The 72,089-nt window shown below is 41.7% G+C and overlaps 2 protein-coding genes and 2 long non-coding RNA genes across 4 annotated transcripts; 2 read left to right on the forward strand and 2 right to left on the reverse strand.

The window, feature by feature from the left end:
• Nucleotides 1-1,347: 1,347 nt before the first annotated feature.
• On the forward strand, nt 1,348-2,557 carry LOC127330052 (pathogenesis-related protein PRB1-2-like). The gene has a single exon (XM_051356409.2). The coding sequence runs from the start codon at nt 1,952-1,954 to the stop codon at nt 2,555-2,557; it is 606 nt and encodes a 201-aa protein (XP_051212369.2). The 5' UTR covers nt 1,348-1,951.
• A 1,053-nt stretch (nt 2,558-3,610) lies between these two features.
• LOC127330053 (adenylate isopentenyltransferase 3, chloroplastic-like) lies at nt 3,611-4,815 on the reverse strand. The gene has a single exon (XM_051356410.1). It carries the CDS (start codon nt 4,751-4,753, stop codon nt 3,728-3,730), a length of 1,026 nt encoding a protein of 341 aa, XP_051212370.1. The 5' UTR covers nt 4,754-4,815; the 3' UTR covers nt 3,611-3,727.
• A 32,743-nt stretch (nt 4,816-37,558) lies between these two features.
• On the reverse strand, nt 37,559-39,971 carry LOC127332799 (uncharacterized). The gene is made up of 4 exons (XR_007870716.2): nt 39,913-39,971; nt 39,575-39,809; nt 38,896-38,949; nt 37,559-37,765 (listed from the first exon to the last, which is right to left on the reverse strand). It is a non-coding gene; the product is annotated as an uncharacterized lncRNA (long non-coding RNA).
• A 211-nt stretch (nt 39,972-40,182) lies between these two features.
• LOC139835163 (uncharacterized) lies at nt 40,183-41,575 on the forward strand. The gene is made up of 2 exons (XR_011750891.1): nt 40,183-40,238; nt 41,369-41,575. It is a non-coding gene; the product is annotated as an uncharacterized lncRNA (long non-coding RNA).
• Nucleotides 41,576-72,089: the final 30,514 nt, after the last annotated feature.

A 72,089-nucleotide genomic window follows, 5' to 3' on the forward strand; every position in this document is an offset into this window, starting at 1 on the left:
CGTGGCAGAGAAAGAAAGAGTCTGTTCGTCATATTTCCCTAAATTAAGGTGACCTTTTAACTGAATGGTAACCAATGTGCATATTTGTGTATCCATTTTTCATTTACACCCATATAATATCTTTGTAACCGTATATGATTTCTGCATCAAATAAAATTTTCTTACTTCAGTAGTCGAGTAGAACATAAGAAAAAAAAAATATATTTTACACTATAATTACTTTTTTTTTGCGAATCACACTATAATGACTTCTACACCGCACTTTTATGCCCACTTTTTTTTATTCCAAGTCAATATAGTGTACTTATTACTAGTATATATAAAACATAAATTTATGGGCGTAATAACATAGAAACTAGAAGATACCCCGCGCGTTGCTGCGGGAATCTTGTTTCAACAATGCTTATAGATAATACAAAAAAATACGTAAAATATATTGCCAAGAAAATGGCCAGATTACTTAAAAGTACACAAAATAAGCATCAAACACAATGTTGTGTGAATCATGTTTAATACCAAGCTGAAAGGTCTTGTTTTGGATTCTGGATGCCCAATCTGGTAAACATATTGGGTATGAACTCCAGATATATGCACCACTGCAAGAAAGGCTTAATCAAACTTATGAGATTCACAATTTGTCTTTAGCGATGTATACATCTGCATAACAGATCTATAGTTAATAAAATAAACATATGCAGAAGAATTTCTACTGAGACCCTTACAGAGACATTCATACAAAAGATATTGATGTGCCCCCTACTGCTCAGTTGTTCATGAGTTGGCTCTTTAATATTGCAGAGCAATCTTTTCGCAAGTTTATTAAAAAATGTTCCACTCTAAAACGTAGAGCCACTATCCTGTATAAATATTTTTTAAGCTCTTTACAAACAACTGGTCTAAGTATACCTTTAATCAGCTTATGTAGTAGTATATACCTTCGATTAAACAATTTGGAAAATCTGCTACGTGTAAGCATTCACTGTAAGCCATGTAGTTGCCGAGGTCCCTTATCTCCTGCAATTTAACATAGGGTCAATCAAATTCTTTTATGAAATGGAATTTGAGCTTTGCTTTTGCAAGGTACTACAGATTACAAACAAAGATACCAAGTAAAATCTAGATTTGGTTAACAGATGCCTAACCTATATACCTACAAAATATTGATGGATGCATATGTACATGAGTGAAGCAGCAAATCACCGTCAGATTCTTACTCATCTGAAGAATAGCACATCCTGAAATAACAACATACTAAAACGCAGAAGAAAACAGGTGCTTGACAATCAGGATTCACAACAATATTCAATCGTTGCCGTCGGCGGAAGGTTTATATCTTGTGAAATTGGAATAGAAAAATGGTGAAACTGGGGAAGGTCAAGAAGAATTAAGCTGAGCAAGGTGATTCACCAATCAGTAGGTTAGTCGGACGCCGATATGCTGATCTTAACAGGCGCGTATACTGTTACCAAGGATGATGTGGGTGGATCGGCTCAAATACAGCCAGCTATTTAAAGGCAAGCAACGATTGATTGGCTTCCTTCATCAGTCAAGCCCCGTTCAGTTTCTTCTCCATCAATTCTACGTTCAATTTCTCTTGATGGGGAGGGGAAGCGATGGGTTGGTAAGGAGAGGATTAAAATCATACCCATGTCCGTAAAACAAAGAGGGCCTGCTGATGGTGTGGCTTCTACTTAATTATAAAAGATGCTAGTTTTTTCTAAATAAAAGTAGTAATTAAATTTAAGAATTTAGTGAGGTGGCAGGTTGATGTGGCATGCTTGCATGTTGAGAGAAATCACCTAGTGGGGAGCTCCTATTTAGAGATAAAAGATATGTCAATTAGAGTTTCTATTCCGTTACATATATATAATTGCGTTTCTAGATAAAGCCTTTAATTTCAGTGCTTATCAAATACTCCATTTTTATCTATATTTTCGGAGTATATATTTTCATGATATCCTGCCATTTAAAGTTATGTAAACTAAAGAAATTCGGGTTACCCACTAGGAAGTTCCTCTACAAGTACCCTGCAAAAGTTGGAAGAAAACAGAAGAAAATCATGGAGGCATCTAATCTTGCGCTTTTGGTCGTCCTTGCGATGGCAGCCGCCATGCTTGAACCCTCGAATGCCCAGAATTCGCCGCAAGACTACGTCACCGCGCACAACGCCGCGCGCGCCGCCGTGGGCGTGGGACTGAGGCCCGTGGCCTGGGACGCGGCCGTCGCGTCCTACGCAGAGAGCTACGCCAGGCAGCGCTCCGGCGACTGCGAGCTGGCGCACTCAGACTCACAGTACGGGGAGAACCTCTTCTGGGGCTCCGGCGTGGACTGGACGGCGGCGCAGGCGGTGGAGAAATGGGCCGACGAGAGGCCCGACTACAGCTACGCTTCCAACAGCTGCGTCGACAGCAGGATGTGCGGGCACTACACGCAGATAGTGTGGCGCAACTCCACGGGCATCGGCTGCGCGCGCGTGGTCTGCGACCACGACGCCGGCACCTTCATCACCTGCAACTACAGCCCGCCCGGCAACTACATCGGGGAGAGGCCTTATTGATTAATTTGGCTGTCCGCCAACAGATTTAGATCGGCATTTTTTTTTGTTTCTGGTGCTCAGCAAATTGGTTAAAAGACAAAAAAAAAGTGTTTTCAACTTTTTTAGGGCTAATCGTCCAGAATACCTTATTAACCAAAAAAAATGATTACAAAGATGGCACATTCATAAGTAGGACAGGCGTAGAATCCTAAGCAAAACCTTATGCAACTGAATCCGTCACTCAGGTTGACAACGCATCAAGGGAAGAGAGAATGAAGGTAGGTAGAGTAGTATCTGAGTCGTCCACACAAACTTGTAGAAGGAAATTCCTCGAAGAAGTGTAAAAGTCGCTGCAGAAGCAACTCGCTACGTACAACGGGACCTGGGGAAGAAGCTGAATTAGTGGGGGTGCGCCCGGCAGACTAGAATCACTAGTGAGAGCCGATGGCTGAGCCCAAGTATGTCCGCGGGTGGGAACTACCTGGACATAAGACGACCAACAATTCGACGACCAGACCAACACCACACATAGCCAGAGCACAAGCCCGACGACGATAGAGACCCACTAGCTCCTTGACACCGTCAACCACGTCACTGAGATGGGGTTGAAGCCAGGGTATCATTACTGGATGTAGTGCCACCACCGTCATATGAAGGGACCCGTCGATCGCCAGTTGGACGAGATGGAGGAGGGGGCTAGGGTTTCATGGAGGAGAAGCGGCCGCTCAGGTATAGTTTTCGAGTGGAGTATTCTTTAAGAGTTTTAAACTTTAGTAAAAATGAACTTATTTTGATGCAAGCGATTTGTTTTTTTAGTGGAAGCGATTTGTTTATTTAATGCTAGGTGGCTTGGAGTTTTTTTTTTGTTTTTTTGCGAAACTGGCTTGGAGTTCTTCATGGACCTATTTTAAGCGGCTTTCTGTTTAGCTAGACAGGTTTGGAGTAGTGGACTTGTGATCCTGTATTGGGCCATGTTCCAGGTAGGACGGGCCGGTCCATCATGATGCCCAGATCCAAATATGACCAGAACTGTCCGCTTTATTCAGAAATCATTATCAAAAGAATTCGTGCAAATTAACAAATGAAACAGTTAATGCAGTGCATCCCTAAGCTAGCGTGGGAGTATATATGTACTTAGCTATAGTTTATGTGACTAAGTGAGCCTTGATCATGTAAGTACAACTCAAAGTCTCAGACTGCCGCGGCCGCTTTCCTCCCATGGAACCCACGAGACGGCGCCGCCTCTACCAGCTGCAGGCCGCACGACTCGGCCACCGCGCCGGCACCGGCAACGATGACTGTCTCCTTTGCCGCCATGTCGCCACTGCCTCCATCGAGCAGCATTCCTCCCAGAAACATTTTGACGACCCATGTGGCGGGGGCGACGGCGTCCGCCTCCCACGCAGCGCGCTCCGCCTCGACGTCGTCCACCTCGCCGACCTTGAGCGCAAGGACTCTGGTGACGTCGAGGCGGCGGAGGCTCCAGCCGGGGAGGCCACGGAAACGGTGGATCTTCCGAAGCTGGCGGCGCACCAGCCCGCACGTGTTCTCCTTGATCTCGTCGACGGCAGCCGTGAGGACACCGGTGCGCAGCGCATCGTCCCCGTCGAGCGCTCCAGCGGCCTCCAGCCGAAAGTATGCATCCATCTCCGGCACGCCGATAGCCCTCCTGATCCCGCGGGAGTAATCCGCGTCAGGACTGTAAAACTCCCGCACCTCGGCGACGAGCCCCTGCTCCACCATGCAGTCGACGCGATCGCGGACGTACTGGTCCAGCACCGTCAGGTCGGCGTCCACCCAGAGGAAGCAGATGTCGTACCGCGCGCGGAATGCCCGGTCGCCGCCGCCGTCCAGCAGCGCCTCGAGGTACCTGTTGGAGCCTCCGGCCAGGACCGGCACGCGACCCCTCGCGACGACAGACTCGACGGCGCGCGTGACGTCGCGGCAGAAGTCGGAGACGGAGTAGTCGGCGTCCGGGTGCACCCCGCCGATGAGGTGGTGTGGCACGCCGGCCTGCTCGCGGGCGGTGGCCTTGTTGGTGACGACGTCGAGGCCGTCGTGCACCTGGACCTTGTCGGTGTTCACGACCTCGCCGCCGAACCGCAGCGCGAGGTCGACCGCCAGCTTGGACTTGCCGGTGGCCGTGGCGCCCATGACCACCACCACCTTGCCTTTCTTCTTCCCGTTACCGTTCGCCATCTTGCTAATGCCCGCCATGCAAACTAACTTTCCTGATGATCGAGACTGAGTGACTGACGGCCTTCTCTCTTTCTTAGTGCACGAACGTCTAAATGAAGATGCAGCAAACCGTGTGAGATGGATCGACGGAAGTTGGAAGGGATGCATGGAGCGATATAAGAAGACGCCTATTTATACAATCTACTTATACAATCGATCGCGCGTAGGTGTGAGGTGCCCCACTATTTTCTGTTTGAATATTTCTTTAGATTTTTTTTGAAATTTCAACATTTCTTTAGATTTGCGCGCGCGCGGTGTTTAGATAGCGATAACCACCGTTGACAGGTTTCTTTACTGGAAAAAAAAAAAGCGCTGACACCTTTGCCCGTCAGAACACAGCTAGCTGAAGTCGATTGAAAAATATTCGCAAGTGCGGATGCATGCGCCTGGAGTGTCAACTATATATCTGACTGACATCGTCGCTGCGTGTCCCCCGATCGAGTTCACGAGTTGGTGAGTCTGAATTCTGGCTTCTCAGCAGGAAACCTACAGAAATGCTGTCACCGGGAGAAGGGACGCAGAAGACACCCCGGTGCCGGAGGTGCGCTTTCGGCGTCGAAAAGGATGCAGCGCACTGTGAATATGTTCACCGAAAAGTATATATGCATATTTTTCAACCAAAAAAACTTTCTACTACATGCGTCTAGATGGTAAAACTCTGCCTAAAACAAGTCGCATGGATCGACCTCCTTGCATCGCTAACCACCTACTTGACCATCTGACGAATAAGTCTTAACACACACATACATCCCTAACCAAGTTTTGACTGTTTCTCGGACTCAGTCCAAGGTTAAAAGAGAGCTTAGATTCAGTGAAAAAGAGATACAATTGTTTCTTGAACTGGCCCTCCCGCGACCCTCTCCCCCTAGTGACCTAGGGTGGGCCGCCACCACCCCTCTCACCATTGGTGGAGCTAGAAAGAAAAAGATGGGCGGGCCAGGATGGCAAATTCTTTTTTGTTCGCGTCTAAGAGCATCTCTAATGGGGTTCACAACTCATGGAAACGGCAAAAAATCACAGACACAACTCACGGCACATCATCTGTGCCGGATACAAGAGCCCCTAGACCTAGGAATAGAGGCCACACCTTATATCCAACACAGATAAACTCCAGAAACACACAAGTACACTCACCACTGGCAGCGCACCGATACGCATCCTCGCAACAAAAGTTGATCTATACTAAGGCGCGTTGAGGCGTGCGTTTCTTCTTGTGCATCTGCAAATAATGTTGCATCTTCTCATTCAGGATTTCTTCATTGACTTTCCCTTTGCTCTTGATTTTTGGAACCTCTCCAAAAGCCTCCGCCGCCTATACTCTGCGCGCTTGGTTACAGGAATATCACAATCTTTGTTTTTGTTGTCCGAACGGCTGCTGCGTCGCGCTAAGAGAGATGGAGCAGCCTCCCACAACTGCGCATTTTGGGGTGAGCTCGACACACCGAGAGCAAGCTCTTCAAGGAACTCCCCCCACGGAGAAGGCGAGGCCCTCTCAAGTGGCTCATCAGCATCCATATGGATCAACTCCTTCACCTCCTCCAGACGTGCGGCAAACATGGCCTGCAACTTGGTGCTTAGCGCCTCTGCTTGGGATGCAAGGAGAGGCTTTAGCAGAAGCAAAACCGCTGCAGAATCACCCAGAGCAGCCGCAAATACATCTCGAACAGCCGCAAAATGACCCGGAAAAGCCGCAGGATCGCCCAAATGAACAACAACCGATGCCCATGAGCGAAGAGGTGCCGAGGCGAGCCACTAGGAATGTCACTAGTAGGGCATGGAGGAGATGGAGGCGAGTGACCATGGCTAGCAACTGGAGGCGCAATAGCAGCTGCCCATGATCCAAAGGCTGGCGAGGACTACTTGCAGTCTGACTGGAACAGAGGGGGCCCTGATTGGATTGCCAACGCTTCCAGCAGTCGCACTCGCGGTGGCCAGAGCGGAGGCATGCCAAGCATCTGGTGAGGCCAAGACAGGCGGCAATGCAGTGGTCGGGCTCGAAAGCACCCGCACATGCCGTGCGCCCTCCGCCTGAAGGCGATGACACAGACATCCCTCTCACGATGAGGAGAAGAGGGCAGTTTGCTTCGCTGCAGTTGACGATGCTCGCGCACCTCCTGCCAACCCAGCTCACCACCGGCCTCGTCTGGAACAGCACATGTCGGCCAAACCACCTGCGGCTTGAAGTTGGGCGGGAGCTTGTCCGTAGGAGGCCGTAGCAGGGGCGCTGGGACCAGGGCAGCAAGGGCTAGAGCGGCAGGGGTCGAAGCAGTAAGGGTTAGAGTAGCAGGGGCTAGCAGTGCCCATCCCCCACTAGAGTGACCGTCGGAGCGGCAGGGGCCAGAGCGGCTGAGGCCGGGGGCGGGGCAGTGATGTCTACACACGCTTCTATTCTTGTAGAAAGTGTTGGGCCTCCAAGTGCAGATGTTTGTAGAACAGTAAGTGGATCACCCAAGGTTTATCGAACTCAGGGAGATAGAGGTCAAAGATATCCCTCTCAAGCAACCTTGCAATTACGATAGAAGAGGTCTCTTGTGTCCCCAACACACCCAATACACTTGTCAGGCGTATAGGTGCACTAGTTCGGCGGAGAGATAGTGAAATACAAGTAATATGGATGATTATGAGTGGTAATTCCAATCTAAAATAAAAATAGCAGCAAACAAACATGTAGCAGAACTGGTTGTAAACGGTGTTTTAATGCTTGGAAACAAAGCCTAGGGATCATACTTTCACCGGTGGACACTCTCAACAATGATACCATAATTGAATACATAGATATTATCACTTCGCTATGATACTTTGAACCACTCTTCGGTTTGATAACAAACACAAATTCACTGCGTAGGGCTACATAATCATTCCTTAAAGTTCGCATTCCCGATCTATGGATGCCCCCACGCTATCACTTTGAGAATACAAAGATGGTACTAACTAGACACCACAATTCATAAGTATTTCTGTAAATTAAGCTTGAGAAACAAACACGGTGTTCACTGTCACCTTCACACCGCTGGACAAGGTGTCCCCGGAGATCACATAATAAAATCATTTGAGTAGCACAATAGTTGAAGAATAACATATACTTATTCAACTAGATTACAAAGCGCATGTTCACATAAAGATCATACATGGAGAGACAGATAGACCACATAGCTACCGGTAAAGCCCTCAGCCCCGAGGGAGAACTACTCACTCCTCATCGTGGGAGTCAGTGTAATATCCCAGGATTTGGGGTTACAAAAATAGAGGAAACAGATGTGTGCATTGCATTCATGCATAGAAAATCCGGGGAATTTTCGCGCTTTAAAGTAAAACAGTCACAGTAATTGAAGTTTCACTTGACCTTGGTGGAATTGAAGTAGCTCATCAAGTCAAGCGCTATAAACCTCAATGTGATTTTGTTTAAAACCTTGTTTTGGGTAGAGATGATTTGATCTAAGGGTTTAGCTCAAATGGAATTAAAACTAACACAACAACACTTTAATCAAGGATCAATTACTTGATCTCATCAAAGATCATAACATGTTATTCCTTGTCATAACATATGAACATTTATTTAATTACAAATCAAGTAACAATAAAATGGGGAACTATTCTTCATTTATCTTTTCTATGTCTTAAACTAATCCAAGAACCTACCATGAAACTCATGGTATACATTTTATTTCATTCTTGGAATCATGACAAGGAGATCAACCCTAGGAATATATATTCTTGTCCATTCCAAGTTATTATACATCAAACCTAGAGTGGTGAGAGTTCTATGTTAATTATTAGAGAAGCAATGACAAGCTTTGAGCTAAACCTTGGATATGCATCCATGTATTCAAATCATCTTTAAGAGAAACCCTAGGATATTATTCAAGACATTCCCTAGAGAGAGAACCCAATTATGTTAAACATAGATATTGAGATCACATCAACCTCTATGGAGCCTAACCTTAGGTTAGTATTGAAATCCTTCCCAAATGAGAGAGACCACTCATATCAATCCTAGCTTTACCTATTTAAGAATAAAGGACAACCATTGAACTAAAGTATTAGGTTATAAATCATTTCACCATGGAGTGGTGAGATAACCTATTATCACATGGAATAATACCATATCCATGAATTGATAAAGTAAGGATGAGATTAATTCAACCAAGATAGCCAAGTGGAGTTTTTACCTATTGAGATATTGTGAGTACATCATAGACCCTAGAGTAATCATGCCTATGCAAGATAATACACATTGCGTGTTACACTCTAGTTATTTAAGCAAACACTTGATCTTGGAAGTGAGAACCATATGTCATGAGAGATCTATACCTATTTAGAAAGTATTACCAACGCTTTATTTAGAATCGTAGAAGATAATCCAATCCATTTATAAGTGGGAGAGGTTAACTACATTCTAAATCAACTAGAGCGGTAATTTCATGCGAGGGCAGCAAAAAGTAAAAATTACATACCTTTATTTTGGGAACGGTTTCTAATAAATGAAATTTCTAAATATCTAAATGGCTACATGGAAAAGACCTTTAATCAGAGATTGTAAAATATAAATATTTGTATTTTATACAAGAGCGCTAAATGGTAAAAAACAATATTTCTACTTGCCTATATATGTCAAAAGTATATTTGCAAAGGGGTAGAAAACCCAAAACATTTGGATAAACATCCAATCCATCGGAGGCAACTAACAACAATGGTTCTGTCCACACTAGCTTGTTTTACATAGAAGTCCCCAGCAAAAATATTGACTATGGTTCAACACAGCCGAGAGTCACAAGCAGGTGAGTCATCTGGTGCCATGCAACCAGCAGGAGCTGGCAAGCTTTAGGACCAAGCCTTGCTGTACATGCCACGCACTGGTCCTTGTAAAAATATCAGGATAGCATGAGCCGACTTTGGGGGAAGGAAGAGACGTAACCAAGTAGTGCTACGGTGCCACGTCGTAGTAGCAGATCACCATATGCACCGAACATCCCTATCGTCTCATCCAAAGAAGCCAAGAACCGAACCCAAACCAAAGCCATGGCTGTGACCTAAAAGAGAGCAAGCACCAGGGAGGAAGAGATCTGTTCAGTTGCATGGGCAGAGGAGAGGAAGGCCAGGACCAGCGATAAGCTGCAGCAAAGGAGGCGTTCACGACCGCCGGCCGGACGGCCGGAAAAGAGCAGCGAGAGCCCTAGGAGAGTTAAGGGGGCCAAATTCCACCAAGAGCCTGATTTAGGAGTTCCCTAGTACAGGTATAAGTGGTATTGGTCGCACCATGTTCAGTACCTTTTCTTTCATGAACGAAATCCTTTGATTGTTGTCCTGTTTCGGTAGTATAGATAGGCTTATTGCTTGTATATAAGTGGGAATCCGATGCGTGGTGAGAAAGTGAGAAAACCAACGTGAGAAAGAGAGGGACTTTGGTTTAAAGTGTTCAGGTATTCAGCAGCAACTCACTGTTTTGCAAATAGTAATCAGGTTAGAACTTGTCCCTGGCATCTAATTGCACGCATAAATCTCATGCGAGCGGTTATCTAAGAGTTGCCCTGCTTATCATGCTAAAACAGTAGTAGCTACATAACTATCAAGTGCAGTTTATAAATTTTATTAGAGTTAGATGTTCTTTAAATTTCTGCAGCTAATCTTTGACTGTGTGTGGTTTTAGTTTCACTGTACAAAAGCTACACGAGCAATTGAACCTATTTCCTATTTAAAGTCTGTGTGACTAACTGAACTTTTGCACACATATTTCTGAACCAAGGTTTTGATAAGCTAATGTCCTGGAATTTACATCAGTAGTGTATACTCGATGATTGATTACAGGGGAGTAGTTTCAGTCATGTAGCTTATATGTCTGTTTTTGCTAACTGGAAAAGGTAAACGCATCCCTGAGCTCCGTATGCTCCTATTCCTGGTCGTTTGGAGCGGATCTGCTACTGTGTATACTTTGCCTTGCTTAATTGTTTGATCAATGAAGTGTGCAAATTCGAGAAAACAAAAACGAACTATTCTAACTCCGAAATCTTTTGCACACATGATCTTTTACTAACGCTAAACATTTATGTTTCTCGAGCCGCTCGTTCGTTCACCTCGTTGAGGTGCATCGAACCCACTAACCACGCCGTGGCGAGAGCCTTGAATCGGCGCCACTATCCTCGGCCGGCCAGCTGAAGTCGTTCGCCGGCGAGGATGACATGGCTAGGGGAACTCATGACCAGGTCAGCCTCTCATGTAGCAGTCAACGTGACCAGGACATCGTTACATAGCATTTTTGTTTAATTGAAATTTTAGTAAATGCTCAAACTTAATAAATTTATAGCAAATTCATTTTAAATCATAAAATACAAATCAGGTATCAAAATGTTCAGAAAAAAATTATCTATTAAAAATATAAGATTAAATTTTGTTTTAACAAATGAAAATTCAATTATTCAACAAATCTTGTTTGTGTCTTTTCTTTTATTCTAAAATTTCAAAAAAAATGACTAATAAGAACTAATATTTTGAAAGGTTAAATAATTGTATAGAAACTCAAGAAACTATTAAAATAAGATTTCATTTGTTATCAGTCAGTCACAATTATTAATTATTAATTTCTAAAAAGGAATTTATTCTAACTATTATTCTCTAAACATATTAGAAATTAATAAAAATGTTAAAATCATTATAACTTGTATTTAAAAGTTGTTCTCCAACTTTAAACATTATTCAACAAGGTAATTCTTTAAAAAAGGATAAGAAATAAAGTGAAACCCTAACTTGAGTCTAGTAATACTTACAAACTATAACTCTAAAATCCTAAGGCAATATTAACAGTGATCACCTTGTCTTAGAAATTATCTTTAGATTTTTATTAAGAAAGTGACATGCATGCTCATGTTATGCTAGAATATCACCAGTTCCAAATACAAATGAAGTTATTATTCCATGTCTTCATTTTGAATAAGATCTTATATGACCAACTAGGACGACCTCATGGTGAACTCTAATTTGATACTTTCATGTCATCACCATTAATCATCATTCATTGGTATAATTCCACTTTGATCAACTAAAGTAGCATCCATCTATTAAGATGTACCTTAAGTGCTCATGCTCAAGTAAATCATCCAACTACTATATGATTAGAAGTTCATTTCATTTAAAGATCTACCACATATTTACTTAATGGAACCCTTGAAAAGGAATTGTAAACCCTAGCTTCTATTCTCCAAGCCATCATCCTTAACTATCCATATTTAGCATCACATCAAGGTGATCCACTCTAATAGCAACCATGTCCAATATATTGCATCACATAACCATACCCAACTAAACCCTACAAGTACTAAATAATTATGAACCATCCTATTTAGGAACCAACTATTCCTTACTTTGTGAACCCAAGAGCAAACCCTAGAAACCACAAGCCTTAATTGAAATAATTATTATAACTTAAGTAATATGTTCTTCAAAAGTTATTCTTTTGAAGTAAATAAAAAGTAGTCATTAAACCTGCCTAATAGAACCTATAGACCATAGCTATCTATCACCAATAAGATATAACCAACCATAGTAACAACCATGTACACTCAATTGCTTAAGATGCCTAGGTTTAGCTCAACCTTACAAATTCTAGCCTTAATGAATCCAACTATGTTGTAATCCATCTAATACTTACTCCAGAAACTAGATGAAGCCATAGTCAACCATAGAACCCCACCAACCTAATTATCATACTTGTTCTTTATTAAAGAACATGTTCTTCAAAAGTTATTCTTTTGAAATATATTATAAGTAATCATCAACCATGCACTATAGGACTTAAAATTGACAACTGCTCTTTACTTATTATACAACTACTATTCATTGGTGTGTATGATTGTTACTATGCATTTTACCACTTGCTTATGATTCTAAAACAACACAAACCTGAATAAGAACCTTGTTTGTGAATCTCTCTAAAAGTGCAACACACCCTGAACCAATCATTACAACTCACTGATCCTAAATCATCGGGGTTAGGTCACGCTTAGAGCGATTGCATCTCATACTTATGCATTATTGCATCCTTGCCAATCTTTTAAACATCGTCCTTACCAGACGATGATGCTATTTCAGAATTTGGAGTTATTGCGTATCGAAGACCTTGTCTGCATAATCTTGCAGTCAAGAAAGGCAAGTTCATCACTTGCTCATGTCATTTGAGTATTTTTATCAAATTACTTGCAAAGTATTATGGTTATCACTATTGCACAAAAATCAAAACCACTACTTTCATAACTATGAATATGACTATGTGGTGGGCAATGGAACCATGGATTGTGTGGATATGGTGGAGGTTCCATTGCACGGGCTTATATCCATCTAGGATTAAACAACAAATGTCGCCAGTGATTCTTGTGCCGTAATATCCGTGTTAACCATAAGATCCGGAGTGGGACGGAGTAGTCAAAAGTGTTTCCACCTCTCGTTCATCAACGGATGCGCTTTACCGTAGACACTTGTATCTGTCAGGGCAAGCGGTGGGCTGGGGAAGCCTTAAGTCCCCACGGCATAGTCCGTAGACACTTGTCGCTCGAAGTGCAAGCGGTGGGCTGGGGAAGCCTAAAGTCCCCACGGTATTGCGGTCTATGATGGGTTGCAGCTACCGGCGAAGGAGTTTGGTTCGATCCCAAACTGTCGTCGTGGTCGGGGTCCACCCGTGAGTGGGAATAATGAGACCGGCGAGGACCCAGGGTCGGGGCATGCAACAAAGGGTGGGTGTTCGAGGTAGCGGAGGAACATGATTGGCTAGACCTTATACCGGGCCTCACACCAAAGGAAGTGTGGACGAGAACTAGACTCGGTTGGCACCAAGGTTAAGATCTCTTATGGGTAAAGCAACACACCTCTGCAGAGTGTAAAGAACTGTGACCTGTCACTCCCTGTTCCGGGATATGGAACTGCGAACGCGGCCGGAAAGGAGCTCCATGAAGTTCTAGTAAACCGGTGAAGGCTGACGGACATAGTTCTTCTGAATAAAAGCAACCTTTTGAAGAAATGGTTATGAAAACTTGCATTGGTATTAGACTTTCTGGTCTAATGCTGTAGCTAGTGCATTAAACACCTCTTTCCTATAATGAACTTGTTGAGTACGCTCGTACTCATCCCACTCTTAAATCCCCTGCTTAGATATGGAAGCATCGAAGGAGGATCTACAGTGCAACTCGAAGGCCAAGGAGCCAACAACTACTTCACGAGACAAGACCCTGTCAGTGGAGTCAGATATGTCATCCAACAAGGAGAAAACCTAGATTAGCAGTAGAAAGGAACTAGCTTCCTCAACCTAGCTCTTACTTAGCTAGAATCTATTCTTAGCCTCTATAGCTAGTCAAATACTCTACAAATAGAGTTCGTGATAGAATTAGACTACGAGTCGTTCTTCTGGAGTTTATTTGCAGATTTACCTCATTGTAAAGTAGGAGGCTGTGCTGATCTTATGTAATAGAGTAAATGTTGTAATTCTATAGACATGCCTTGGACCCGCATATGTTTCTGTTGTACCACTCTGAGCGATATAATACTAGTGGAACGGTGTTTCATTGGTGTTATATCAGACTTGCATACTACACCATGCAGTGGTATGCCGGGTCTCCACAGTTGGTATCAGAGCAAATGCTTTGACCCTAGGATTAAAACCCTTTAAAGGAGACCTATAGGTTTGGTAGTGTCTATAGGAAGTTGTCTTAGTTAAACCAAATATTCTTATGACTTGAGATGGATATTCACTTGAGAATAATCCTGACACACCCGAGTCAAACTTTTCTACCTATCTTTTCTAAGTGAAGTTAGTTAACTAATCCCAAACATATAGTACACCATGAAGTCATTAAACAATAGATGAGTAGATCCCAGTTGGTATACAATACATGGTAGTCCAAAGAGAGGATACAACCATAAGGAAGATATCCTATTGGAAGATGTGTACCAACACATGTTATGGTTAAGTAAGAGTTATCCAGACTTGTAATATGAGTAATATCAAGTAATAAAGAGAAGTATATAAGGAAGATATCCTGCTAGAAGGTGTATACCAAGACAGTTAATGGGTAAGTAAAATCTATCCAAACTTGTGAAACAGTTGATAGTAAGTGATAACTATGAGTTATATGAGGTAGTATAGACCATGATGAGTCAATCACGGGAGGTAAGGAAGATATATAGGAATAAAATATGCCTACTTAAATGGTAGAGATAGAAATCATATATGATTCACCGGAGAATCGTTATGTGATGGACTAGAACATCATAAATAATTAGGAGGAGTATAATAAGAAGTCAGGTGTTCAACAATAGTGCAAGAATTGTGTTCCAAAACCATGGGAAGTGTGCTAAGCACATCATGACCATATGTTTATGGGAGAAAAACTTGGAAGTATCAGAGCTATATTCCAATAGTTATGTATTTAGATTAGCTATGTTAGAATCTAGATATACCATATGAAGTAGTCCTCAACATAATGGAAGCTAAGTTAGTACTTCCAAAGAAAATTAGGTTAACCTTAACTATCCTAGACCACTTTGTTTCAAATTTATCTCATTGCAAATGTGCAATGAAGGTAAAGGTTGAGACAAATAGTAGACTTCCATATATAAGTGATAAGTATCACGATATAAACCTATCTTATGTGGTGTTATATACTACACATCAGAGCCTGATGTTTAGAGATGTTTTACTCAACTATTATATTCAGGCCTATGATGATGTGTATTATAAGCACAAAGCTGGATCTTCTTGGATTTTATTGGATTTTCATTGTTTGACTAGATCCATACATGAAGTTTGACATTGATATGCAAATGCATGTTGCAATATCAATTCTTTACTTGATGCTATAGATCTAGGGGTAATGGTATTCGTGTGAGGAAGTGACGAATTCTGAAGATTCTGAAGACAAGATGAAGTTTCACCAGATAAAGGAAACAAAGTTGTGGGAAGCAACCACAACATTCAGAAGGAAGTACCAATCAAAACTCATGCTTTACCTCCACAGAGGAGTACTTTAGTACATAAGAAGCATGAAGGTGAGAAATATGATGATTATGGTGAAGCTCAAGCAGATCCCTAGTCATCATGGAAGAGGGAATGCATGGGAGATCATTTCGGATACTATATTCATAGTGTCAGCTAGTGGTTTTCTTGCAACAATAAACCCTCGAAGAAGGAAGATGACCTATGAAACCATAGCAGATATAAGAAGACCGTAGTTGATATCAGAAGACCACAATTGGTATAGGATCAATACTGCGAGATAAAGTAGAAGATGTCTCGTCCAGTTGATCAGAACCTATAATAGAATCCATTTTTAGATAACAAATAGCCACAATTGGTATCAGGTAGTCCACCATTGGATTATTTGTACCAAGAAGCTGTGAACAAATAAAATTTTGTTAACTAAATAACAGTGACCTATAATCATTTATTCGAAGGATTCACATTGGATATCCACAATTGAGTGGATACACCACAAACATTCTTCATGAGACTTTTAGAAGAGTACAAACCATAAACTACATCTAGACCAATATTCTGACCATCAATCCAATGGTTGGAAGAAAAGAAGTTGAAGACCATAAGAAAACTCTAAGGGGTAGAGTAAAGATTGAGTTGGATGTACAATAACTCAATACTGTAAGCTTGATAGGAGCAGAATGTCTGAACTGAGAGGAAGTTCAATCTTATTTTCATAAGATTGTTGAACATTACTTTCAGAAGGATGTCAGACCAGAAGCCGAGGTTTAGACCTCGAGGAAGTAAGAAGTGGACTATAACTTGAGCAAGTGAGTAATATCTACTCAAAAGTACGAAAGCTCAAGTAAGTCAAGCAAAAAGAAATTGGACGAAGAAAATACCGTAGACCCAATAAAGTTCAAGATGGTCAAAGACTGAAGGAGTTTGACCATACCAGAACAAAAAGACTAATACCAAGATTCCTTCCATGGAACCTAAATGAACTAAAATAGTTATAGGTATCAATCATAATCCATGATTGATATAGATTAAATGAGTCTGATCCATTCTTAGGAAAATAAACCATCAAAACCATTTCCATGGTAAGTACCTTACCAAATACCATTATTGCAGTTTTGGTAGTAAGGGAAAACAAAGACCTATTCTGCCAATTACGAGTATGTTATCAAATTAGTCCCCAGTTAAGATTATCAGCATATGAAGTTGTCTCAATCATTGAATCTTCAATGAGAAAGGAAACACGCTTATAGCCTTGGAATAAATCATAGAACTAAAGTAAGAAGTCAATGTTCAGAGGAAAACATTAATGGATTCCAGGAAGAATCTGGATAAGGGATATATTCAATTATATCCAGTAAGATCACCACGGAGTTCGAAAAAAAAGTAGTCTGCACAAGTTAGATCCACACTCCGAAACGTGAGAGAGATCAAACTTCGAGGACGAAGTTTAGTTTAAGGGGTAGAGACTGTAATATCCCAGGATTTGGGGTTACAAAAATAGAGGAAACAGATGTGTGCATTGCATTCATGCATAGAAAATCCGGGGAATTTTCGCGCTTTAAAGTAAAACAGTCACAGTAATTGAAGTTTCACTTGACCTTGGTGGAATTGAAGTAGCTCATCAAGTCAAGCGCTATAAACCTCAATGTGATTTTGTTTAAAACCTTGTTTTGGGTAGAGATGATTTGATCTAAGGGTTTAGCTCAAATGGAATTAAAACTAACACAACAACACTTTAATCAAGGATCAATTACTTGATCTCATCAAAGATCATAACATGTTATTCCTTGTCATAACATATGAACATTTATTTAATTACAAATCAAGTAACAATAAAATGGGGAACTATTCTTCATTTATCTTTTCTATGTCTTAAACTAATCCAAGAACCTACCATGAAACTCATGGTATACATTTTATTTCATTCTTGGAATCATGACAAGGAGATCAACCCTAGGAATATATATTCTTGTCCATTCCAAGTTATTATACATCAAACCTAGAGTGGTGAGAGTTCTATGTTAATTATTAGAGAAGCAATGACAAGCTTTGAGCTAAACCTTGGATATGCATCCATGTATTCAAATCATCTTTAAGAGAAACCCTAGGATATTATTCAAGACATTCCCTAGAGAGAGAACCCAATTATGTTAAACATAGATATTGAGATCACATCAACCTCTATGGAGCCTAACCTTAGGTTAGTATTGAAATCCTTCCCAAATGAGAGAGACCACTCATATCAATCCTAGCTTTACCTATTTAAGAATAAAGGACAACCATTGAACTAAAGTATTAGGTTATAAATCATTTCACCATGGAGTGGTGAGATAACCTATTATCACATGGAATAATACCATATCCATGAATTGATAAAGTAAGGATGAGATTAATTCAACCAAGATAGCCAAGTGGAGTTTTTACCTATTGAGATATTGTGAGTACATCATAGACCCTAGAGTAATCATGCCTATGCAAGATAATACACATTGCGTGTTACACTCTAGTTATTTAAGCAAACACTTGATCTTGGAAGTGAGAACCATATGTCATGAGAGATCTATACCTATTTAGAAAGTATTACCAACGCTTTATTTAGAATCGTAGAAGATAATCCAATCCATTTATAAGTGGGAGAGGTTAACTACATTCTAAATCAACTAGAGCGGTAATTTCATGCGAGGGCAGCAAAAAGTAAAAATTACATACCTTTATTTTGGGAACGGTTTCTAATAAAATGAAATTTCTAAATATCTAAATGGCTACATGGAAAAGACCTTTAATCAGAGATTGTAAAATATAAATATTTGTATTTTATACAAGAGCGCTAAATGGTAAAAAACAATATTTCTACTTGCCTATATATGTCAAAAGTATATTTGCAAAGGGGTAGAAAACCCAAAACATTTGGATAAACATCCAATCCATCGGAGGCAACTAACAACAATGGTTCTGTCCACACTAGCTTGTTTTACATAGAAGTCCCCAGCAAAAATATTGACTATGGTTCAACACAGCCGAGAGTCACAAGCAGGTGAGTCATCTGGTGCCATGCAACCAGCAGGAGCTGGCAAGCTTTAGGACCAAGCCTTGCTGTACATGCCACGCACTGGTCCTTGTAAAAATATCAGGATAGCATGAGCCGACTTTGGGGGAAGGAAGAGACGTAACCAAGTAGTGCTACGGTGCCACGTCGTAGTAGCAGATCACCATATGCACCGAACATCCCTATCGTCTCATCCAAAGAAGCCAAGAACCGAACCCAAACCAAAGCCATGGCTGTGACCTAAAAGAGAGCAAGCACCAGGGAGGAAGAGATCTGTTCAGTTGCATGGGCAGAGGAGAGGAAGGCCAGGACCAGCGATAAGCTGCAGCAAAGGAGGCGTTCACGACCGCCGGCCGGACGGCCGGAAAAGAGCAGCGAGAGCCCTAGGAGAGTTAAGGGGGCCAAATTCCACCAAGAGCCTGATTTAGGAGTTCCCTAGTACAGGTATAAGTGGTATTGGTCGCACCATGTTCAGTACCTTTTCTTTCATGAACGAAATCCTTTGATTGTTGTCCTGTTTCGGTAGTATAGATAGGCTTATTGCTTGTATATAAGTGGGAATCCGATGCGTGGTGAGAAAGTGAGAAAACCAACGTGAGAAAGAGAGGGACTTTGGTTTAAAGTGTTCAGGTATTCAGCAGCAACTCACTGTTTTGCAAATAGTAATCAGGTTAGAACTTGTCCCTGGCATCTAATTGCACGCATAAATCTCATGCGAGCGGTTATCTAAGAGTTGCCCTGCTTATCATGCTAAAACAGTAGTAGCTACATAACTATCAAGTGCAGTTTATAAATTTTATTAGAGTTAGATGTTCTTTAAATTTCTGCAGCTAATCTTTGACTGTGTGTGGTTTTAGTTTCACTGTACAAAAGCTACACGAGCAATTGAACCTATTTCCTATTTAAAGTCTGTGTGACTAACTGAACTTTTGCACACATATTTCTGAACCAAGGTTTTGATAAGCTAATGTCCTGGAATTTACATCAGTAGTGTATACTCGATGATTGATTACAGGGGAGTAGTTTCAGTCATGTAGCTTATATGTCTGTTTTTGCTAACTGGAAAAGGTAAACGCATCCCTGAGCTGAGAGTAAAACGTATGCTCCTATTCCTGGTCGTTTGGAGCGGATCTGCTACTGTGTATACTTTGCCTTGCTTAATTGTTTGATCAATGAAGTGTGCAAATTCGAGAAAACAAAAACGAACTATTCTAACTCCGAAATCTTTTGCACACATGATCTTTTACTAACGCTAAACATTTATGTTTCTCGAGTCATTGCTCGTTCACCTCGTTGAGGTGCATCGAACCCACTAACCACGCCGTGGCGAGAGCCTTGAATCGGCGCCACTATCCTCGGCCGGCCAGCTGAAGTCGTTCGCCGGCGAGGATGACATGGCTAGGGGAACTCATGACCAGGTCAGCCTCTCATGTAGCAGTCAACGTGACCAGGACATCGTTACATAGCATTTTTGTTTAATTGAAATTTTAGTAAATGCTCAAACTTAATAAATTTATAGCAAATTCATTTTAAATCATAAAATACAAATCAGGTATCAAAATGTTCAGAAAAAAATTATCTATTAAAAATATAAGATTAAATTTTGTTTTAACAAATGAAAATTCAATTATTCAACAAATCTTGTTTGTGTCTTTTCTTTTATTCTAAAATTTCAAAAAAAATGACTAATAAGAACTAATATTTTGAAAGGTTAAATAATTGTATAGAAACTCAAGAAACTATTAAAATAAGATTTCATTTGTTATCAGTCAGTCACAATTATTAATTATTAATTTCTAAAAAGGAATTTATTCTAACTATTATTCTCTAAACATATTAGAAATTAATAAAAATGTTAAAATCATTATAACTTGTATTTAAAAGTTGTTCTCCAACTTTAAACATTATTCAACAAGGTAATTCTTTAAAAAAGGATAAGAAATAAAGTGAAACCCTAACTTGAGTCTAGTAATACTTACAAACTATAACTCTAAAATCCTAAGGCAATATTAACAGTGATCACCTTGTCTTAGAAATTATCTTTAGATTTTTATTAAGAAAGTGACATGCATGCTCATGTTATGCTAGAATATCACCAGTTCCAAATACAAATGAAGTTATTATTCCATGTCTTCATTTTGAATAAGATCTTATATGACCAACTAGGACGACCTCATGGTGAACTCTAATTTGATACTTTCATGTCATCACCATTAATCATCATTCATTGGTATAATTCCACTTTGATCAACTAAAGTAGCATCCATCTATTAAGATGTACCTTAAGTGCTCATGCTCAAGTAAATCATCCAACTACTATATGATTAGAAGTTCATTTCATTTAAAGATCTACCACATATTTACTTAATGGAACCCTTGAAAAGGAATTGTAAACCCTAGCTTCTATTCTCCAAGCCATCATCCTTAACTATCCATATTTAGCATCACATCAAGGTGATCCACTCTAATAGCAACCATGTCCAATATATTGCATCACATAACCATACCCAACTAAACCCTACAAGTACTAAATAATTATGAACCATCCTATTTAGGAACCAACTATTCCTTACTTTGTGAACCCAAGAGCAAACCCTAGAAACCACAAGCCTTAATTGAAATAATTATTATAACTTAAGTAATATGTTCTTCAAAAGTTATTCTTTTGAAGTAAATAAAAAGTAGTCATTAAACCTGCCTAATAGAACCTATAGACCATAGCTATCTATCACCAATAAGATATAACCAACCATAGTAACAACCATGTACACTCAATTGCTTAAGATGCCTAGGTTTAGCTCAACCTTACAAATTCTAGCCTTAATGAATCCAACTATGTTGTAATCCATCTAATACTTACTCCAGAAACTAGATGAAGCCATAGTCAACCATAGAACCCCACCAACCTAATTATCATACTTGTTCTTTATTAAAGAACATGTTCTTCAAAAGTTATTCTTTTGAAATATATTATAAGTAATCATCAACCATGCACTATAGGACTTAAAATTGACAACTGCTCTTTACTTATTATACAACTACTATTCATTGGTGTGTATGATTGTTACTATGCATTTTACCACTTGCTTATGATTCTAAAACAACACAAACCTGAATAAGAACCTTGTTTGTGAATCTCTCTAAAAGTGCAACACACCCTGAACCAATCATTACAACTCACTGATCCTAAATCATCGGGGTTAGGTCACGCTTAGAGCGATTGCATCTCATACTTATGCATTATTGCATCCTTGCCAATCTTTTAAACATCGTCCTTACCAGACGATGATGCTATTTCAGAATTTGGAGTTATTGCGTATCGAAGACCTTGTCTGCATAATCTTGCAGTCAAGAAAGGCAAGTTCATCACTTGCTCATGTCATTTGAGTATTTTTATCAAATTACTTGCAAAGTATTATGGTTATCACTATTGCACAAAAATCAAAACCACTACTTTCATAACTATGAATATGACTATGTGGTGGGCAATGGAACCATGGATTGTGTGGATATGGTGGAGGTTCCATTGCACGGGCTTATATCCATCTAGGATTAAACAACAAATGTCGCCAGTGATTCTTGTGCCGTAATATCCGTGTTAACCATAAGATCCGGAGTGGGACGGAGTAGTCAAAAGTGTTTCCACCTCTCGTTCATCAACGGATGCGCTTTACCGTAGACACTTGTATCTGTCAGGGCAAGCGGTGGGCTGGGGAAGCCTTAAGTCCCCACGGCATAGTCCGTAGACACTTGTCGCTCGAAGTGCAAGCGGTGGGCTGGGGAAGCCTAAAGTCCCCACGGTATTGCGGTCTATGATGGGTTGCAGCTACCGGCGAAGGAGTTTGGTTCGATCCCAAACTGTCGTCGTGGTCGGGGTCCACCCGTGAGTGGGAATAATGGGACCGGCGAGGACCCAGGGTCGGGGCATGCAACAAAGGGTGGGTGTTCGAGGTAGCGGAGGAACATGATTGGCTAGACCTTATACCGGGCCTCACACCAAAGGAAGTGTGGACGAGAACTAGACTCGGTTGGCACCAAGGTTAAGATCTCTTATGGGTAAAGCAACACACCTCTGCAGAGTGTAAAGAATCGTGACTGTCACTCCCTCGTTCCGGGATATGGAACTGCGAACGCGGCCGGAAAGGAGCTCCATGAAGTTCTAGTAAACCGGTGAAGGCTGACGGACATAGTTCTTCTGAATAAAAGCAACCTTTTGAAGAAATGGTTATGAAAACTTGCATTGGTATTAGACTTTCTGGTCTAATGCTGTAGCTAGTGCATTAAACACCTCTTTCCTATAATGAACTTGTTGAGTACGCTCGTACTCATCCCACTCTTAAATCCCCTGCTTAGATATGGAAGCATCGAAGGAGGATCTACAGTGCAACTCGAAGGCCAAGGAGCCAACAACTACTTCACGAGACAAGACCCTGTCAGTGGAGTCAGATATGTCATCCAACAAGGAGAAAACCTAGATTAGCAGTAGAAAGGAACTAGCTTCCTCAACCTAGCTCTTACTTAGCTAGAATCTATTCTTAGCCTCTATAGCTAGTCAAATACTCTACAAATAGAGTTCGTGATAGAATTAGACTACGAGTCGTTCTTCTGGAGTTTATTTGCAGATTTACCTCATTGTAAAGTAGGAGGCTGTGCTGATCTTATGTAATAGAGTAAATGTTGTAATTCTATAGACATGCCTTGGACCCGCATATGTTTCTGTTGTACCACTCTGAGCGATATAATACTAGTGGAACGGTGTTTCATTGGTGTTATATCAGACTTGCATACTACACCATGCAGTGGTATGCCGGGTCTCCACAGTCAGCAACGGCGATGGAGATGGCGGTGAAGTCGATGGAGATGGCTCCGGGGGCAATTCCTTGTCCCGACAGGGTGCCGGAACAGAGACTTCTGTCTCCCGAATCTTGTCTTCGGCGGCGGCGGAGCTACAGAACTTTTCATGGACGGAGGCTGGTTGATTTAGGGTTTTTGCGTCGGGAGGCATTTATAGGCGGAAGGGCGAGGTCGTGGGGCCCTGTGCCACCCCTAGGTGCGGCCAGGGCCTGGGCCACGCCTAGGGCCCGTGTGGACGCTTCGTGGCTCCCCTTCGTCTCTCCTCTGGACTCCGTCTTCGCGCCGGAAAAAATAGGAATTTTGGCTTTTATTTCTTCCAATTCCAAGAATATTTTCTGCACAACTTTTCTGAAATACAAAACAACAGAAACAAGGAACTGACACTGTGGCATCTTATCAATATGTTAGTTCCAAAAAATGCATAAAAGCGTCACAAAGTGTAAACAAAAAATATAGCAATTGATGTAAAACAAGCATGGAGCATAAAAAATTATAGATACGTTTGCAACGTATCAGCATCCCCAAGTTTAACTCCTGCTCGTTCTCGAGTAGGTAAGTGATAATCAAAAATAAAGCCAGCCCAATCTTGATCAAATTATTGTAAAGCATTATGAGATGGGATCAAAGTACTCAAACATAGGCACGATAGATATAATTCTAACAATAGAACTTAGCAACTATATTACAACACAAAAAGTAGTTCAAACAAAGGATCATGAATAATAGTGCGCTGAAAGCAACTGTTTGTTTATGAGCACAGAGAAAACATAGCAAAGTGGTACTCAACTTGTCCTTTATGAAGTAGCAAAACATAAATGCTAGGACTCCTTTAAAGTTCAAAGGGTGACTAGATACAAGTAATTTGAGAACAAGTAATATCATAATCATGAATCAACGAATAATAAATTTTGGGACTATGCACATTATACTTAGAATGAAAACTATGCTCTCTTAATTGGTTCATAAATCAAGAAGATGAAGGCTCAACATAAAAGTAAAAGAAAAATCCTTCGTAGAAGAAAGCAAGATTAACAAGTTTTATAAACCTTCCAAAAAGTATGGTACTTATTAGTTTTGAGCTCTCATTACCCCTATCATAAGTATCTTGAATGGTTAAAGTTAATGTGAGGGCAAATATAAGTTATATGCTTGAAAAATCACAAGCTGAAAATCTCGTGCCCCTTGAATACGAGTACCTAAACCTCATGCTACTCAACTTAGGTCCCAAATAAGTTCTTATCATTGTAAGCATACACGTATCATTGGAACGCCAATGGGGTACCTCTTGCCCTATGATATAGGAGCACTCCTGCCCTATGATATAGAAGCATTCTCATACCAAATGACAAGACAAACAAACAATACATCGACTGGACGGACAAGTGGTTGGCTTATGAATAGGCGCCAGTCTCCGCGTGCTTCTTGTGCGGTGATCAAGCTGGAACGGTGTTGCATCAACCGCGTCCACAATGATGGGTCTCAGTGGCGTGGCGTAGCGGGGCCTTGCTGGTAGACGCGGTGTGATGCACGAGCACAAGGTGGGGGCGATGTCTGGTGCCATGGCCGCGTCGATGACATGCCGGACAATAGTTATGCAGATCTTTGCCCTGAAGATGGACCTGAAGATGGACCAACAGTTTATGGTAGTAACGGCTTCTGTAGCGTGTGCACACATGCTCGCTAAAGAGTCTAATAGATCGGATGAGTGCTTCCATTTCGCTTAGTGGGTGTCTCGAGATATACGATGTTCAGTTTTTCATTGTTTTTGAGGGAATAAGGCCATGTTGACATGATCTTCGCTCGTTTCCAGGTATGTAGGTGTTACATGGTGGCTTCGGGTATTTTGATGTATGTTATTTATCAAACATTTATTGAATAATTCAATAAAAAAAGTCGTTATGCGTCTTTACGATGCAGAGGCTGAGAGTACTCCCTCCATTTCGAAAAAAGTAAAAAAGGAGGGAGAGTTGCAAATTAACACAAAATGCAACTAAAAGTTCTTCCAGCGCATGAGGTCCAGTGACCCCTCCATAAAAATTTAAGAATCATATTTATATGTTTCAAAAAATTGAAAATAATTATGGACTTTGTAAATTATATATCCTACTACATGCAAAATGCATTATGAAATTATTTTATTATGGGCTACACAAAAATGACATAATCTGATATTTTTTGGAGATTGAAAATACGATACTCATATTCACAATGTCGTCATTTTGTTGTAGCAAAAAATACACATTATATCTCAACAATTTCAATAGATAGTTTACACTTTTATTGTATATACATCACTCGCTACACCTTAATTTGTTTTCGTAATTTTCTAAACTGATTTTCGTTTTAAAAAATGGGATCACTTGTGTCTATGTGCACCAAATCTCCACTTTGCACTCACCTGCTGCTAGGGAAAGCGGTACGATGGTGATTATGAGCTTATCCATGGATTGCGCTTCTGTTTTACATCTGGCCATACATGCTGGAAACGCCTCCCGTGTCACACCCCTGGGCGGCACTGAGGGCAAACCCTAGCACCGCCAGTAGGAGTCCACACTTATGTGTCTCTGCGGTTGCATTGTATTTCTCTAGTTTTTGTTTTTGACTCAGTGGAAGTTCAAACTGCGAATAGTACCACAAAATCTGTGAGTATTGCATGCAGTCTAGAGTTGTGGCGATCACTTGCAAGTAACCAATGAATTATCTAAAAAAAGATTAATTTCGAAGTAGTAATGGCATAAGATGCATCTACCGTGCACGTAGGCAGCAGAATTTGAAGTTTAAATTTGATTTACATGATGAGATCGAGACTACGCCCGAGCACCAGAGGACTGAGCATTGTCGGTTCAGTTGTCAGGTTAATTTAATCAATCACTTGCAGAGGGGCTCCTAATAGGGTGAAGAACTGAAGACAGTGACATAGTATTCGCTTCTTAATTTGTGATGACTGATAAGAACATGTTCGACCGAGGGGCGACATTCCCAGGTGTCAAAAGACCAGTGCCTTTGCAACGCCCAAACTGCAAGGAAAAATGTAAAAGCAAAACCGTGGGCGGCAATGAGCGGCTCACCGACGACGACCCTCCGCCGGAGCTAAGCTTTCTCTTTGCAGCCGGATTTCTTGTGATCACCGACTGCAGCTTACGAAAGAAACATAAAATAAATTGCTCCGGCATTCTCTTGTTACTCGCTAATCTATATTTTTTCAATTTGTATTTGTTGGGGTTAGCATATACTACACCTAAGACCGTGTTGACAATGCTGCCTATCTAGTCGCGATCCTTGCACCGAACTGGTGATGTATTCATTTATGTAGCTTTGCTTATTAAGTTAGTTGATGCTTGGTAGATTACAGCCAGGAGCTAGCACGACCGGTCGGTCGTTTACTTTTCGTTTTTTTAATCTGTCCGATCTCTGTTGCTCAAGGCTATGCGCACGTATTGAAGTACTCATGCTTAGGGAGAATCTGATGTTGTATGCCCGATCTCTTATAATTTAGAGGAGTAAACCGCCCAACATTGTTTAGAGTAATATATTTGCTCCTCCAAAATGTGTGTTTTTTAATTAAATCACTAGATTTAACTTCCTTTAATTTACATTTCGTCAAACGCTAGATATGCGTCTCCGCAGCAAGTGTCGACACTGTGACTTTTTCTGCACAAGCAGCACCGGCAAGGAGGACGCGTCAACGGTGACCCCAGGACGCGCAGCCATGTCCCTCTTCTTCCCCAACGTTGGCTTCATCCACCCGGGAGGCCGGGAGGCAACATTGCATAGGTAGCCTCCTCTACCTCGCCTTCGTCCACTGCATCTTGAGCTCCGACCACTAGCGCCTCCACCTCGCTCTCGTCACTGTTTTGCATCCCAAACCCTCAACCATCTCACCATCGACCTCCCCGAGGTGAGACGTCTCTTCCCGCCTCTCCAGCTCAGTTTCCCATTGTTTGTGCGTCGTCCCTCAATGACGCTGACCCGCACATGCTCTCTGGGCTTTGATGGCACAATATTAGCTAGGATACCAATTTATTGGGACTCCAAGCACAAAGTGGTGTAGCAAGTGCTTCTTCCCCACAAGGATGACTCGAGGGTTTATATCGAACTCTCGGGTAACACATTCAAGAATTGCACTTTTCTTTCCTTTTCTAACAACCTAGAAAACAAAATAGTTGCATTGTGTCCCCAACTCCACTAAATAGTTGTCAAGAACAAGATTTCATATTAGAACTAAAACAAATAAAAATGTAAAGTATATGAAATAAGTATGCAACAAGGCAAGTTATTTAAATGCAATAATAGTTTCAAAAAATGCAATATGAATGGTAAATTAAATGCTAGAAAAAGTAAAGTGGTATGGTAATGGTGATGGTGTAAATTGTATGGAAGAACTAAATGCAAGTATAATAAATGGTTTTGTACTTTTGGATTAATTACAGGCTGAAATTGTGAAGATATTTAAATGCAAGTAAAAGATGTTTTATGATAAAAAATGGACCGGGTTCATGGTTTAACTTGTCTACTCTCTTATAAACACAATGAAATAAAAAAGGCTTCAAGGAAAGTATATTATTGATGTACCTTCAAGAAAAAGGAGATGGATATGTCATCAAGGGGATGCTATTTAATGGGCTGTTTGTGAAGAAATGTTGGTCCATTATTAAACAGGATTTTTATCAATTGTCTGATTTTTATGATGAGACTATTCAGCTCAAAAACATAAATGGATCTTATATCACACTTGTGCCCAAAAAGCAATGTCCAATTTATGTAAATGAAGGCCAATCTCTTTGACAAATGTATGTGTGAAATTTTTGACAAAACTGGCTGCTAATAGGCTTTAAGGGAAAATATTATCTTGCATTCACAAAAATCAGTATGGGTCTTGAGAGGTAGGACAATTCAAGATTGTTTGGCCTGGGATTTTGAGTATTTGTATCTCTGCCAAGTGTCAAAAAAGCTAATTATTATTCTCAAGTTGGATTTTGCTAAAGCCTTTGGTACTATTGAGCATGAGGCAATTCTCCAAGTGATGAGGTTTAATGATTTAACAACAAATGTATTAATTGGGCCAGGATCGTTCTTTCTACTGCTACTTCTTCCATTTTGTTGAATAGCATCCCTGGAAAACAGTTTGAATGTACGAGAGGGGTAAGGCAGGGTGATCCAATTTCTCCCCTCTTCTATCTTTTTGGGTCTGATCTGCTGCAATCTGCAGTTAATGACATGGTGCTGCAAGGGACTCTGTCTTTGCCAATTGATACAAATGAAATAGATTTTCCAATAATTCAATATGCTGATGATATATTGTTAATCCTACCGGTAGATAGATCGCAGTTAATTGAGCTCAAGGAAACTCTCGGGAAATTCTCTATGTCCACAGATTGAAGATTAATTATGATAAATCTCAGATGGTTCCCATTAATGTGGAGGATAGTTTGGTTATGGAGTTAGCAGAGGTGTTTGGTTGCCAGTTAGGCCAGATGCATTTTACTTATCTAGGGCTACCATTGGGGCCTACACGACCAACAATTTCTGAACTTTCTCCTTTAGTCTATCGGCTGGAGAGGAAGCTCACATCAAGTTCTAGCTTTTTATCACAAGGTGCAAGGTTACAACTCATAAATTCAGCTTTATCCTCTATGCCATTGCATTTCCTTTGTACTCTGTAGTTGCCACCAGGCCTCACAAAGCAGTTGGATCGTATACTCAGGCAATGTCTATGGAGGGATCAGGATGGGGAACCAAAACAGTCTCCAGCTGCTTGGGAGATAGTTTGTAAGCCTAAACTTAAGGGTGGTTTGGGAATTATAAATTTTGATAAGCAAAATGATGCCTTGTTGATTAAGTTTTTGGACAAGGTTTACAATAAAAAGGATATTCCTTGGGTGCAATTGATTTGGTATGCTCACTATCCTGGAAAACTATCGCATGAGGAAAAACTTGCTGGTTCTTTTTGGTGGAGAGATGTGCTAAGGCAAGTAGACAATTTTAGAGGAATGGCTGTGGTTACACATGGAAGGGGAGATACCATTTCATTCTGGAATGATAATTGGAATATTGCACATTCTGCTTTGCCAAGAGTACTAGATTTTCAAGGATTCACTCTTATGAAGTTCAACAGACTATTTCTGTATCTGCAGTATATCAAATGGAGGATTTACAGTCATTGTATTATCAGCCTATGTCTCAGCAAGCTTACCAAATTTTGGAGAGAGTTATGCAGGATAATCCCTTGTTGAATCAGAATGATGAGTGGAATTATTGTTGGGGCAAAAGCTATTCTGCAAAAAAAATTCTATAATCGTATACATGCACATATTTAGGTGCCCAATGTGTACAAGTGGCTATGGAAATCGTGTTGTATGATGAAAACTAAGGTGTTTGCTTGGCTCCTGTTATCAAACAGACTGAATACTAGAGATTTATTACATCGAAGGCATTGGAATGTGAGTGATGATCAGCATTCTGAGCTATGCTTGTTGAGATCATATGAGGATAGGATAGATTTATTCTTTGAATGCAATTTCAGTGCAAGAATTTGGTCTTATCTTCAGATTGATTGGCAGCCTTTGGGGGACATACAACTTGCAGTACAACATGCCATGAGGAGTTTTGGACAACCTTTTTTTTTATGGAAGTGCTTATCACGGCATGTTGGAATACATGGCTTATCAGAAATGCAAAAATCTTTAGACGAGAGAAATGCTCATTCATTGAGTGGAAGAGAAAATTCATCCTTGACATGACACTTTTGCAATATAGGATCAATGTTAAGCACAAAGATAGCCTCTTGAGTTGGATTAGGTCTCTGCCTTAGTGTCCTTTTTCTGCTCTGGATGATGTATATATCTTTAGTTTTTCTCTTTTTTCTTGGTTAGTTTTTTTATATAAGTTGGACTTTGGACTTTAGACTTTGTTTAAGTTTAAATAATAAATTTGCTGTGGAGCTATTTATTGGAGATATGCCCAAGAGGAAATAATAAAAGTGGTTATTATATATCTTTGTGTTTATGATAAATGTTTATATACCATGCTATAATTGTATTAACCGAAACATTGATTCATGTGTGTTATGTAAACAACAATGAGTCCCTAGTAAGCCTCTTAACTAGCTTGTTGATTAATAGATGATCATCGTTTCATGATCATGAACATTGGATGTTATTAATAACAAGGTTATGTCATTATATGAATGATGTAATGGACACACCCAATTAAGGGTAGCATAAGATCACGTCATTAAGTTATTTGCTATAAGCTTTCGATACATAGTTACCTAGTCCTTTCGACCATGAGATCATGTAAATCACTTATACCAGAAAGGTACTTTGATTACATCTAACACCACTGCGTAAATGGGTGGTTATAAAGGTGGGATTAAGTATCCGGAAAGTATGAGTTGAGGCATACGGATCAACAGTGGGATTTGTCCATCCCGATGATGGATATACTCTGGGCCCTCTCGGTGGAATGTCGTCTAAATAGCTTGCAAGCATATGAATAGTTCATAAGAGACCACATACCACAGTACGAGTAAAGAGTACTTGTCAGGAGACGAGGTTGAACAAGGTATAGAGAGATACCGATGATCAAACCTCGGACAAGTAAAATATCACGTGACAAAGGGAATCGGTATCGTATGTGAATGGTTCATTCGATCACTAAGTCATCATTGAATATGTGGGAGCCATTATGGATCTCCAGATCCCGCTATTGGTTATTGGTCAGAGAGAGTTCTCAACCATGTCTACATAGTTCGCGAACCGTAGGGTGACACACTTAAGGTTTGATGTCGTATTAGTAGAACTTGAATATGGAATGGAGTTCGAAGTTTTGTTCGAAGTCTCGGATGGGATCCCGGACATCACGAGGAGTTCCGGAATGGTCCGGAGAATAAGATTTATATATAGGAAGTCATTTTATAAGTTTGAAAATGATCCGGTGCAATTTTGGAAGGTTGTAGAAAAGTCCGGAAGAATTCACTTTGGAAGGCGGAGTCCCGAAGGGACTCCACCTCCCATGGCCGGCCAACCCTAGAGGGGTGGAGTCCCAAGTGGACTCCACCAAGGGGGCCGGCCACCCCCCCTCATGGAAGGGTGGGAGTCCCACTTGAGGTGGGAATCCCACCTTGGGTAGGTTTCCCTACACATGGAAGGTTTTGGGTTGGGGTCTTATTCGAAGACTTGTAGTCCAACACTTGGGGGTTCCACCTATATAATGAGGGGAAAGGGGAGGGGCCGGCCACCACAACACCACCACCTTGGCCGCACCCCTTGGAGGCCGGCCACCCCCTCTCCCCAAACCCTAGCCGCCCCACTCCTCCACCTCTCCCGCAACGCTTAGCGAAGCTCCGCCGGAGATCTCCATCGCCACCGCCACCACGCCGTCGTGCTGCCGGATTCAAGGAGGAGCTACTACTTCCGCTGCCCGCTGGAACGGGGAGAAGGACGTCGTCTTCATCAACACCGAACGTGTGACCGAGTACGGAGGTGCTGCCCGATTGTGGCACCGTCAAGATCTTCTACGCGCTTTTGAAAGCGGCAAGTGATCGTCTACCGCAGCAAAAAGAGCCTCATCTTGTAGGCTTTGGAAATCTTCAAGGGTGAGTCTCGTTCATCCCCTCGTTGCTCCCGTCTTCTAGATTGCATCTTGGCTTGGATTGTGTTCTCGCGGTAGGAAAATTTTTGTTTTCTATGCAACGAATCACTACAGTGGTATTAGAGCCGTGTCTATGCATAGATGGTTGCACGAGTAGAACACAATTGTTTTGTGGGCGTTGATGCTTATGTTGTCTTTAGTTTGAGTACTTTGCATCTTTGTGGCATAGTGGGATGAAGCGGCTCGGGCTAACTTTACATGACCGCGTTCATGAGATTTGCACCACGCTCGACATGCAACTTGTATTGCATAAGTGGCTTTGCGGGTGTCTGTCTCTCCTACTATAGTGAAGATTTAATTTACTCTTCTATTGACAACAGTAGTATCACCGTTGTGGTTCATGTTCGTAGGTAGATTAGATCTCACTCGAAAACCCTAAACCACGTAAAATATGCAAACCAAATTAGAGACGTCTAACTTGTTTTTGCAGGGTTTGGTGATGTGATATGGCCATAATTGAAGGAGATATGCCCTAGAGGCAATAATAAAGTAGTTATTATTTATATCTTTATGTTTATGATAAATGTTTATATATCATGCTATAATTGTATTAACCGAAACATTAGTACATGTGTGATATGTAGACAACAAAGAAGTCCCTAGTATGCCTCTTAACTAGCTTGTTGATTAATGGATGATTAGTTTCATAATCATGAACATTGGATGTTATTAATAACAAGGTTATATCATTGTATGAATGATATAATGGACACACCCAATTAAGCGTAGCATAAGATCTCGTCATTAAGTTATTTGCTATAAGCTTTCGATACATAGTTACCTAGTCCTTATGACCATGAGATCATGTAAATCACTTATACCGGAAAGGTACTTTGATTACACCAAACGCCACCGCGTAAATGGGTGGTTATAAAGGTGGGATTAAGTATCCGGAAAGTATGAGTTGAGGCATATGGATCAACAGTGGGATTTGTCCATCCCGATGACGGATAGATATACTCTGGGCCCTCTCGGTGGAATGTCGTCTAATGTCTTGCAAGCATATGAATGAGTTCAGAAGAGACCACATACCACGATTTAGTAAAGAGTACTTGTCAGGAAACGAGGTTGAACAAGGTATAGAGTGATACCGAAGATCAAACCTCTGACAAGTAAAATATCGCGTGACAAAGGGAATTGGTATTGTATGTGAATGGTTCATTCGATCACTAAAGTCATCGTTGAATATGTGGGAGCCATTATGGATCTCCAGATCCCGCTATTGGTTATTGGTCGGAGTGAGTACTCAACCATGTCTGCATAGTTCACGAACCGTAGGGTGACACACTTAAAGTTGGATGTTGAAATGGTAGAACTTGAATATGGAATGGAGTTCGAATATTTGTTCGTAGTCCCGGATGAGATCCCGGACATCACGAGGAGTTCCAGAATGGTCCGGAGAATAAGATTCATATATAGGATGTCATTTTATGTGAATTAAAATGATTTGGAAGGTTCTATGGAAGGTTCTCGAAGGTTCTAGAAAAGTCCGGAAGAAACCACAAAGGAAGGTGGAGTCCCGGTGGGACTCCACCTCCATGGCCGGCCAACCCTAGTGGGGGAGGAGTCCCAAGTGGACTCCCCCTTAGGGGGCCGGCCACCCCCCCCATATGGAAGGGGGGAATCCCACCCCAAGTGGGATTCCCACCCTAGGTAGGTTTCCTTTTCATATGGAAGGTTTTGGTTTCGGGTCTTATTCGAAGACTTGGAGTCCAACACTTGGGGTTCCACCTATATAATGAGGGGCCAAGGGAGGGGGCCGGCCACCTAAAGACCACAAGCTGGCCGCCCCATTGAAGTGGCCGGCCACCCCCTCCCAAACCCTAGCCGCCCCCCTCTCCTCCATATCTCCCGCGTAGCTTTAGCGAAGCTCCGCCGGAGTTCTCCACCGCCACCGACACCACGCCGTCGTGCTGTCGGATTCAAGAGGAGCTACTACTTCTGCTGCCCGCTGGAACGGGAGGTGGACGTCGTCTTCATCAACAACCGAACGTGTGACCGAGTACGGAGGTGCTGCCCGTTTGTGGCGCCGGAAGCGGTCGTGATCAAGATCTTCTACGCGCTTTTGCAAGCGGCAAGTGAACATCTACCGCAGCAACAAGAGCCTCATCTTGTAGGCTTTGGAATCTCTTCAAGGGTGAGACTCGATACCCCCTCGTTGCTACCGTCTTCTAGATTGCATCTTGGCTTGGATTGCGTGTTCGCGGTAGGAAATTTTTTGTTTTCTATGCAACGTTATCCTATAGTGGTATCAGAGCCGTGTCTATGCATAGATGGTTGCACGAGTAGAACACAATGGTTTGTGGGCGTTGATGCTCTTGTTATCTTTAGTTTGAGTACTTTGCATCTTCGTGGCATAGTGGGATGAAGCGGCTCAGACTAACTTTACATGACCGCGTTCATGAGACTTGTTCCTCGTTCGACATGCAACTTGTATTGCATAAGAGGCTTTGCGGGTGTCTGTCTCTCCAACTATAGTGAAGATTCAATTTACTCTTCTATTGAAAACATTAGTATCAACGTTGTGGTTCATGTTCGTAGGTAGATTAGATCTCTCTCGAAAACCCTAAACCACGTAAAATATGCAAACCAAATTAGAGACGTCTAACTTGTTTTTGCAGGGTTTGGTGATGTGATATGGCCATAATGTGATGATGAATATGTATGAGATGATCATTATTGTATTGTGGCAACCGGCAGGAGCCTTATGGTTGTCTTTAAATTTCATGTTGAGTAGTATTTCAAAGTAGTTGTAATAGTTGCTACATGGAGGACAATCATGAAGACGGCGCCATTGACCTTGACGCTACACCGTCGGTGATGGAGATCATGCCCGAAGATGATGGAGATCATGTCCGTGCTTTGGAGATGAAGATCAAAGGCGCAAAGATAAAAGGGCCATATCATATCACATATGAACTGCATGTGATGTTAATCCTTTTATGCATCTTATTTTGCTTAGATCGCGACGGTAGCATTATAAGATGACCCCTCACTAAAATCTCAAGATAATGAAGTGTTCATCCTTAGTAGCACCATTGCCAAGACTTGTCGTTTCGAAGCATCTCGTGATGATCGGGTGTGATAGAATCAACAAGTGCATACAACGGGTGCAAGACAGTTTTGCACATGCGGATACTAAGGTGGCCTTGACGAGCCTAGCATGTACAGATATGGTCTCAGAACACGTGATACCGAAAGGTAGAGCATGAATCATATGGTTGATATGATGAACACTTTTGAGTGTTCGCCATTGAAATCACACCTTGTCTCGTGATGATCGGACATAGGTGCGGTGGATTTGGTTCATGTGATCACTAAGACAATGCGAGGGATATTGTTTTGAGTGGGAGTTCACCTAGATTTTTAATTATGTTGAATTAAAATTTGAACTCATTTCTGTCATAAACTTAGTCTAAACTTTTGCAAATATATGTTGTAAAGATGGCGTCCCCAATCAATTTTAACCAGTTCCTAGAGAAAGAAAAACTTAAGAGCAACAGTAGCAACTTCACCGACTGGTTCCGTCATGTGAGGATCTTCCTCTCTGGCGGAAATCTGCAATATGTGCTTGATGCACCGCTAGGTGACCCTCCAGTAGAAACTGAAACCGATGAAGTAAAAGCTGTTTACGAGACTCGGAAAACTCGGTACTCTCAAGTTCAGTGTGCCATCCTGTGCAGTCTGGAATCCGATCTTCAAAAACGTTTTGAGCACCACGATCCTCATGAGTTGATGAATGAGCTGAAAGCTATATTCGAGACTCATGCGGCCGTGGAATGCGATGAAGCATCGAAACATTTCTTCAGCTGTATGATGGAAGAAGGCAGCTCCGTTAGTGAGCACATGCTCGCCATGACCGGGCATGCGAAGAAACTCAGTGACTTGGGAATAGTGATTCCTAACAGACTGGGGATTAATCGTGTCCTTCAATCACTGCCACCAAGTTACAAGAACTTTGTGATGAACTACAATATGCAGAACATGAACAAGGAGTTACCTGAACTCTTTGACATGCTAAAAGCTGCTGAGATTGAGATCAAGAAAGAGCACCAAGTGTTGATGGTCAACAAGACCACCAGTTTCAAGAAACAGGGCAAGTCTAAGGGAAAATTCAGAAGGGTGGCAAGAAAGCTGCCACGCCTCCTATGAAACCTAAGAACAGCCCTAAGCCTGATGCTGAGTGCTATTACTGCAAGGAGAAGGGACACTGGAAGCGTAATTGCTCCAAGTATCTAGCTGATCTGAAGAGCGGCCTTGTCAAGAAAAAGAAAGAAGGTATATCTGATATACATGTTATAGATGTTTATCTCACTGGTTCTCGTTCTAGTACCTGGGTATTTGATACTGGTTCGGTTGCTCATATTTGTAACTCGAAACAGGAACTAAAGAATAAACGAAGACTACTGAAAGATGAAGTGACGATGCGTGTTGGAAATGGATCCAAAGTCGATGTGATCGCTGTCGGCACACTTCCTCTACATCTACCTTCGGGATTAGTTTTAAGCCTAAATAATTGTTATTTTGTACCCGCGTTGAGCATGAACATTATATCTGTATCTTGTTTAATGCAAGACGGTTATTCATTCAAGTCTGAGAATAATGGTTGTTCTATTTTTATGAATAATATCTTTTATGGTCGAGCACCACAAAAGAATGGCTTATTTCTGTTAGATCTCGATAGTAGTGATACGCATATACATAACATTGATGCTAAGCGAATTAAATTGAATGATAATTCTACTTGTATGTGGCACTGTCGTCTTGGTCATATTGGAGTGAAACGCATGAAGAAACTCCATACTGATGGAGTACTTAAATCACTTTACTTTGAGTCACTTGATAGATGCGAAGCATGTCTAATGGGAAAAATGACAAAGACTCCATTTTCTGGTATGATGGAGCGAGCTACTGACTTATTGGAAATCATACATACCGATGTGTGTGGACCAATGAGCGTAGCATCGCGCGGTGGTTATCGTTATGTTCTAACCTTCACAGATGATCTGAGTAGATATGGGTATATCTATTTCATGAAACATAAATCCGAAACTTTCGAGAAGTTTAAGGAATTTCAAAGTGAAGTAGAAAATCAACGTAACAAGAAGATTAAATTTCTACGATCTGATCATGGAGGTGAATATCTGAGTTATGAGTTTGGCATGCATTTAAATGAAGCGATTCAACCCGGTAAGGATTGGATCTCTGTGCATAATGTGCTAGTCCCTGGATCGACTCGCTAGCACACACAGTTCGATGAATAAACAGAATAGCAAATGCGTCATTTATTACAACGTATGATCCAGAATATATTTATTACAACTTGCATAGCTCATGGCTAGCTCAAATAATAGAGTTCAAAGCGGAAACAAATAAATTCAAAGAGCTCCATCACGCCACAGGCGAACATGTTGAGTGGAAGCTCGCGACCTAAAAACGATACCTTACTCGTCCTCGGAGTAACCTGCAACATAAAACGTTGCAGCCACGCAGGGTCAATACATTTGGAATTGTATTGGCAAATGTCACTATTTGGTGGATATATATAATGGCGCCTAACAACTACGTGCTCATTTGGCATGTGGAGTTTATGCTCATTTGCGGAAAGCAATATTTTCCCTATCTTTTATAAATCATTTTATTTCTTTAGAAACATCGTTTAAAAACATATTAGCACAACCCATGCTGCAGCAAGACAGTCGGCTTCATATGCTCCTAAACATCTATGGACATGCTAGCATAGACCCATGTAGACACAAGCCAGCCTAGCTTTGCATGCTCCTAAACATCTATGGACATGCTAGCATAGACCCATGTAGACACAAGCCAGCCTAGCTTTGCATGCTCCTAAACCCATTGTTTGTCCCATCAAGTTTTATTAAGAAATTGGAATGCTGAGATCTTCCAAACAGTAACATGCCTAGTTGCTCATAGTTGTCCGTAACCGGGGACAAGGCTAAGTACTTAGTTTGACACTCTCGAGAGGATTGTACACTTTACCCACATGACCTAGTCAGCCCCTTCTACCATGATGCTCAATTTGCTCAAATGGTCGGGAAAAGACTAAGTCGAGGCCGTTTTCAGAAGTAGGACCCCAAGCCATCTGGACGGACCCATGCCAACCTACACAGCTACATCCGCTAGTCACGTCAGGTCGGGTTCCTACAACTTACTTAGTCAAGCCAGAGCCCATATGACATGCGGGTGTACACGGAAGCTACTAAACAAGAAACCTGTCCAATCTCTTTGATCCCTGGGCGGCAATCTCCACCATTGTTCACCGTGCAGACGCTCCCGTCTTCCAATCCGCCCAGGTGTTTCATTATTCAGGTTGTTTTCATTATATCAAAACATATAATTTTATTCATCTAAACTTATCACGATAACCCAATCCACGCATCTAAGATAGCATTGCTAAGCAAACAACAATACGGTGGCCACAAAAGAATCAAGTGTTGAACATGTGGTTGTTCTAATAGGTGTTCATAGCATAGCAATATATATTTTTAAAACAATCCTACACATGGATAGCTACTGAAAATAACTACAAAGTGCATAGAAAAATAGTAGGACAGAACGGTGTGTGACACTTGCCTTCGTTGTTGTTCAGACAATCACCGCAGTCGCACTCGTTGCACTCCGGACAATCTAATACAAGCAAACAATTACACATTCAATAACCAGAGCAATGCAAACAATATATGCATGCATGATATTTCATAATCTTAACAATTTAACACCCTTCTGATTATTTAGGGTAACATATGATGCATGCACAAAATATTTCCATGCATAAAACTATTTTAGTTTGCAAAATATAGCATGTTAATGACATATTTCGAAATCTGAACAATTTATTGCGAAAAACTCTTAAATAAATTTGGTTTCTGGTTCTCTGTTTGGGTATTTAAATTTGAAAACCGATGCAACAAGAATCAACTTAATCGGACTTGTAGAACTAAAGTTACGTTAAAAATACTCCATTAGAGTGATTGATATTCACGAAAATTATTTTACAGTAAACCTTAAGTTTTATTGCATATTAATATTCTACATACTTTTCTGAATCCGTGCATATTTTATTTACGAAAAACGGACTTGTAGTTATTTTTCTACGAATTTTACAAGATAAAACGTAAATTCGATTTTTTGACTAAAACGACTCGGCCATGTGGCGCGATCTGATTCGCTGATACCCCTTCACGCGGATCACGCTTGTGGGTCGTCGGATTAAAGCGAAAACGTGTAGTCCAGATTGAATCTGGGAGCTCACCGGAATCAATGGACGACGGTGGCGGCGACCGCTCAGACGATGAACTTGGCGACGGTTCCGACGGTTCTTGGCGGCGGCGAAGTGGACGACGAGATGCAACGGACAACAGCGGTCACAGTTGTGTATTTTCCGTCGTGTTCCTCTCTCTCAGGTGGCAACTACGGGTGAATGGAGCTCCAGGCTATGGTGAACTCCGACGAAAACTCCGGCGAGGAATTACCGGCGTCGTGGTGCTCTGCAGATGGGGAAAAAGTGTGAGGACGACGTTGTACTGAGAGGGGAAGAAGTTAGAACAAAAAGGAGGGGCAGAGGTTGTCGGATTCGTCGGCGACATCAACCTCCGAGCTCCAACAATGGTGGCTGTAGATCGGATCTCCGGCGAGAAATTTTCGCAGCCGCAATAAATTGTTCAGATTTCGAAATATGTCATTAACATGCTATATTTTGCAAACTAAAATAGTTTTATGCATGGAAATATTTTGTGCATGCATCATATGTTACCCTAAATAATCAGAAGGGTGTTAAATTGTTAAGATTATGAAATATCATGCATGCATATATTGTTTGCATTGCTCTGGTTATTGAATGTGTAATTGTTTGCTTGTATTAGATTGTCCGGAGTGCAACGAGTGCGACTGCGGTGATTGTCTGAACAACAACGAAGGCAAGTGTCACACACCGTTCTGTCCTACTATTTTTCTATGCACTTTGTAGTTATTTTCAGTAGCTATCCATGTGTAGGATTGTTTTAAAAATATATATTGCTATGCTATGAACACCTATTAGAACAACCACATGTTCAACACTTGATTCTTTTGTGGCCACCGTATTGTTGTTTGCTTAGCAGTGCTATCTTAGATGCGTGGATTGGGTTATCATGATAAGTTTAGATGAATAAAATTATATGTTTTGATATAATGAAAACAACCTGAATAATGAAACACCTGGGCGGATTGGAAGACGGGAGCGTCTGCACGGTGAACAATGGTGGGGATTGCCGCCCAGGGATCAAAGAGATTGGACAGGTTTCTTGTTTAGTAGCTTCCGTGTACAGCCGCATGTCATATGGGCTCTGGCTTGACTAAGTAAGTTGTAGGAACCCGACCTGACGTGACTAGCGGATGTAGCTGTGTAGGTTGGCATGGGTCCGTCCAGATGGCTTGGGGTCCTACTTCTGAAAACAGTCTCGACTTAGTCTTTTCCCGACCATTTGAGCAAATTGAGCATCATGGTAGAAGGGGCTGACTAGGTCATGTGGGTAAAGTGTACAATCCTCTCGAGAGTGTCAAACTAAGTACTTAGCCGTGTCCCCGGTTACGGACAACTATGAGCAACTAGGCATGTTACTGTTTGGAAGATCTCAGCATTCCAATTTCTTAATAAAACTTGATGGGACAAACAATGGGTTTAGGAGCATGCAAAGCTAGGCTGGCTTGTGTCTACATGGGTCTATGCTAGCATGTCCATAGATGTTTAGGAGCATGCAAAGCTAGGCTGGCTTGTGTCTACATGGGTCTATGCTAGCATGTCCATAGATGTTTAGGAGCATATGAAGCCGACTGTCTTGCTGCAGCATGGGTTGTGCTAATATGTTTTTAAACGATGTTTCTAAAGAAATAAAATGATTTATAAAAGATAGGGAAAATATTGCTTTCCGCAAATGAGCATAAACTCCACATGCCAAATGAGCACGTAGTTGTTAGGCGCCATTATATATATCCACCAAATAGTGACATTTGCCAATACAATTCCAAATGTATTGACCCTGCGTGGCTCCAACGTTTTATGTTGCAGGTTACTCCGAGGACGAGTAAGGTATCGTTTTTAGGTCGCGAGCTTCCACTCAACATGTTCGCCTGTGGCGTGATGGAGCTCTTTGAATTTATTTGTTTCCGCTTTGAACTCTATTATTTGAGCTAGCCATGAGCTATGCAAGTTGTAATAAATATATTCTGGATCATACGTTGTAATAAATGACGCATTTGCTATTCTGTTTATTCATCGAACTGTGTGTGCTAGCGAGTCGATCCAGGGACTAGCACATTATGCACAGAGATCCAATCCTTACCGGGTTGAATCGCTTCAGATGGTATTAGAGCATTGTGTTGACTGTAGGTTCGTGACCTTAGAAAATAGAGTAGATTAGGATGACCATAGGAACTGAAAACCTATTTAAGTTTGTCTTATATCTTCTCGTTCTTCATTTCTCATAATTCTATATCTATCATTTTTCTCACTCTTCTCTATTCAAAATAGTAGATGTTCATTACCCACTTTAGTTAATGAGTCAAACCTTTGTTGGAATAATTATTGGAAAATATGAACATGATGATGAGGATGGTGATGGAATCAAAGGTGGTGCAAACGCTGAAGATGAAGAGGAGGACCCCGAGGAGGTGGTCTACATTATTTCCGATGATGAGGAAGATCCTAAGGGAGGATGTGCGACCTGCAATGAACAATCGCTCGAAGAAGCGCAAGTGTATGAGAGTCCCGAACTCCTCAAGATCTTCAAAGTTTAACTAGGATTTGCCCGCCATTAATTCTTCGTTAGGAAATCGATATTCGTGATAGTTAGGATATTGACCATATTGCCTTGTGGTATGGCCAATATTTTTCTTAGGATCTGTTATTCTTTGATCTTCAAATTGTTAGGAATTTTCGTGAGAATTTATAATATTAAATGCGTTTTCCATAAAGTATTGAATTGAAGAAGTGCAGTTTTCTGGATGTTGCTGTTTACCACGCGATTTTTCATTCTTTACTGGTAACTCCAAAAATCGCGAAAAAATCAGGTTAGGTGCGGAATTCGTTCCTGTACATGCACAAAATTTGGCTAATTTTTCTGACGTATTTAAGTGCCTCTGTAAAATACGTTTTCACAGTAGTAAAATTCTGGACAGATTCTGTCTTTGTTATAGGGATGTCTTGTTTGATTGTTGTGTGATATGTTTGGTGTGTATGCTTGCTGCCATGATTGTGATTAGTATGGGTAGTATTTTTTCTATAGTTCTATCTATCTAAAACTCATCTATGCTGACCCAAACAGATGCCGCCTCGACGTGCACGCACCGGCAACAACAACAACAACAACAACGACACTGGCAACAACAATAATGATATGCAACAGATGTTGGCAGCACAGACACAGTTGATGCAAGTGATGACTCAGTTCATGGCGAACAACAATCAGAACCAGAACAACAATAATAACAACAATCCACCTCCACATGTGGACATGCTCACAAGGTTTCTGAGGTTGAGGCCTGCCAAGTTCTCTAGTGCACCTGAGCCAATGATAGCTCTCGATTGGCTGCGTTCTGTGAGTAAGGATCTCGTAACTGTGGGATGTACGGATGAGGAGAAGGTGAGATTTGCTGCTCACTTGCTTGAAGGACCCGCAGCCTCTTGGTGGGACAATTTCCAGATAACCCATCCTATTGATGGCATCACCTGGGAGATGTTCCAAGAGGGTTTTCGCACAGCTCATGTTTCATCTAGAGTTATGAGCTTGAAGAGAAGGGAGTTTCACAACCTGCGACAGAACTACCGCACAGTGTCTGACTACATAGAGGATTTTAGCAATTTGGCACGCTATGCGCCAGAAGATGTGGATACTGATGCAAAGAGGAAAGAGAGATTCTTGGATGGATTGAATGATGAGCTTGCTGTTCAACTGTCAGTGGTTCATGTTCCTGACTTCCAAACACTGATGGACAAGGCTAGAATCCTTGAGGGAAAGAAGAAGCAAGCTGAGAACCGCAAGAGGAAGCACAACAACTACAACTCAGGGCCGCAACAGAAGACACGTACATTCAATGATGGGAATGGAAATTCTGGACACCACAAACATGGAAGCAACGGACACAGCAACCATGGAGGAAATGGCCGCCACCATAATGGCCACAAGAGTCACAACCACCACAACTCTGGAAGGGGTAATGACCAAAACCGCAACGGTAACTTCACACATAGGGATATTAGCAAGGTGGAATGCTTCAGTTGCAAGAAGACTGGGCATTATTCAAGAGACTGCCCTGAGAAGAACAAGAATGACGGGAACAAGACAAACCCATTCCAGAAGGGGCATGTTAATCATGTCAATGTGGAGGGAGTTTATGATGAACCTGATGCAGTGATCGGTACGTTCTTGCTCAACAAATTTTCAGCACTCGTACTATTTGATACTGGTGCATCACATTCAATCATATCAAGGGTATTTGTGGATAGAAATAGAATAACTACTGAAACCATCAACACACCCGTTAGAATTAGTTCTCCCGGTGGAGAATTGGTAGCAGCCTTTGGGTGTCGTCGTTTAATCTTAGAAATTGGAGCACATAGTTTTCCCACTAGCCTAATTGTTTTGGAGTCACAAGGCTTAGATGTTATCCTAGGAATGGATTGGATGACTGAATATGAAGCTGTTATAGAATGTGCTAAGAGATCAATAATGCTTACAACCCCGGAGAAGAAACGCATCCGTTTCAAGTCAACCTTTGAACTTAGAGGTACCAAGATTAATTCTCTTAAGGGGGTTAGCATAGAGGATGTTCATATAGTGAGAGAGTATCCTGATGTGTTTCCAGAGGAGTTTCCAGGGATGCCACCAGATCGAGACGTTGAGTTTCTAATTGATTTGATGCCCGGAACTGGACCCATAGCTAAGAGACCGTATAAGATGGATGTGGAGGAACTGAAAGAGCTGAAGAAACAACTTAGAGAGCAGTTGGATAAAGGTTTCATTCAGCCTAGTTCATCATCATGGGGAGCTCATGTTTTATTTGTGGAGAAGAAGGATTCTAGTAAGAGATTGGTAGTTGATTACCGTAATCTTAATGAAGTGACAATTAAGAACAAGTACCCATTACCCAATATCAATGACTTGTTTGACCAATTAAAAGGAGCAAAGGTGTTTTCCAAGATCGACCTTCGATCGGGCTATTTCCAATTGAATATTCGAGAGCAAGACATACCTAAGACTGCTTTCACTACTAGGTATGGTTTATATGAGTATACTGTTATGTCATTTGGGCTAACAAATGCCCCGGCATACTTTGTGACCATGATGAACAAGGTATTCATGGAGTACTTGGATAAATTTGTAGTGGTGTTCATTGATGACATATTGATATATTCTAAAGATGATGCTGAGCATGAGAAGCATTTGCGTTTGATCATGGAGAAGCTTAGGGAACACAAGTTGTATGCCAAATTCAGTAAATGTGAGTTCTGGTTAAACAAAGTGGGATTTCTTGGACATATAATTTCAGCAGAAGGTGTCGCAGTGGATCCAAGCAAGGTAGCATCCGTGACTGAATGGGAGACACCTAAAAATGCAGGAGATATCCGAAGCTTCTTAGGACTTGCAGGATATTATCAGAGATTCATAGAGAACTTTTCCAAGATTGCTAGGCCAATGACTGAATTATTGAAGAAGGAGAAGAAGTTCATTTGGACCGATGCTTGTGAAGCCAGCTTTCAGGAATTGAAGCAACGCCTTGTAAGTGCACCTGTTTTGTGTTTGCCTGATATCCAGAAGGATTTCCAAGTTTATTGTGATGCCTCTCGTCAAGGACTTGGTAGTGTATTGATGCAAGATGGGAGAGTAGTATCATATGCCTCACGCCAACTTAAGCAGCATGAAAGGAATTATCCTACCCATGACTTGGAGCTAGCATCAGTCGTACACGCACTCAAGGTGTGGAGACATTATCTGATGGGGAAGCATTGTGATGTGTACACCGACCATAAAAGCCTGAAGTATATATTCACTCAGAAGGAGCTGAATATGAGACAAAGGAGATGGTTGGAACTCATAAAGGATTATGATATGAATCTGCAATACCACCCCGGAAAAGCTAATGTGGTAGCTGATGCGCTTAGTCGTAAGACCTATGTAAATGGTCTCACCGTAGGAGAGTTACCTTTGGATTTGTGCGAACAATTCAAGGATCTCAGGCTGGAAATAGTGCCACAGGGATATCCAGCATCAATGGAAGTGATGCCAACTCTGTTTGATAGAATCAGAGAAGCCCAGAAAGGAGACAGTGAGATGGAAGAAATAAAAGGGAACATGAGCAAGGGAAAAGCGGAAGGTTTCCGTTTGGATGAACAAGGAGCACTATGGTTTGGGAAGCGTTTATGTGTGCCCAATGACCCTGAGATTAGAAAGCTGATACTACAGGAAGCTCATGATTCTCCGTATTCTATTCATCCGGGTAATACTAAGATGTACATGGACTTGCGAGATAGATTTTGGTGGTCTAATATGAAGAGAGAAATTGCAGAGTATATTGCCCTATGTGATGTGTGTAGTAGAGTAAAAGCTGAACATCAGAAACCAGCAGGATTGCTACAACCATTGCCCATACCTGATTGGAAGTGGGACAAGATTGGAATGGATTTCATCACGGGATTACCCAAGACTAGATCTAGATATGATTCAATTTGGGTTGTTGTTGATCATTTGACTAAAGTGGCTCACTTCATACCTGTGAAGACCACATACACAAGTGCCAAATTAGCCAAGATTTATATGAACAAGATTGTGTGTTCGCATGGAGTTCCGAAGGGAATTGTTTCTGATAGAGGTACTCAATTCACTTCTCACTTTTGGCGTCAATTGCATGAATCATTGGGTACTAGATTGGAGTTTAGTACAGCTTTTCACCCACAGACTGATGGGCAGACTGAAAGAGTAAACCAAATATTAGAGGACATGTTGAGAGCCTGTGCTCTAGATTATGGATCTAGTTGGGATGAGAATCTACCATATGCCGAGTTCTCCTACAACAATAGCTATCAATCTAGCATTGAGATGGCTCCATTCGAAGCACTGTATGGTAAGAAGTGTAGAATGCCGCTGCTATGGGATGGAGTTGGAGAGCGTAGTTTATTCGGACCTGACTTGATCAAGGAAGCTGAAGAGAAGGTTCGAGTTATTCGTGATAGGCTGAAAGTAGCACAATCAAGACAAAAGAGTTATGCGGATTCTAAGCGTAGAGAGGTGACATATGAGATAGGAGATAGAGCATACCTTAGAGTTTCACCGCTACGTGGAGTTAAGAGGTTTGGTATTAAGGGAAAATTGGCACCGCGATTCATTGGACCCTATAAAATCCTGGCTCGCAAGGGAGAGGTAGCTTATGAGTTAGAGTTGCCCGAGGCATTGGCAGCAGTACATAATGTGTTCCATGTGTCCCAGTTAAAGAAGTGTCACCCGGAGATGGCGGATATGCCGCTAAGGGATACAATTCCGTTGGATGAGGTTCAGCTAGAAAGTGATCTCACATATGAGGAGAAACCTATCAAGATTTTGGACACAGCGGAGAGGTTTACTCGCACCAAGACAATTAAATTTTGCAAGGTTCAGTGGGATCATCACTCCGAGGAGGAAGCCACTTGGGAACGAGAGGAAGATCTTCGAGAAGACCACCCACACCTATTTGCTAGCCACTCCGAATCTCGAGGGCGAGATTCATCTTAAGGGGGTTAGGTTTGTAACATCCCAAAATCCGTGCATTTTCAAATTCATGCATTGCATCATTGCACCATGCCAAAGTTTCAGTTTTAAAAGAGTGTTTATTCTTTTCATGCACAGAATCACACACATACGTATATACTTTATAAGTTTGAACTAATAGACTATTAGCAAAACTTGGTATAGAAATTGATTCTGTGCATGAAAATAATAAAAACTCTTTTAAAACTGAAACTTTGGCATGGTGCAATGATGCAATGCATGAATTTGAAAATGCACGGATTTTGGGATGTTACATTAAAGAAATGCGGAATACTTTCACAATTGACACCGCCGGGAACACCTCAACGTAACGGTGTGTCTGAATGTCGTAATCGAACTCTCTTAGATATGGTTTGTTCTATGATGTCTCTTACTGATTTGCCGTTATCATTTTGGAGTTATGCATTAGAGACAGCTGCATTCACTTTAAATAGAGCACCATCAAAATCCGTAGAAATGACACCGTATGAATTATGGTTTAATAAGAAACCTAAGCTGTCGTTCCTGAAAGTTTGGGGTTGCGAAGCCTATGTAAAGAAGTTACAACCGGACAAGCTAGAACCCAAAGCGGAGAAATGCATCTTCATAGGATACCCTAAGGAAACTATAGGGTATACTTTCTATCACAAATCCGAAGGCAAAATCTTTGTTGCTAAGAACGGAACCTTTCTTGAGAAAGAATTTCTCACTAAAGAAGTGACTGGAAGAAAAGTAGAACTCGATGAGATTGATGAATCTATACTCGCACTACAAGAGATGGGGGATTTGTTGACGAAAACCCTGGTGACAAAAATGCATACCGTCATGGATGTGTCCTTATAGGTGACGAATTCATCTTTCGTCAAGCATTTAAGGTAATGCTTGACGGTATGATTTCTCGTCAAGAAAAAATCGTCACCCATTACCCAAGCGGGAAGGGCTTCCATCGTGTCTGTTAATAGGTGACGAAATCAAAGATCGAGGTGACGAAATATTACTAAGTTACTTTATTAAATGTTATTAGTTTTATATATCATGCGTGACCCACTTGTCAGGAACATATTTAATTAAGTAAAAATTGTGGTTTGGAAGAATCGAACAAGGGCTTCGGCGTGACCGACGCGGAGTCTTACCGCTAAGGTAGATATGGAATTTTGATCTGGATCCGTAAGTAGTCTATTCTACATATTTATTTCAATGGTGTGATCTAGATGTTACGACATAATAATTCCCTTATTAATATTTATGTCGGCCGAGGGTGCCTCGTTTAAGTCGCGCCGCTAGCAGACACGGCCTATATAGGTGCTCTTGCTAATGATCCGAATCGACTAGGGTTCTCGTCGAGGTGAGAAGAATTCCGTGAAGGCTCCATTGTGGTGGCGGCGAGACGCATCATCGGTGAGTTGTCCTGATTGTTCGTTAGGTCTAGATTTTTTAATCAGTTGTCAAGATCTGTTCTGAAGAACGTTGGCATGTTCTTAACTGAATTGTAGGCAATGGATCGAAGTTGGATAACTGATGGCACCAAGAAGTTCACAACAAAGTACATGGCAGGTGTTAGGGATTTCATCAAGTTTGCGCGAGAACACTTGGACAATACAGATGAACCAATCTTGTGCCCTTGCAAGGACTGCCTAAATCTGATACGTCAGGATATAAAAACGATCGAGGATCACCGCAATTGTCTCGTGTATGTCCATGACGTATACAAGATGGACTAGACATGGGGAAGATTTTAGTGATGACGAAGGGCGGGATAGAAACGATGATGGTGCGTATGATAGTGACAACGATGAAGAGGAAGACAATGGTGTTTGTTATGTTGATGATTCGTCTAGTATGATCGATGAACTGCAGAAGTCTGGAAATAAAGGTCCTGACCTGCCAAATCTGTATGCTAATCTAATTGAGTCAGCGAAAAAGAACTTTATGAGGGATGCACCTCTTACACTAGGTTGTCGTTCATCATTAAGCTCCTTCATGTCAACTCATACAGCCGGATAACAAACAGAGGATTTGACCTCTTACTTCAGCTTTTACGTACAGCTTTGCCAGATGTGGACTTTCCCAAATCATATGCTGATGCTAAGAGTGTTCTTTACGATGTTGGGCTTGGTTATGAGACAATTCATGCATGCAAGTTTGATTGTTCTTTATTTTGGGGAGATCACAAGGACGATACGAACTGCCATGTTTGTGGATTATCAAGATATAGAGACCCTATCGGAAAAAAGAAAATCCCTCACAAGGTGTTAAGGTACTTTCCTATAATTCAAAGGTTGCAGAGACTATTTGTTCAAAAGGAAATTTCGACACATACTAGATGGCACAAAGAGAAGAGGGTTGTTGAGCACAATGTACTGAGGCACCCTGCTGATGGTGAGGCATGGAAGCACTTTGATGGCAAGTTTGATTGGTTTGCTAAAGATCCTCGTAACATAAGACTAGGTTTTGCCACGTACGGCTTCACCCTTTTGGAAGTATGAGTAATCCTTACGTATGTGGCCTGTTTTTGTGATTCCTTACAACTTCCCACCATGGATGTGCATGGATCAATCGAATTACATGATGGCATTGCTAATTCCCGGAAAGTATTCCCCAGGGAAAGATTTTCATGTATTTATGCAGCCACTGATAAAAGATATGATGCAGCTATGGAGCGGTGTGGAGACATTTGATGCATGCACAGAGGAATATTTCCCATTGCATGCTGCGTTTCTTTGGTCTATTCATGATTATCCTGGATATGCCACTATGTCAGGCCGAAGCACAAGAGGATTTCATGCGTGTGTGCATTGCGATGAGAATCCTTGCGCTGAAACTTTGAAAAACAAAATTGGATATATTGGGCACCGGCGATTTCTTGATAAAAATCACCCATACAGAACGCAGACTTTTCAATGGTACAACTGAGACTAGAGATCCACCAAGGAAGTACACACCCAAAGAGGTAGCTGCGAAGGTAGAAATGGTTAAGGATTTTGAACATGGGAAAAATCCAATATGTAGAAAGCGGAAGCGTGCAACTGTACCCGGTGAACCAACATGGCACCTGAAAGTCAGCTTACATCATCTACCGTATCGGCAGAACTTAAGATAGCTCACAACTTAGATGTGATGCATATTGAGAAGAACATATGTGACAATATTGTTGGTACACTACTTGAACTTGAGGGCAGGAATAAGGACACCGTTAGTGCTAGAATTGATTTGAGGAAATTCAAAATGTGGAAGAAGTATTGGTTGAAGAAAATTGTGAAGGATGATGATGATGCAGAAGTAACTTATGCGAAGCCCCCGCACCGTGGACGCTTTCGAAGGAACGGAAGAGACATTTGTGTAGGTATTTGGCAAACACTAGGTTCCCAGATGGTTATTGCGCAAACCGGGGAAGATGTGTGAATATTGATGGTTGTAAGGTTACCGGTATGAAGACGCATGATTGCCACATACTTCGCAGCGAGTGTTGCCGGCTGGGCTCAAGGGAATTGCATCTAAGGAAATGTATGTGGCTATTGCAGAGCTAGGAAGATTTTTTAGGAGCTGTGTGCCAAAACCCCGAAAGTTGATGTGCTGAATCGATTGAAGGTTGAAATTGTTGTGATCCTATGCAAACTTGAGAAGCTCTTCCCCCAGCTTTTTTTGATGTAATGGTGCACTTAGCTATTCATCTTCCCGAGGAGGCTCTTTCGAGGGGTCCTGTTCATTATGGTTGGATGTATCCAGTTGAGAGAAGATTAGGTTATCTAAAGTCTACGGTCCGTAACAAAGCAAGGCCGAAGGTTCTATCGCAGAGAGCTACATTGTTGATGAGTGTTTGATTTTTTGCTCTAGATTTTTCAAGGATGGCACGAAACAAGATTTAACAAAGATGATAGGAACCAAGACATTCGGAGAAAACCTGATCCCGACGAGATGGAAGTATTTTCAGTTGGAGCTAAAGGTCTTGGGAAATCCATTTTGAAACATTTTGACAAGGAATTTGACAACATGGTTTGGTATGTGCTGAACAACTGTGACGATGTAGAATGTTATATCAAGTAAGTAGTTAGCTTCACTTTAATAACAACTTCTCAATGTTGCTGTCATAATTGTCCCGTATTTCATATGTGTTTTTTCTATGTTTCAGTTGAATTCCGACAAGAATTGGGAGGTAGGGGTGTGCGTGACATCGAGGAGACGGTTCAGAGAGAGTTTGCAGGTTGGTTTGCAAACCATGTGAGACAGCTTGGACAATGCATCAGAAGATTTGAAGTCTCTCGGCTGCTGGGCCAGACCGGCGTGTAGTAGTATACGCTGGTTGCAACGTAAAGGGTGCGAGGTTTCGCACGCTTACTCGGGATAAAGACACGAAGACTCAAAATTCGGGCGTAGCGACTAAGGGATCTTTTGGTGATGCAGATGAGACCGACTACTATGGTGTTCGCAAGAAGTTCTTGAACTGCAAGACGGGACTAACAAACACGGTGACAGGTCCGTGTACTTGTTTCGTTGCGATCGGTTCGACCTTGCGAGCAAGGGTTCCAAGATTAAAGATGATGGTTTTTTTAAAAGCGTTAACACTTCTATCCTATGGTTCAAGAATTCACCATTCATATTGGCCAGTCAAGCTGAAACATGCTTCTATTTGGAGGATACAAAGTTTGGTGATCCGTGGAAAGTGGTGCAGAAGTTCAGCCATAGACATGTGTACGACGTTCAATTAGAAGATGGTAACGATGATGCATTTGTACGGAATGAAGACGCATACCAGGAGGAGGATGAAGGTTTAGTCGACCATACATTTCATGATGTTGTCGACCTAGACGAGGAAGCAGAGGTGGAAGCAGAGGAGGATGATCATCGTGTCTGAAGTTGTACGTATTCATGATGCTCGTACAATCCGTGAACTAGAGAATGAGGAAGATAGTCCCAATGTTGACATGGATATGAGCGAAGATGAACTAGAGAATCAGGAAGATAGTGTCATTTTGGAAGAGAACATACATGATGACGAGGGAAAAAATTCAGAAGAAGATAGTGATTTAGATTGATAGAAACATGTAATGCATACAACTATATGTTTTGTTCCAAACATTTGAAATGTTCTTATTTAGATGTTTACGATCTCGAACTTGTCATTGAATTATCCGAAGGGTTTAAGAGCAAATTAATATAAGCAAAAATATGGACAAATATAAGAAAGCCAACATGTCGGTAACATAACTTTGACAATGGTTTTAATTAATCGACACTTGACACGATTACAACCAGCAGCACGATATGACTAACTATTGTTTTAACACAAGCAAAATCGACAATCGCATAAAGAGTCTTACAACTTAATTTAAACCTAAAGGGGCTGCATAGTTGGACACACGGGCACCATGAATCACGGACTAGCTACTCCAGATCGATTTCTGTGCACATGGGTAGCAAACAAGTAAACCCTGCATTTCCTGTGTAAAGCAAGAACAGCATCTTGTCACCCATCTGAAGGTGCTTTTCCTTGTCCATGAACTCCTTCCACCCACTGACGCAGAGATGACCATCGTCTGAAGAAATTGCGTAGGACGCATGCACCAAAGTACCGGGATGGCACACAATACTGATTGCACCATATTGTTCCATATCTTTAGGAACCAAACGGCTAGGGATTTTCTGTTCCAACAGTAGGGACATAGTTTAGTTAACACTTGTACGTAATGTAGGTCGCAAACTTAATGAAATGATATGATCTACTGCTTACCACGTGTTTGTTGTAATTTTCGCTGTTTGTCCAATTCAGAGTATGCAGCATTGGGACAACTAGTGCTCCTTGATCATAATCTCCAGCATTGTGGTAGTCAACAAGGTAGTCCAAGTTGTCCACCTGAAGAATGACGGTATGCATCATCCTCCAATTTATCATTGTTCCATCAAGATTACCGAGCGAGTCAACAATGTCACGCTTCGTACGGGACAACTGGTAGTAAGCTGCATAATTAAAATAATCGACATAAGATGGAATAATTAATATGATCAATCATTGTGTCCAAAGGTGGAAAATTACCTGGATGGATTAGTGGTTCAGTTCAGCTTATTACAAGAGTATCTGAGCAGATGAGTTAACTCTGAAAATTAACTCCATGCCAACCTTAAAATTGTACACTCTAGCAAATTCGTTCCAAAATCTTCCGTTGATATAGGTTCTGCCAGCTCTGTTGGTAACATTAACAACAAATGCATGGCCATCTTTGGTTTTGAGTGCAGCTTCAAAAGTTGTCCTGTGGGAGGTCTGGACACCATACTTCTTAAGGAAATACGGTCTATAGTAGCAAGGGATGACCTAAATTCAGTAGAGTTAATACAAAAGTAAGTTAAATATGCGTCTACTCGGATAATCACCGAGTCTCAGATCTTGGACTTCTATCAAGACATATCTGAACTTCTATCAGCACATATCTAAACTTCTATCAGCACATATCTGAACTTCTATCGGTATAGGACTGAACTACCGATACCTCTATCTCTAACAGCTACAACTATCGTAAAACTGGTATGAACGTAAAAGTTATCACAACTATCGTAAAACTCTACCATAAATAAGCGGTTAATACATATGGTGACCAACAATTATTACACACATCTGAATAATAGTACTAAACTAGCAATAACTACTAGGATCACGTGTTAAACTTTGATGTGGCGGCGAATTAATAAAACATCTGAATGAATTTTAAACTTGTAAGTGCATGTACCGTCTTCTCCTCAAAACCCTCTTGTAGTGTTTGGACGAAAAACCTAACGCGACTCCTCCGCCGCGCACATCCCCTTCTTGTCAAAGCAACCGGACACCGCAAAAAATATGAAGAAAGATTACAAATCGGAAACAACGATCGATCGCGAGACGTACATGTTATTTACGTACTCCACTAGTAGGCGCCATCGTTGGTCTCGACGCGAGCGCGAGTCTTACAAGTCTCGCCGGCGAGAGACGTGGCGAGCCGTGGGCGGCGAGAGAGACGTGACGAGATCTGGCGGCGAGAGACGTGGCGAGATCTGGCGGCGGCTGAAGGAGGTCGTGATATGATGGCAAGTTATATCGTGGAGTAAATTTCGGTAGGTCAATAGGAGTGCAAATGGGCGGTGCTGGGTTTAGACGTGACAACACGGTTGACTGCGCGTCAGTTGGACTAGACCCGCGTCAGTTTTCTCTTCGTCTGCCGTGTCAATATTCGGACGGAGTAATTAATGGGGATGATATTTATCCCCTTCCCCCTCCCCTACCGTCTCAATATTCGCACCGCATCCTGGTTTCCACTTTCCACACTTCTCGTCGTCTCCTCTCCCTCATTATCTTCGTCTCCCGCCGCTGCGTCGCCATGGACATGGATGAACGGCAAATGTACAATCGGACTAGCACGCGCGCAGTCCACATGCACGACGAGGAGGACCTGGAGGTGGTCTACACCAACGACCCCTGGGAAGTGCGCCGCGTCCTCGACATGTACACGGAGTGGCTCATGGAGGACGAGCACAAGTTCGTCGGCCTCGACTTCGAGTACACCAACCATCGAGCCGAGGACGAGAAGAAGATCGCCGTGGTTCAACTCTCGCATGCGTCGACATGTGCCGGTGTTCCACTACGCAGCGTAAGAACTAATCCCCTTTTTTAATCTTTCGATTGGGGTTTTTTACTTGCCGCCGTTCTGTCTCTCTTTGATTTTCGTTAGACATTGTTCCCGAAAATCAGTACATTCCCGATCTAAATCTGCTACACATTGTTCCGTAAAAGCAAGTACATTCCCGATCTAAATCTGCTACACATTGTTCCCGATTTATTAATTTGTTTCATCTTCGTCACCTCTTTAGGTTCTTGCATATTTGTAACTGATCTGTGACTAGTACATTACTTTGTTTCTGCAGTGCTAAGCGGTGGGAGTCTCCGGCAATCTGCGATTTCTTTCGAGAAGGCGCTACGTTTGCAGTGTTGACATCCGTGGTGACAAGAGAGTTCTGCGGAGGACATGGCACATGGAGATTCCTTCTGAGTACTATGTCGATCTCCAGGACGAGTACTTCAAGTACACTGGTCATGCGAGGGCTGGCATGGCTACCATGGCAGCAAGACTCATTGATTCATGGTTCGGTGATATGAAGAAGAAGTTCCACCACCATCGGCACAGCATCGTGGGGGGACTTCCCACTTCCAACTATGAACATCGAGTATGCAGCCATTGATGCTTGGGTCTCGTACGAGCTCTACCGCAAGATCGTGGTCGACAAAGTCCCGCTCGATGGTGGATTGATCATCTCTTCTCGCCGCATGACCCCCGATCTTTTGGTTTGGTCTCCCTCCGTGAGGTGCTTTTGGCTAGTAGTCCATTCTTTTGAAACTGTAAATATTTTGCCATGATATGTTAACAATTGTCTTGGGAGGTTTCAATTTTATGTTGTCTACATCCTAGTACTTCAAAGTGCTAGTAAACTAAATGTTCAGAGCAGTAGAGTTCTTCAAAATCAAAACATACAATACGTAAAAATCACCAAAAATTGTGATTCAAATTTTCTTTATGACTTTTACTCATTTATCTGAAATTTTTCATCGAAAAAATCTCAAAGTGGTGAACAATAACATAATATGGTGTCCCCATGGTGGACATGTGTCGAACGAGAGGTTTTCGGACGAAAAGAGGGGGAAATCGCCAAAAACTGACCAAACCACCTTGGATTTGGGGCATGATTTGGCACCCTTGTGCACATTGTGATATGACACCTTGGTTGCTATGGGTTTTCATTTTTTGGAGTTGGTGGCATGGTGTCCCCATGGTGGACATGTGTCGAACGAGGGGTTTTCGGACGAAAAGAGGGGGAAATCGCCAAAAACTGACCAAACCACCATGGATTTGGGGCATGATTTGGCACCCTTGTGCAGATTGTGATATGACACCTTTGTTGCTATGGGTTTTCATTTTTTGGAGTTGGTGGCATGGTGTCCCCATGGTGGACATGTGTCGAACGAGGGGTTTTCGGACGAAAAGAGGGGAAATCGCCAAAAACTCACCAAACCACCATGGATCTGGGGCATGATTTGGCACCCTTGTGCACATTGTGATATGACACCTTGGTTGCTATGGGTTTTGATATTTGGGAGTTGGTGGCTTGGTGTCCCCATGGTGGACATGTGTCGAACGAGGGGTTTTCGGACGAAAAGAGGGGGAAATCGCCAAAAACTCACCAAACCACCATGGATTTGGGGCATGATTTGGCACCCTTGTGCACATTGTGATATGACACCTTGGTTGCTATGGGTTTTGATATTTGGGAGTTGGTGGCTTGGTGTCCCCATGGTGGACATGTGTCGAACGAGGGGTTTTCGACGAAAAGAGGGGGAAATCGCCAAAAACTCACCAAACCACCATGGATTTGGGGCATGATTTGGCACCCTTGTGCACATTGTGATATGACACCTTGGTTGCTATGGGTTTTGATATTTGGGAGTTGGTGGCATGGTGTCCCCATGGTGGACATGTGTCGAACGAGGGGTTTTCGGACGAAAAGAGGGGAAATCGCCAAAAACTCACCAAACCACCATGGATCTGGGGCATGATTTGGCACCCTTGTGCACATTGTGATATGACACTTTGGTTGCTATGGGTTTTGATTTTTTGGAGTTGGTGGCATGGTGTCCCCATGGTGGACATGTGTCGAACGAGGGGTTTTCGGACGAAAAGAGGGGAAATCGCCAAAAACTCACCAAACCACCATGGATCTGGGGCATGATTTGGCACCCTTGTGCACATTGTGATATGACACCTTGGTTGCTATGGGTTTTGATATTTGGGAGTTGGTGGCTTGGTGTCCCCATGGTGGACATGTGTCGAACGAGGGGTTTTCGGACGAAAAGAGGGGAAATCACCAAAAACTCACCAAACCACCATGAATTTGGGGCATTTAACGTCACCACATTACCCTACAACAGAAGTTTCACTTGGAAAAAGGTTTGACAACCTCTTAGTGCAATTAGGTCAACCTAGGTTTCACCAAACACTCAAACTTTCATATAAAATTGAAAATTTGTTGAAATCTTTCCAAACCTTGTGTATTGGCCAATGTGTGGCTAACACTTTCCATGGAAAATAACAAACTAGAAAAAATTTTGGCATAAGGGTGCATCAACATGTGGGTAATGATGCTAGCATGCTATCTTGGCAGTTTGGTTTGGAAATTTTCAAAAAATCATCCCCTAAACTCAAGAAGAGGCTATGTGTGATCACTAATTCGTATTTCAAATAATTTAGAGTATTTAATACCCATACTGAAAATTCTGTGCCAGCCCATCCGTCATGCATGGGACCCATGTCAAAGTAATGGGAAAGTGGACTGACTACATGCAGCAATCCACGTTTTCACACCCACGCGTCAGAGAGAGGAACCCAAACGGCAGCACCTACTGTATATCCATCGGCCCCATCGTCTCTCCCACCCGCAACTTCTATTCCCCAATCTCTGGCGAAAAACCCTGCTTGCACCTCCACCAGCGCAACACCGACCTCCCCTTCCACCGAAGATCCCGAAGATGAAGCGTGTTCGCGGAGACGAGCCGGAGGCGAGTGCGGTCGTCAACGTCGACAGAGGCGACGGCGAGGGTCCGGTAGTAGTCGACGTCGCGGAGGCGGGATCTTCTTCCGGACCTGGAGCCGCTCTTCGCCGCACCGTGACCGTGGAGGGCTCCGCCCAACCGGCCGTGGTCGCCGTCGCTGATGAGGCCTGTGGAGACGTCCCCGCTCCCGCGGCACAAGCAGATGACCAGGGCTTCGATCCGAATGACCCGTTCTACCGCCACTCTGTGCAGCATCGCGAGCTATATGGCCCCAGAGAGTGCGACGAGTTCGAAGAGGAGGCCTCCGACAATCGCAGCGAGGTACTCTACTATTCCGATCGATCCCGTTTTTCTTGATCTTACCGTTCACCATAGGGTTTGCTCATAGGGTAGATTGATTTGCCCCGTCTCTGCGACTTCTTGTACAAATTGATGATTCTGGGGTTTTTGCTCATCTGATTTATGGTTTGTAGTTACTAGATCTGTAATATTTGATGCACATCTTGATTCAACTGTAATGATTCCTTTTGTGTGATGAATGATACCTGCTTAGTGTAACGCTCAATGCATTTCAAACTTAAATTCATCCGAATATGAATCATACCAGTGTGATTATGATTACAAGAATTATATTATAGGTAGTATTAATTGATCTGATACATGGATTTTATAATCACCATTTGTTTTAAACTGGTGCTTATTTATACGATGAAACCATAGTGTGTACATCATTTTAATTTGGGAACAAGTGAATTATCAGTTGCATGTAATTTATGACCATAATTTTTGTTCAATTCACTGCTTATTGACGTCATGAATCCATATTGTTTTATGAATCAAGACATCTTCGGGAACAAATGATTGATCCCTGATCCATGAAATTTATAATCACCATTTTCTCTTAAATTGGTGCTTACTTATAATACTGAAATAATGATTGGACTACCCATGAACCAGTTGTGACAACAGTTTAAATTGGTGGTTATTTATATTAGTGAAGTAATTATGTATCGTTGGATCTGGATCATAAATGTTGATTCTACATGATTAATTCTTAATAATGTTCATACAAAAATATTTAATGCTTCAATTGTATTTCAGTTAATTTCCTTCTCTCACTTCTTCTTTACTTTCAAAATCGCAGGAAGACTCTGAGGACGTTGACAGCGACAAGGAGGACCGGGACCGGAAGAGCCGCTTCGTTCTGAAGAAGCTGAAGATCGGCCAGATCCCTTTCCGTCGTAACGGAAAGCCACATTGCCCATTCTGCGGCAGGGTTTTCCCGAACGATCTCGTGTGTCTGATCCGGCACGCGACGGAGTTGGAAAAGGTAGCAAGCGAAGCACAATCCTCGCTAGCAAGGCGAAGCACGCTGCCTTTGGCAAGTTCCTCGTGGACTACGTCAGATCGGCCTCATCCCGCTCGTCGGTCCAGCTGTTGGCCCTCATGTTCTCCACTAAATTTAGTTTCTGTTTAGTTGTTCCCCTGTAGGTTCATGGTTAAACTATGTCATGTTTCAAAGACTATGTTCTACTTTTGTTATTTGGAACCTGGGCAATCATACCCAGTTGTTTAACTACCAGCCTAGTGGGCTTGTTCTGTTTTTCGCAAGGCCCAGGGAAGTACATATTAATTTGCAAAAAATGAACAATTAAAATCAGTGAAAATTGAACTGGCAGTAGAAAAAATGCAGGACCAAATAGTCAATCGTAAAGTGTACCCCCTACATAATCCCACTATACAATCCCTTCACACAAGAGCGGCCAGGGTAGCGATATGACATAAACACACAATGGGCACACAAAAATTGTAGACTAAAACAATTATATCATATGATAAAGATTATATCATAGGATATCAACTGAAACTTCAATACCACCACGGCCGCCCGGTTGAAAAGAATGAGAACAACATTCCCAGATTCAAAGTTATACTCCTTAGTAAACTCCGACCAGCAGGAATCGAACTTCATCCTTCCATCGCAGTAGTGTAGTATGCACCACGAGGGTGGTAGCCATAGTCATCAACAAAAAAACATGCCTCCCCGCTTTCGTGAGATATTCAAGGACCTAACAACTTCCTTCGGTATACGCTGAATAATAAAAATTAAATTATATATGGGAAGGATATAAAGGATAACTAAGATTACATAAAGAAAAGGAGAATTATACCAGTCCATTGCCCTTCAAATCAGTATTCGTCAAGGTGTGCACAAAAACAACACCAAGACCAAGACCACGCTCACGGAGAAGTTGTTCCTTCTTCAATGTTTGAGCAGTATTAAGCATAACACCTTTAGTGTGGACAACTGCAGTTGGAATTTCTGCATACAAATTTAAAATTAATAAAAGAATAAAAAAAGAGGAGATATAACATCAGTTATATTAAAAAAATGGGCAACACATGGTAAAAGGTAAAACAGAATTACCATCGACACAATGCTTTTCAGTGCCATCAGGACCTACTGCAAAAATCCCAAACAGTTCAGGAGCACTATCAAACCCAAACATGATACAGTCACCAACTTTCGTGTCGTAGTCATGAAGAAATTTTTGGTATCCAAGACCAAAAACACGTGTCTTCGAACTGCCTTTCTTAACATGAAATTTGTACTTCACTTTATCCGATGTAACGACAAAAAAGATATTACCAACAAGGTTGTTGAACTGCCTCCTCACAAAACAAGGCACAGTCTGAAAAAACAGTAGAACAAAAATGCAGAAAATAAGGATATAGTCTAGAATCTGTCAACAAAAAGATACATTCTAAAAAAGGATATATACCATAAAGTCATCAAATCTGCTTCCAAGATAACAATGAAATGAATCGAGAGTCTCCCGCCTCTGCTGACAATGATTGCCCATCGAACCACAAACAACACAGTTCATCCTGTGTATATTTAGCAATTTTACCAAAGCTAGTACAAAATACAGGTAGGTAGGGCATATTCATAGAAATCTATCCATAGATCTGAAACCATACACACATATATCCATAGATCTGAACAAACAAGATTATTCAGAGGACAAAAAGGATTTTCAACAAACAGAGAAAAAGGAGGTGAGGTGAAGTAGTGACATGTAAAAACATATTTTCCTACCTCTCAAAACAAACGAAAATCTTTAGAGAGAAAAGAGATTTTCAGCACAAAAGAGAGAGAAAGAAGATGAAGGAGACTTGCTTCACCGCATGAACAAGTGAGGGCAGAAGGCAAAACCAACCAGGGGCATTATAAATACAATAAGTAGTAGTAACTGCCTACAACCGCTATTTAATGAGGCTGTGGGGTAGATGGTGGTTGCTATCCTGTAAGTTCAAAAGTCAAACACAAAGTATGTCATGCAAAAATGGAGCCCACTGCTATTATGTAAACTCTGTCAATAAGTTCACAATGGCAAAACATCAGCACATTGAAAAATACATTGAATCATAACGTTGCACTTCAAAATTATTTAAAACCATATGATTTACAACTTCAAATGTACAACAAAATGTTGACTACATGCCTTTGTTCGGACTATAGGTTAGGTCGAACAATTATGGCATGTTAGTCATTTTTGAACATACATAAAAAACAAATGCTCATTTGTGGACGAAGTGCACAATTATACCAAAGTAGGCATCACTTCAACACATCAAACTACACCAAACCTCATGAAAAATTTAAATTTGAATTTTCCACATGAATGTCACAACATTTACTCAATCCCACTAGTTACTGATGATTTTACATTGAATTTAGCATTTACTATGAGTTTTACTCGTTTTCTGTCATTTTTTAATAAAAAAATCAACAAACACCTAAAATTGTCAGAAAAATCTGAAACTCCTTAGGCACACATACCTACCCTTCATGACCACTCACAAAAATTTGCAGCTCAATCTGAGTATTTGAAGTGCAGCTTGCTTGAAAAAGAGCCCTTCACCGACATGATCGATGTGGGTCCACACATGGATCGACCCAACCAACATGAGGTTCCACAAGTGTTTTCAGACAAAATCTCACATGTATATGTGGGATGTGTTCTCACATATACCTCACATGCAAAAGGTTTTACAACTTCCGGGGTCGACGATTCGACCGTTATGCCGAAAATGCCCTCACTTGTGTAAATTCACATCAAACTACACCAAACCTCATGAAAAATTTAAATTTGAATTTTGCACATGAATGTCACAACATTTACTCAGTCCCACTAGTTACTGATGATTTTACATTGAATTTAGCATTTATTATGAGTTTTACTCGTTTTCTGTCATTTTTTAATTAAAATATACATGTACAGTTCCATTTTCAGAGTAATATTTTTTCTTTCGCGGCAAAAACTTGTTCCCTCCAAATTGTAGTACGCCGGCTGCCAAAACGCCCAAATTTTTTGTTCCCTCCACTCCTCCCGCGCACCCCACCTATCAAATATTTCGCCCTCCCTTATATACGTCGTGCCTCTACCCCATGATTTACGAGCATCTTAACTACCCACCCCCCCGACGGCCCGACCTCATCCTCTCGTGCTCACCCCGATCCGGTGTCTTCGCCGGACGTTCATCCATCTCGCATCTATCTCCCCGGCCGGTGGTCGCCATGGCCGGCAGTCGTCGAAACGTCGGGGGGAAGGAAAATCGCACACACACGCCGAAGAAGGCGCCCGGCTCGAAGAAACGCCAAGGTAAATCTGTCGGTGATCGGCTTGTTGTCGTGTTTTTCAGATGGTTAGATCGAGAGATCGGTTTTACATGTCTACCATGCCCGTTTGACCTATATCTAGATCTTGCATATTTGATAGATCCAATCCCGACATCATACGTATAGGGTTTATCGTTTTTATTGCAGAGACAATCATGCCGTGCTATACAATCTTTGCCATCCCATTTCTTTGTACAATCTTTTGCATAGACAATTGTTTGCCGAAACACTTAACTGAACTAATTCCAGCCGTTGCCGAAAACAGCCTGACGAGCTACGGTGAACAACGACATTGCTTCGGACTTTTATTCCTCGGTTTAGAGGAAGCAGAGTTTGATCTAGAACAATTGTTTGCTGTTTTCTATGGAACTAGTTAGTTTGCACCTGCAATGCACGTCTTAACAATGTAATGAAGTTTTTTTAATCATGTACTTTGTTTCATCAGTCTATTTATTTCCACAATTTTTGTTTATCTATGTCTTTCAAAAGTCAAAAATCAAATTTCAGCACATATCTGAACTTCTGTCAGCACAAATCTGAACTTCTATCAGCACATATCTGAACTTCTATCAGCACATATCTTATGTTTTCAATCAGCACGTAGACTCTTATGTTTTCAATCATTTGCTGCTGTACAATATTTTGCAAAGACAATTATTTGCTGTTTTCTATGGAATTGGCCCCCTCTTATGTTTTGTTCACGCTCCGCTCTTCCGATTATTTCAGCGGAGACACAAAACCCCGTCAAGCCGGCATATGAGCTTGCCAAGGAGAAACAAATGCAAGAAAATGTAGTACGCATGGAAAAAAATTTATTTGAAAGATATGGACCTGCCCACAAATTTCAGAAAGATTTCTCTGGTTTTGCACGTACATTAGTGTATGGTGGGGTACAAATAGGAACTAGTAACAATCTAAAGGACACAGACTGCGAAGAGATGGAGGTCGAAGAGGACCCTTCGTATGAACCGAATCCAGAAGAGATAGCTACTGCGATGATGATCTTCATTCAGATGAGGATCGGCGCACGGTCGGCAAAACTTCAGCTCAGTGTCCGTGGAACTATGTACGAAGTATGATAGGAAATACGTACATGCTAAATGTTTCCTACTAATGTAGCCTCTACTTTGCTTGTAGATAGTTGCTTCTTACGCAATAGTTGCACGTAAGAAGCGATCCATACCTGAAGTTGCACCATCCAACATTGCAACAAGATCAATGGCAACAACCGAACCTCGAGGCTGGGTCATCGATGAGCCGACGGCCATCGCTGGTCCGAACACCGAAGGAGCACCCTCACCTAACCAGATCATGACATCCGGAGGCAGCACCTCATCTCCCGAGGACAATCAAATTGTAAACTTTGAGCGGCAAGGTATGAAAATTTGTAAAAACTAAACAACTTGTACCGCATATTTTCATATAAAAGAGAATCATTTCATATATCTTCTTTCGAGACACCGACAACATCTCGGCGGTAGTAAGAGAAAGAGAGGTGGACGCAGCATTTACCATGGGCCATGGACTACATGAGTACACAAGAAGACATGGTGGCAATAAGATGCCAATTGAATTCACCGCTGGTGTCGGGAGACCCAAGGATTATGTCCGATCGGCAAAGCTGAGCAATGAGGTTGGTATTCACATCCGTGAAAAATGCCGCTTGCAACACACTGGACACGGTATAAGAAAGATGACACTCTCAAACATGTCATTCCTCATGCTATAAGTACGATAGCGGTGAGTCTGTACAATCTTGGTTTAACCTAATTAGTATGCTACATGATCAACTATCTAAGATTCTACCGATTAATGCATCACTATTTTGAAGGGAAAGTTTAATATGGACAAAAATGATGAGGTGGCTCAAGATGTGTGCACCGATATCTGCAAGTTAGTATTCGGCGGTTCGATATAGGCTTAAAAAGGAGTATTGGCCGAAAATTAAAAATCTCACACTTGGAGCAAGCATATCTCAAGAAGCCAGGTCATGTAGAAGAGAAAAGCTGGAAAGAAGCTGGTGAAAAGATGGTTTGATGAGAAGTACCGGTACATAAACGTTATTCCTTTCAATAACGACTCTTTTGAATTCTTACATTTCTCTGATCCGGATAAATAAAATGCATGTCTTGAACATAGGGACTGTGTGAAATAAATGGAAAGAACAGAGAAGCTGTGAAACAGTTCCATACCACCGGATCTCGAAGCTATGTTGCTCACTGGGAACATCTAGTAAGTGTTGTGAATTTCCCAATACAGTTCATACTTCAGTACACGGTGTACAATGGTAATGTGCATTCTACATTTTTCAAGCGTAAGGCTAAGCAGGAAGAAGAAACCTCTCCAATTGAATTTTTTAGAATCACACACACTAACAAGGATAACATTATGAGTGCTTTGAAGCAAAAAGTGCATATGTAAGAAATATTTCTTATTAGCACAATATAATATAATCCAGTTTTGTATGTTGTCCATGCAATGATTGTAATCTTTATGCGGGATCAAATGGTGGCAAAAAAGCGGCGCCACGCAATGAAGATGAACCTGATTTGACTGATTTGCAAATTGTTCAGCTAGTTACGAGCGAGAAAAGCCCATCCACCACCTGCAACAGACATTCCTACCAAGATTGGGCGTCGCAACAAGTTCCAGGAAGTCTTCTGTCTCGGCTACACGCATCCGAGAGCTACAACAAAGACTCGGCAGATCAAGAGCGAGAACTCCATACGTGCGGTGAAACGTACTACGGTGAGATGCAGGCAAGACTACAAGGACAAGATGAAAAATTTGAAGAGATCAGAAGAAGCGGGAGGAAGAACTTGAAGCCGTGAAGAAAGCCCAAGAAGAAAAGACTACGGCTTATGAAAAGAGGCTGAGAAATGGATGCCGTGCTTAATTTGCTCTTGAGGACATCCCAGCCACCATCCATGTCTCAATCCCAGGGCAACTAATCTATTGCACCACCGTCCTACAACATTATTAATCATAGGTCTTTTAATTTCTTTGTGTTCCAATTGTAATTTTCTTATGAATCTTTCGGTCTGTGAGAGACATATATACTTCTTGTGCCACCATTTAAGTATGATATTTATTGTCTACTTTTTGATATTTCGCCAGTTTTTTTGTTTCCCAAATTTCGCAAATAATTCAAATGCTCTCAAATTTTGTCAAATTCAAAAGGTGACGGAAAATGTCACAACGTCACTATTAAATGAAACCACGTGGCACCAATTTCTGGTCCCACTTGTCAGAATTTGTGGGTCCCACCAGTCAGCATTATTGGGACCCATATGTCGGCAACAACCTGGTCCCACTTGTCTGAATTTTGTGGATCCCACCGGTCAGAATATTGTGGGTCCAGCTTGTCATAATATTTTGTGGGTCCCACCAGATATCCATGTCAGCGCCGTCGGACCCATGTTGTCAGAAGCCAAATGGACCCACATGTAAGGCCACGTATGCTTTTTTTGGACCAATCAGAAGCTTCCCAAGATTTAGATATTGACGAAAGTTGCAATTTTTCGTGACAAACCTGTCTGTCAACAATGAACCTTTGATGTTGATGAATTTGCAGGTCGTCACCATCAAACATTTGACGTTGACGAAAAAATGCATACCGTCACCCCCGATATTTTATGACGGAGCTTCCTTGACGAACCCCATGACGATCAAATTTTGTCACCGCGAAGTAATCCTTGACGAAAATTGGCCTTAACATGACGAAAGTGATTTGTCAAAAAAAATGTTTTCCTTTGTAGTGTCGTTGATCAGAGTAGCGCAGTACCGGAAGTTGTACCTGTACCGCCTACACCAGCAACAGAGGAAGCTAATGATAATGATCATGAAACTTCAAACGAGGAAACTACTGAACCTCGCAGATCGACAAGGGAACGTACCACTCCTGATTGGTATGATCCTTGTCTAAATGTCATGATTGTGGATAACAATGATGAGGACCCTGCGACGTATGAAGAAGCGATGATGAGCCTGGATTCCAACAAATGGCAAGAAGCCATGAAATCCGAAATGGGATCCATGTATGATAACAAAGTATGGACTTTGGTAGACTTACCTGATAGCCGAAAGGCTGTCGAGAATAAATGGATCTTCAAGAGAAAACAGATGCTGATGGTAATATTACTGTCTATAAAGCTCGACGTGTCGCAAAGGGTTTCCGACAAATTCAAGGAGTTGACTACGATGAGACTTTCTCACCTGTAGTGAAGCTAAAATCTGTGAGGATTTTGTTAGCAATAGCTGCATTTTTCGATTATGAGATTTGGCAGATAGATGTCAAAACGGCGTTCCTTAATGGAGACATTGAGGAAGAGTTGTATATGGTACAACCCAAAGGTTTTGTTGATCCTAAAAATGCTGACAAAGTATGCAAACTTCAGCGTTCAATCTATGGACTGAAGCAAGCATCGAGAAGTTGGAACCGACGCTTTGATAAGGTGATCAAAGACTTCGGGTTTATACAGTGTCATGGAGAGGCCTGTATTTACAAGAAAGTGAGTGGGAGCTCTGTAGCATTCCTGATATTATATGTAGATGACATATTATTGATCGGGAATGATATAGAACTATTAAGCAGTGTAAAAGGTTATTTGAATAATAGTTTTTCAATGAAAGACCTTGGTGAAGCATCGTATATATTAGGCATCAAGATTTATAGAGATAGATCAAGACGCCTAATAGAGCTATCACAGAGTACATATCTGGACAAGATTCTAAAGAAGTTTAGAATGGACGAAAGTAAGAAAGGGTTCTTACCTATGTTACCAGGCAAGGTCTTGAGTAAGACTCAAGGACCGGCTACGGCAGAAGAAAGAGAAAGGATGAGTAATATCCCCTATGCCTCGGCAGTAGGATCTATCATGTATGCCATGCTATGTACTAGACCGGATATAGCACATCTTTGTTAGTTTGACTAGCAGAGATATCAAAGTGATCCAGGAATGGAACACTGGACAGCGGTCAAGAATATCCTGAAGTACTTGAAAAGAACTAAGGATATGTTTCTTTGTTATGGAGGTGACCAAGAGCTCGTTGTAAGTGGTTACACCGATGCAAGTTGGAACACTGATCTTGATGACTCTAAGTCACAGTCTGGGTACGTGTTTATATTGAATGGTGCTGCAGTAAGCTGGGCAAGCTCGAAGCAGTGCACGGTGGCGAAGTCTTCAACAGAATCAGAGTACATAGCGGCTTCAGAGGCTTCATCAGAAGCGGTATGGATGAAGAGGTTCATTGTAGAGCTCGGTGTGGTTCCTAGTGCATTGTACCCATTAATCATTTACTGTGATAACATGGGTGCCATCGCCAATGCACAAGAGCCAAGGTCACACAAGAGGCTGAAACATATCAAGCTGCGTTACCACTCAATTCGCGAGTACATCGAAGATGGAGAAGTAAAGATTTGCAAAGTACACACTGATCTGAATGTAGCAGATCCGTTGACTAAAGCTCTCCCTAGGGCAAAGCATGACCAACACCAGAATGCCATGGGTGTTAGGTATATTACAATGTAATCTAGATTATTGACTCTAGTGCAAGTGGGAGACTGAAGGAGATATGCCCTAGAGGCAATAATAAAGTAGTTATTATTTATATCTTTATGTTTATGATAAATGTTTATATATCATGCTATAATTATATTAACCGAAACATTAGTACATGTGTGATATGTAGACAACAAAGAAGTCCCTAGTATGCCTCTTAACTAGCTTGTTGATTAATGGATGATTAGTTTCATAATCATGAACATTGGATGTTATTAATAACAAGGTTATATCATTGTATGAATGATATAATGGACACACCCAATTAAGCGTAGCATAAGATCTCGTCATTAAGTTATTTTCTATAAGCTTTCGATACATAGTTACCTAGTCCTTATGACCATGAAATCATGTAAATCACTTATACCGGAAAGGTACTTTGATTACACCAAACGCCACTGCGTAAATGGGTGGTTATAAAGGTGGGATTAAGTATCCAGAAAGTATGAGTTGAGGCATATGGATCAACAGTGGGATTTGTCCATCCCGATGACGGATAGATATACTCTGGGCCCTCTCGGTGGAATGTCGTCTAATGTCTTGCAAGCATATGAATGAGTTCATAAGAGACCACATACCATGGTACGAGTAAAGAGTACTTGTCAGGAAATGAGGTTGAACAAGGTATAGAGTGATACCGAAGATCAAACCTCGGACAAGTAAAATATCGCGTGACAAAGGGAATTGGTATTGTATGTGAATGGTTCATTCGATCACTAAAGTCATCGTTGAATATGTGGGAGCCATTATGGATCTCCAGATCCCGCTATTGGTTATTGGTCGGAGTGAGTACTCAACTATGTCTGCATAGTTCACGAACCGTAGGGTGACACACTTAAAGTTGGATGTTGAAATGGTAGAACTTGAATATGGAATGGAGTTCGAATATTTGTTCGGAGTCCCGGATGAGATCCCGGACATCACGAGGAGTTCCGGAATGGTCCGGAGAATAAGATTCATATATAGGATGTCATTTTATGTGAATTAAAATGATTCGAAAGGTTCTATGGAAGGTTCTAGAAGGTTCTAGAAAAGTCCGGAAGAGACCACCAAGGAAGGTGGAGTCCCGGTGGGACTCCACCTCCATGGCCGGCCAACCCTAGTGGGGGAGGAGTCCCAAGTGGACTCCCCCTTAGGGGGCCGGCCACCCCCCCATATGGAAGGGGGGAATCCCACCCCAAGTGGGATTCCCACCCTAGGTAGGTTTCCTTTTCATATGGAAGGTTTTGGTTTCGGGTCTTATTCGAAGACTTGGAGTCCAACACTTGGGGTTCCACCTATATAATGAGGGGCCAAGGGAGGGGGCCGGCCACCTAAAGACCACAAGCTGGCCGCCCCATTGAAGTGGCCGGCCACCCCCTCCCAAACCCTAGCCGCCCCCCTCTCCTCCATATCTCCCGCGTAGCTTTCGCGAAGCTCCACCGGAGTTCTCCACCGCCACCGACACCACGCCGTCGTGCTGTCGGATTCAAGAGGAGCTACTACTTCCGCTGCCCGCTGGAACGGGAGGTGGACGTCGTCTTCATTAACAACCGAACGTGTGACCGAGTACGGAGGTGCTGCCCGTTCGTGGCGCCGGAAGCGATCGTGATCAAGATCTTCTACGCGCTTTTGCAAGCGGCAAGTGAACGTCTACCGCAGCAACAAGAGCCTCATCTTGTAGGCTTTGGAATCTCTTCAAGGGTGAGACTCGATACCCCCTCGTTGCTACCGTCTTCTAGATTGCATCTTGGCTTGGATTGCGTGTTCGCGGTGGGAAATTTTTTGTTTTCTATGCAACGTTATCCTGCAATAACGTGATGATGAATATGTATGAGATGATCATTATTGTATTGTGGCAACTGGCAGGAGCCTTATGGTTGTCTTTAAATTTCATGTTGGGTAGTATTTCAAAGTAGTTGTAATAGTTGCTACATGAGGTGAACAACCATGAAGATGGCGCCATGGACCTTGACGCTACGCCAACGATGATGGAGATCATGCCCGTTGATGATGGAGATCATGTCCGTGCTTTGGAGATGAAGATCAAAGGCGCAAAGACAAAGGGGCCATATCATATCACATATGAACTGCATGTGATGTTAATCCTTTTATGCATCTTATTTTGCTTAGATAGCGACGGTAGCATTATAAGATGATCCCTCTCACTAAAATATCAAGATAATAAAGTGTTCATACTTAGTAGCACCGTTGCCAATACTTGTCGTTTCGAAGCATCTCGTGATGATCGGGTGTGATAGAATCAACAAGTGCATACAACGGGTGCAAGCCAGTTTTGCACATGCGGATACTAAGGTTGCCTTGACGAGCCTAGCATGTACAGACATGGTCTCAGAACACGTGATACCGAAAGGTAGAGCATGAATCATATGATTGATATGATGAACACTTTGAGTGTTTGCCATTGAAATTACATCTTGTCTCGTGATGATCGGACTTAGGTGTGATGGATTTGGTTCGTGTGATCACTAAGACAATTCGAGGTATATTGTTTTGAGTGGGAGTTCACCTAGATTTTTAATTTTGTTGAATTAAAATTTGAACTCAATTTGTCATAAACTTAGTCTAAACTATTGCGAATATATGTTGTAGATATGGCGTCCCCAATCAATTTTAACCAGTTCCTAGAGAAAGAAAAGCTTAAGAGCAACGGTAGCAACTTCACCGACTGGTTTCGTCATGTGAGGATTTTCCTCGTTGGTGGAAACCTGCAATATGTGCTTGATGCACCGCTAGGTGACCCTCCTGCAGAAACTGAAACCGATGAAGTAAAGAATGTTTACGAGACTCGGAAAACTCGGTACTCTCAAGTTCAGTGTGCCATCCTATGCAGTCTGGAAGCCGATCTTCAAAAACGTTTTGAGCACCACGATCCTCATGAGTTGGTCAATGAGCTGAAAGCTATCTTTGAAACTCATGCGGCCGTGGAATGCTATGAAGCATCGAAACACTTCTTCAGTTGCATGATGGAAGAAGGCAGCTCCGTTAGTGAGCACATGCTCATCATGACTGGGCATGCGAAGAAACTCAGTGACTTGGGAATAGTGATTCCTAACATACTGGGGATTAATCGTGTCCTTCAATCACTGCCACCTAGTTACAAGAACTTTGTGATGAACTACAATATGCAGAACATGAACAAAGAGTTACCTGAACTCTTCGCCATGCTGAAATCTGCAGAGATTGAGATCAAGAAAGAGCACCAAGTGTTGATGGTCAACAAGACCACCAGTTTCAAGAAACAGGGCAAGTCTAAGGGAAAATTCAAGAAGGGTGGCAAGAAAGCTGCCACGCCACCTGTGAAACCTAAGAATGGCCCTAAGCCTGATGCTGAGTGCTATTGCTGCAAGGAGAAGGGACACTGGAAGCGTAATTGCTCCAAGTATTTGGCTGATCTGAAGAGCGGCCTTGTCAAGAAGAAGAAAGAAGGTATATCTGATATGCATGTTATAGATGTTTATCTTACTGGTTCTCGTACTAGTACCTGGGTATTTGATACTGGCCGGTTCGGTTGCTCATATTTGTAACTCGAAATAGGAACTAAAGAATAAACGAAGACAATTGAAGGATGAAGTGACGATGCGCGTTGGAAACGGATCCAAAGTCGATGTGATCGCTGTCAGCACACTTCCTCTACATCTACCTTCGGGATTAGTTTTAAGCCTCAATAATTGTTATTTTGTACCCGCGTTTAGCATGAACATTATATCTGGATCTTGTTTAATGCAAGACGGTTATTCATTCAAGTCTGAGAATAATGGTTGTTCTATTTTTATGAATAATATCTTTTATGGTCGAGCACCTGAAAAGAATGGCTTATTTCTGTTAGATCTCGATAGTAGTGATACACATATACATAACATTGATGCTAAGCGAATTAAATTGAATGATAATTCTACTTATATGTGGCACTGTCGTCTTGGTCATATTGGAGTGAAACGCATGAAGAAACTCCATACCGATGGATTACTTGAATCACTTGACTTTGAGTCACTTGATAGATGCGAAGCATGTCTAATGGGAAAAATGACTAAGACTCCATTCTCTGGTATTATGGAGCGAGCTACAGACTTATTGGAAATCATACATACCGATGTGTGCGGACCAATGAGTGTAGCCTCGCGTGGTGGTTATCGTTATGTTATAACCTTCACAGATGATCTGAGTAGATATGGGTATATCTATTTCATGAAACATAAATC

The sequence above is a fragment of the Lolium perenne genome, chromosome 2 (assembly GCF_019359855.2).
Source record: "Lolium perenne isolate Kyuss_39 chromosome 2, Kyuss_2.0, whole genome shotgun sequence".
NCBI lineage: Eukaryota > Viridiplantae > Streptophyta > Magnoliopsida > Poales > Poaceae > Lolium > Lolium perenne.

Bases quoted from the DNA above. Each gene is read 5' to 3' on its own strand.
- LOC127330052 (XM_051356409.2), top strand. From the start codon at position 1,952: ATGATATCCTGCCATTTAAAGTTATGTAAACTAAAGAAATTCGGGTTA.
- LOC127330053 (XM_051356410.1), bottom strand. From the start codon at position 4,753: ATGGCGGGCATTAGCAAGATGGCGAACGGTAACGGGAAGAAGAAAGGC.